At 46.3% G+C, this 60,948-nt stretch overlaps 4 protein-coding genes across 7 annotated transcripts; 3 read left to right on the top strand and 1 right to left on the bottom strand.

The window, feature by feature from the left end:
- Window positions 1–8,935: 8,935 nt before the first annotated feature.
- PLAUR (plasminogen activator, urokinase receptor) lies at window positions 8,936–32,549 on the bottom strand. The gene is given in 11 exon segments (XM_072607827.1): window positions 8,936–11,372; window positions 11,375–11,623; window positions 12,891–13,037; window positions 13,251–13,385; window positions 13,526–13,678; window positions 14,844–14,987; window positions 21,513–21,626; window positions 22,688–26,470; window positions 29,207–29,354; window positions 29,677–30,155; window positions 32,401–32,549. Coding segments are annotated over 8 exon segments (1,047 nt in total). The 5' UTR covers window positions 22,740–26,470; window positions 29,207–29,354; window positions 29,677–30,155; window positions 32,401–32,549; the 3' UTR covers window positions 8,936–11,319.
- On the top strand, window positions 22,110–31,365 carry LOC140503672 (phospholipase A2 inhibitor gamma subunit B-like). 2 transcript variants are annotated; one of them, XM_072607828.1, is made up of 6 exons: window positions 22,110–22,255; window positions 27,649–27,718; window positions 28,948–29,082; window positions 30,161–30,322; window positions 30,516–30,659; window positions 30,940–31,365. In XM_072607828.1, exons 2-6 carry the CDS (start codon window positions 27,670–27,672, stop codon window positions 31,143–31,145), a joined length of 696 nt encoding a protein of 231 aa, XP_072463929.1. In that variant the 5' UTR covers window positions 22,110–22,255; window positions 27,649–27,669; the 3' UTR covers window positions 31,146–31,365. The 2 variants fall into 2 exon arrangements, with proteins under 2 accessions (XP_072463929.1, XP_072463930.1); XM_072607829.1 differs by lacking the exon at window positions 22,110–22,255 and having other exon boundaries at window positions 27,378–27,718.
- A 67-nt stretch (window positions 32,550–32,616) lies between the features above and the next one.
- Window positions 32,617–36,703, top strand: LOC140503669 (interferon-inducible GTPase 5-like). Its single transcript, XM_072607822.1, has 2 exons — window positions 32,617–32,722; window positions 35,085–36,703. Exon 2 carries the CDS (start codon window positions 35,176–35,178, stop codon window positions 36,571–36,573), a length of 1,398 nt encoding a protein of 465 aa, XP_072463923.1. The 5' UTR covers window positions 32,617–32,722; window positions 35,085–35,175; the 3' UTR covers window positions 36,574–36,703.
- Window positions 36,704–37,171: 468 nt separating this feature from the next.
- Window positions 37,172–48,731, top strand: LOC140503670 (interferon-inducible GTPase 5-like). Of its 3 annotated transcripts, none has more exons than XM_072607825.1 (3): window positions 37,172–37,274; window positions 40,706–41,290; window positions 47,971–48,731. In XM_072607825.1, the coding sequence occupies exons 2-3, from the start codon at window positions 40,753–40,755 to the stop codon at window positions 48,585–48,587; spliced, it is 1,155 nt and encodes a 384-aa protein (XP_072463926.1). In that variant the 5' UTR covers window positions 37,172–37,274; window positions 40,706–40,752; the 3' UTR covers window positions 48,588–48,731. The 3 variants fall into 3 exon arrangements, with proteins under 3 accessions (XP_072463926.1, XP_072463924.1, XP_072463927.1); XM_072607823.1 differs by having other exon boundaries at window positions 37,174–37,274; window positions 40,641–41,290; XM_072607826.1 differs by lacking the exon at window positions 37,172–37,274 and adding an exon at window positions 37,293–37,557.
- Window positions 48,732–60,948: the final 12,217 nt, after the last annotated feature.

Here is a 60,948-nt window from a genome sequence, read left to right as displayed (position 1 = left end):
GGCGGGGCAGCTAGGTGGTGCCATAGTGGATAGAAAGCTGGGCCTAGAATTAAGAAAACCTGAGTTCAAATTCGACCTCAGACACTTACTAGCTGTGTGACCCTGACCAAGTCACTTAACCTCAACTGCCTTAAAAAAAAAGACACTGCAGAAGCCCAGCAGAAAAGCTATGCCATGCCTAATGGGGACCTTCATTTGTACCCCAGGAAGGGGAGCTTGGCCATATGTGTGCTGCAAGCCTGAACCCTTCTTCCTTGAACTCTGTATGTACTGGTGGAAGACTTGTGGGGAGACTTTTGATTCAAGCATAGTGAACACTTGTTTCAAAAATCTAATTGCCTGACTGACTAATTTATTTGTTGTTCAGACTTGTCTGACTCTTGGTGACCCCATTTGGGGTTTTCTTGGCAAAGAGGTTGGGGTGGTTTGCCATTTACTTCTCTAATTCATTTTAAAGAAGAGAAAACTGAGACAAACAGGGTGAAGTGACTTGCCCAAGGTCACACAGCTAGTAAGTATTTGAGACCAGATTTGAAATCAGGCACATGAGTCTACTTGAGTCCAGGTCTGGGTCTCTATGGACTATGGTACCACCTAGCTGTCTGTCAGAGCTATATCCCTGTGCTAATTTTGGCCTAATAATTAACACCAAAAAAACACAGGTGCTCCATCAGCCACCACCACACCATCCATATGTGGAGCCATGAATTACAACAAATGGGGAAGTTCTGAATGCTGTGGATAAGTTCACCTACCTTGGTAGTGTATTTTCCAGGGATGTACACATTGATAATGAGGTTAATGAATGCATTGCCAGAGCTAGGTTAGTGTTTGAGAGGCTCCACAGAAAAGTTTGGGAGAGAAGAGGTATTAGACTGACTACCAAATTGAAGGTCTACAGAACCATTGTGCTGACCTCATTGTTGTGTGCCTGTGAAACATGGACAGTCTACCAGCACCATGCCAGGAAACTGAATTGTTTCCATTTGAACTGTCTTAGGAAGATTCTGAGTATCACCTGGCAGGATAAGGTACCAGACACTAAAGTCCTTGCTTGAGCTGAACTGCCAAATATTCAAATTATGCTTCAGAGAGCACAACTCTGATGGGCTGGCCATGTTATTCTAAAGCTACATGTATGCTTACCAAAAAGACTATTTCATAGAGAACTTGCATGGGGTAGGCGATCACATGGTGGCCAGAAGAAACGATACAGGAACACTCTCAAGGTCTCTCTCAAGAACTTTGGATTTGACTATGCAACATGGGATTCACTGGCACAAGACCGCTCAGCATGGTGTGCCCACATAAAAAGGTGCTGTGCTCTCTGAGCAAAGCAGAATTGAGACAGCACAAAGTAAACGCAAGATGTGCAAATTTGGGATATCTACCCCAAATCTTCATACGGACTATTGGTGCCCAACCTGAGCTCATATTGGTCTGATCAGCCACAGTTGAACACACTGAAATTTCACTTTACAATGGTGATGTCATTTTGGTCCTCTTCGAAGACAAAGGACAACAACCAACCCCTAGAACCCAGAGGGAGAAGTAATAGCATGGTCATGCAAACTGGGTTTGGGAAGGAGTGCCCCAGATCATGCATCACTTATGTTTGTTTGTGTACATACTGAAACTCTCCAGTAGAACATAAGTTCCCTGAGGGAACGGATTATTTTTCATTTTAGTTTCCAATACCTTGCACATATGTATTATTTGTGTTGGCGGACTGGGTCCTTTGATGTTTACACTTTTAGTGTGTGTATCCTTGGCCAAGTTAGAAAACAGGTAGGAACAGAGGTCAGTGCTTCCTCTCCATGTGGCTTGAAGTAATCAATCAATCAGCCAACATTTATTATTAAATACCTACTATGTGCCAGGACAAAAACAAAGCTACCCTTAAATACCACAGGAGGTGTAAGGGCCACAATTAAATGAATTCTCATTCACCCAACCCACTTAAGGTAATTTTGTTAATCCAGTGAGAACACATTGATTGAATTAACTTATTAACCAGAGCTGTTAAACTAAGTGAGAAGATTCCTTAATCAGTGTAGAAGGAGTGAAAGGTGTTTCAGGAAATGCAATAATACTAGAGAAGCATATTGGGATTGATTGAGGACAGCAGTCACTCCTGTGGGGTTTGGCTGAAATAACAAGCACATCGAGCGAATTGAGGTTGGAAAGCCAGCCCTGGAAGAGCCAAGACCTCTGAGAACAAATTTCTTGAGGGGAAGAGAGTTTCTATGTCGTCCTCCATCTTTGCTAGGTGACCTTGTGAAAGGAGAATTTAGAAAGGTTTTGGAGTTCCCACTGGGGTCCAAACAGTCCCTGTAATGGATGGCCCTAGCTGGTGCATTGGGAGACTTGACAACTTAAACCGTCTGAGGAAAGGAAGCTCCTGGACTTTACCGAGAGCCCAGTAGGGAGCTACAGCACAGAAATCCATGAAGGCCCCATGCAGAGAAAAGAAAAGACTTCCCGGTGCTGCAAGACCCTCCTCTGCCCCAAGTGCATTAACCTTAATTCTACTGTCCCCTGGATTCTTTGAGTTCTTGTGGGAGTGGGAAGGTGTGACTCAGACTTTGGGAAGAGGTTTTGTACCAATTGCTCTAACTCTACCAGCTCGGTGGTAGTATTTCCTCCCTTTCCTATTAATTGATAAACATTCGTTAAGCACTTACCATCGGGTCATGAGGAGTCAGAAACTGAAAAACAACTGAACAAGAATACACATGCCAGGCACTCTGCTAAGCGCTGGGTATACAAAAAGAGGCAAAGGACAGTCTTTGCCCTCAAGGAGCTGATAATCCAATGATAAAATAGCTAACCTCGAATTTATACAGCACTTGGCAAATATTATCTTATTTGAGCCTCAGAACATGGCAAGTGTGTCCGGCCTAGAGGCCGAAGGCCTACCTGAGTCTTTCCTTACCTGTCGCAGGTCTTCCGGCTGGCCAAACCGGATAAACGTATGAGAGAAGAGACTTTCCAGAGTCGAACAAGGGTTAGGCTTTATTCAGGGTCTTGGTTACATGTGCAGGGTGAATTCTTCCTCAGGAGAGAGGAATCCTCCTCCTCCCAAGGAGGCAAAGATCTTACAGTAAGAGAATGGGAGTGGGAGAGGGGAGGGACCCTCTGCCCTCTAAAGGCCCTTCAGCGCAGCAAAGAGCGCCTTCAGGCTTTCCTGACCCTACTTAAGCTCTCCCGCCGCATAGTTTGCACGTGAATACTGGGTGTGCTCTCAGCCTTTAGCTAGTAAACAACAGGTGAGCTCAGACCCCAGGCCAATCTCAAGGGTGGGATGCTCTCCCCAGCATGTATCCCACGGAGAAGAGGTGGAGATGCACGAGATAGCCCGTGTCTCACTCCTCAATTCCCAGCTGTTCCCTGGGGGGCCTCATGAGAACTCTAAGGTTTAGAAGTCCTCACTTTTACCTGCCCGAGACTGTCCACATGGAACTGAGCTTACACCCCCTACACAAGTGCTCTTATCACTCCCACTTTACAGATAAGGAAACTAAGGCATGGAGAGATTAAGTGAATGACTCACAGTCATGCAGCTGGTAAGTGTCTGAACTCAGGTCTTCTTGACTCCAAGCACCACCCAGCCTCCTTAAAGAAGAAGAAAATTGGAAAGGTGGGAAGGGCTCACTTTGTGAAAAGCATTGAATGTCAAACCAAGGGGCTTATGGTTGATCCTAAAGGCAATAGGAAGTTATTGGAGTTTATCAAGTAACATGATCAGTAAAATCACTTTGGCTGATCATCAAGAGCTAGAGGAAAGATATGTGCTGTTGCTCCAGGTAGCTTGTCTTTGTCCTTATGGTCTTGAGAATACACATACACACATATTTCTTCCCTTTTTTCTTTCTCTCTCTCTCTCTTTCTCTTTTCTGCTGCCTGATGCTAGAACTTGAAAGTTCCTGTTTAATTCACAATTACATGGCTCAGTGGATAGAGCAACAAGTCTGGAATTGAACTCAGGAAGATGAGTTATAGTTAGAGGCCTCTAGGTGGTGCCATAGCACATTGTGTGCCAGGTCTGGAGTTAGGAAGACTTATCTTCCTGAGTTCAAATCTGGCCTCAGACACCTACTAGTTGTATGACTCTGGGCAAGTCACTTCACCCTGTTTGCCTCAGTTTCCTCATCTGTAAATGCAAACCACTCCAGTATCTTTGCCAAGAAAAGCCCAAATGGGGTCACAGAGAGTTGGAAACAACTGAACAATCTTCTTTGTTTGAACTCAGACTGGTGGAAGGTGGCCCTATGAAATAATTCAACTTGATATACCATGAGAGGCAACAGATGGTGAGCTGAGTCTTGGGAATTTGGGATGTCCAATAGCAGCTCATCCCTGGGTTGGCTATCAGCTGATTGAGTTTTTTGGTCAAGGTAACTCATGAAGATTGTATGTGAAAGTGGAAAGAAGGCTGAATTTGGAGCTTAAGGACTGGACTCAAGCCCCTAAGTCTGCACCTGCTTGCCGGTGACCTTGAGCAAGTCTCTTTGGGTCTCTATTATTTTTCCTGTAAAATGAAGGGAGTTGAACTTAATGAGCTTTACAGTTATTTCCAGCTCTGAATCTATGACCCAAGGACCATAGTGAATAGATAACTCACACCAGAAAGTCATTGATGCTCTAAGCATGAATAATTTGCTTTCTAAACCACAAAGCACTTTGTAAACCCAAGAGACTGAGAGGTTTTTGTGTGTTTGGCATTGGCTCCAGATTTAACTTTTGGATGTCCTTCCTACATGGCCGCCATTAGCTCCCTACCCCTCCTCTTGATCACTTAGTAGCTCTGGATTTGATTCCATTTCCCCCAAGAATGATGCTTCCCACAGCCCCAGTCTAGGACAATGGACAAATAGATATACCCATAGATTTACAGGAGGCAAAATCCAAGAGAAGAGTTAGGAATAAGTCCCATAGCTTCAGACATCTCTATACAAATTTACTAAGCCCAGGTAACAAACAAAATAAACCTGCTATCTTAAGAAAACAGGACCCAAGGAGGGAGAAATTATATTCTGGACCTGATTGTCAGCAGCAAGGAGGCAAAGGAAGAAAAAGAATGAAATGTATATTTAGCTACCTAATAGTGCTCTGAGTTTGCAGTCCTGCACCACAAGGGGCCAAAAGGAGTCTGCTAACAGAGACTGAGTCACCTAATCATATGGAAAACTTGTGGCTTCCTCTAGCACTGGTCATGACAGATTAAGGGGTGAATCAGGAAATGAGACAGACAGTGTTTGCAGAGGTTTCTCAAAGCTTTTTATTTTTGTGGGAAAGATAGGAAACAGAGGCTGGACAATAACACTGTTTAAGTGGATTTGAAATGAGCTGAGTGGTCAGATCCAAAAGCAGTAGTCATTAAAGAATGACTTCATGTCAACTGTGAAGAATGTCTTGAAGAGGTAACATTAAATGAGGCGATACTACATAATAATCTGATACTAATAATACAATGTTAATAATAAAAAATTTATTACAATCTCTCACACAGTAGGTGCTTAATAAATGCTTATTTCTCTTCCCTCCTCAGTGGAATGAGGATGTTCTAAGTATCTCTGCTTGGCCTTGTGAGGTTGAGCATTTTTAACACTCTTGGATAAAGTCATAGATGGATGTTTATCTAATGTGAGAATGAGAAAAATTTAGGAGGTGCATGATGGAATTAGAAAGATCTTGACAGGCTGGAGCAAGGGAGTGGAATAAGATGGAATTTAATAGGGATAGTTTAAACTCAGTCAGTCAGCAAGCATTTGCTAAGTGCCTACAGGCACCAGGCTAAAACGAGGATACAAAAATAATCATTTATTAAGCACCTACTATGTGCCAGAAGGCTGTTGTGACAGGGGCCAGCATCAGGGTGGCATCTGGGGGAGTGAAAGGGAGATATAGGAGAGAAATTGTTCAAAGTAGACATAACAGACTGGACATGTGAAGGGAGGTCAAGAGCAAATTGGATGATGACTTTGAGGTTGTGAGCCTGAGTCACTAAGGAGTCTGCTGGTGTCCTCAACAGTAATAGGAAAATTTGGAAGAGGGAAAGGATTGGGAGTGAGGGTGGGGTAAAGATGAATTCTGTCCAGGGTCAAAATAAAAACTTTGAAGATGGTGGAGAAAAGGCAGGGACCTACACGAACTGTCCCAAATTTTCCCCCAAACAACTTTAAATAATGCCTCAAAACAAATTTTTGAGCAACAGAACCCACAAAAGGATGGGGTGAAACAAAATTTCAGCTCAAGGACAACTTAGAAGGTCTGCAGGAAAGGTATATTGCATCAGGGTGAGAGTGGAGCACAGTCTAGCGTAGTCTACCACACGTGTTGCAGACAAAGCTCCAGCAAACCAGCAGCAGGCTTTGGGGGTGACTGAATCAGGGTTGGCAACAGCTGCTTCTAGACCTCTTAGTGCACAGATGGTAAGGGGGTTGGACAACTGGTCAGACAGAGATTATAGGGGTCTTTTTGTTGGCATTGGGGGAAGGACTCTGATGCATTGCACATACTTGGATCCGGGTTGTAGTCCTAGGGTGAGAAGGAGCACCAGTACATCAGAGCTTGTGGCTGCATGAGAATGGGGACCATGGTCACAGTTCCAGGGTGGAAAAGGGTGCTTGTGGTCTCTCAAAGACCAGAGCACAAGCCAAGACAGTAGGAAACACACCTCTCCTTAGATCATACCACCTTGGAAGAACTAAGAACTTACAGAACCCCAGAACTAGCTCTGAGAACAGGGCCTAAAACTTGGGACAGTGCTCCATCCAGCCCAGGAGCAGAGCCCAACTTCAGCATAGAGTTAAAAGTCAAGAAATTAACTGAAAAATGAACAACAAAAAAGGACCTGATCATAGAAAGTTATTATGGTGATGGGGAAAATCAAGACACAAACTCAGAAGACAAGAAAGTCAAAACTGATACATGCAAAGCATCAAAGAAGAATGTGAATTGATCTCAGGTCCCAAAAGAATTCCTGGAAGGGCTCAAAAAGATTTTTAAAAGTCAACAAAGAGAGATAGATGAAAAATTGGGAAAAGAAATGAGAGTGATGCAAGAAAATCATGAAAAGAGTCAACAGTGTGGTAAATGAGGCACAAAAATCCACTGAAGAGATAAGAGCTCCTTAAAAAGCAGAACTGACCAAATTAAAAAGGTGGTACAAAGCTCACTGATGAAAATAATGCCTTAAAAATTAGAATTGGACAAATGGAAGCTAATGATTCCATGAGGCATCAGAAACAATAAAACAAAGTCAAAAGAATGAAAAACTAGAAGAAAATGTGAAATATCTTATTGGAGAAACAACTGATTTATAAAATATACTGAGGAGAGGTAATTTTAAAATCATTGGACTACCTGAAAACCATGATTGAAAAAAAAGTTATCATCTTTCAAGGAATTATCACAGAAAACTGCCCTGATATTCTAGAACCAATTCTATTATGGCCCAATTCCAGAGCTCCCAGGTCAAGGAGAAAATGCTGCATGCAGCCAGAAGGAAACAATTCACATATTTTGGGGCCACGGTCAGCATAACACAAGATTCAGTAGCTTCCACATTACAGGATTGGAGGGGGAAAATGTGATATTCCAGAGGACAAAGGAAATAGATTACAACCAAGAGTAACTGACCCAGTGAAACTGAGTATAATCCTTCAGAGGAAAAAAATGGATATTTAATGAAATAGAGGATTTTCAAGCATTCCTGATGAAAAGACCAGAGCTGAATAGAAAATTTGACTTTTAAATATGAGAGAATACATTGAGAGAAACATAAAAAAAGTAAATAGGAAAGAGAAAACACAAGGGATTCACTAAATTAAAGCTGTTTGCATTCCTACATGTGAAGATGATACTTGAAACTCCTAGGAACTTTCTAATTAAGGCAATTAGAAGGAGTATATATAGACAGAAGGCATGGGTGTGAATCAAAGGTTATGAAATGATAACTAAAAAAATAAAATTAGGGGATTGTTGGGGGTGTAAGCTCAGTTTTCACGTGGACAGTCTCGGGCAGGTAAAAGTGAGGACTTCTAAACCTCAGAGTTCTCACGAGGCCCCCCAGGGAACAGCTGGGGATTGAGGCGTGAAACACGAGCTATCTTGTGTATTTCCACCTCTTCTCAGTGGAAACTTGCTGGGGAGAGCATCCCACCCTTGAGATTGGTCCGTGGTCTGAGCACACCTGTTGTTAATTAGCTAGGGGCTGAAAGCAGGCACGGTATTCACGTGCAAACTATGTGGCTGGGAGAGCTTAAGTAGGGACAGGAAAGCCTGAAGGCCCTCTTCTTTTCTTCGGCGCCCTTGGAGGGAAGAGGGTCCCTTCTTCTTCTGCTCCCATCCTCTTGCTGTATGATCCTTGCCCCTTGGGAGGAGGAGGATTCCTTTCTCCTAGGGAAGAACTCACCTTGCGTATGGATACTTAACTAAGACCCTGAATAAAGCCTAACCCTTGTTTGACTCTGGAAAGTCTCTTCTCTCAATACGTTTATTCGGCTGATCACCGAAGACCTGCGAAAGGTAAGAAGACTCGGGTAGCTCATTGGCCTCTAGGTCGAACAGGGGATGAAAAAGAAGAATAAACTAGGAGGAGAAAAGGAAAGGGAGAATGGAGTAAATTATCTCACATAAAAGAGGAAATGAAAGAGTTTTTACAGCGGAGAAGATAAAGGAGGTAGGGGGGAGTGCTTAAACCTTACTTTCATCAGAATTGGCTCAAAAAGGGAATAACATACACACTCAGTTAGGTATAGAAATGTATATTACCCTATAGGAAGGTAGGAGGGGAAGGGGATAAGAGAAGGAGGAGGATAGAAGGGAAGGGTGATTGGGGGAAGTGGTTAAAAGCAGAATACTTTTGAGGGTGGACAAGGTGAGGAGAGAGAGTAGGATAAATATGGAAATAAGATGGCAGGAAACACAGTTATAACTGTGAAAAAATTTTACAGCAAGTTTCTCTGATAAAGCCTTCATTTCTCAAATATTCAGAGAATTGAGTCAAATTTATAGAAATACAAGTCTTTCTCCAATTGATAAACAGTTAAGGGATATGAACTGGCAGTTTTTAAATGAAGTATTCAAGGCTTTCAAGTCACATGAAAAATTGCTCTAAATCACTTTTGATTAGAGAAATGCAAATTAAAATAATTCTGAAGGTACCACTCCACACGTATCAGATTGGCTAATATGGCAGAAAAGAAAAATGATAAATGTTGAAGGGGATATGGGAAAACTGAGACACTAATGCATTATTGGTGGAGTTGTAAACTTGATTCAACTATTCTGGAGAGCAATTTGGAACTATGGACAAATGGCTATAAAACCATACATATCCTTTGACCAAATGATATTGCTGCTAGGTCTGTAGTCCAAAGAGATAAAAAACAAAAAAAAAAATGTACACAAATAATAGTAGCTCTTTTAGTGGTGACAAAGAATTGGAAATGGAGGGAATGCTTATCAATTCGGAAGTGGCTGAACGAGTTGTGGTATATGATTGTGGTCTAATACTGTTGTGCTATAAGAAATGAGGAGTAGGATGCTTTCAGAAAAACCTGGGAAGATTACACAAACTGATGCAAAGTGATATGAGCAGAACCAAGGGAACATTTTGTACAGTAACAGCAATATTATTAACAACGATGAACAGTGAATGACTTAGCTATTCTCAGTAATACAATGATCTAAGACAATTCTGAAGGACTTTTGATGAAAAATGCCATCCACCTCCCGAGAAAGAACCAATGGAGTCTGAAGGCAGGTGGAAACATATTTTTTGCTTTCTTAATTTTTCTTGTTTATTTTTTGTCTGTGTTTTATTTCACAACATGACCAATATTGAAATATGTTTTGCATGACAGCACATATATAACTTATATCAGTGAGGGGGTAGAGGAGGGTGAGAATTGGGAGTTAAAAAATTTTTTAAAAAAATGAATGTTAAAAATTGTTCTTAAATGTAATGGGGAAAAATAAAATATTAAATAAATATACATGTGTGTACGTATATATATATATAAAAGTCCTGACATTTACGAAGTGAAATGCAGAAAGGAATAAAAAAAGTTAAAAAAAATCAACTTCACAAGTACAAGATGGAGAGGCTTGGTGAGGATTTATCCTCCAAAACACATAAAAAACAATTGAGGTGTTTCTGAGGCCTGAGAGTTCAATATAACTCATAAATAAGCGGGGGCTGCTGACAACACTTAGTTCCTCATTGGGCACAGGTTCCATAAACAGTGTGGTGAGTGACTCTGCACCGTCCAGGTCATGCCACTTTCAGGAACACATTTAAAGAACGTGGGGTTTTCCGGGATTGCAAAAGCCCAAGAACTGTCCCTGACTTTCCGAAGGGATGCTATGGCCAAGAAGGCAGAATGAACCGACTCGGCGTGGGCCAGAACATGGCCAGGATGAGGGCTCTCCCAGCGTGGAAGGGTACAGCTCAGCCACCTTGCTCCAGACTGGGCACCTTCCTCCTTCCCAACGGCTACTTTCGACTTTTGTCTGCTCCCTTTAGAATGGAAACTTGTTCTTTCTGCTTGCACTTGTATCCCCCAGCATTTAGACCAGCACCTGGCACACAGTGAGTGCTTAATAAATGCATGCTACCTGTCTGCTTTGAAAGGTAGGAGGTTTGATTTGAGATTTGAATGACCAGCTGTTGGAGACTACAGGTCCCTTACAAAGCCGAAATTCCATGGTTCTCTGCTAGGGGTCGTCCTTCCTCAGATTATCATGGGAGGTGTAGTTCTAGCCCTTAGCTGTGGCTCCATGGAAGGTGCAGTGGACCTCCTTGCCCAAAGCATCGTAGGAGGTGTAGTTCTCCCTCCAGCTTTGCGGGTTGCACAGGTTTCACATGCAGTGGCATCATGGGAATTGTAGTCCTCTCTCTTCCAAAAGTCATGCTCCATTTTGGAGGTGTCTTGCCCATAGATGGATTATTGCCAATCCTAAACTTAGGGCAGGCCCATCAAGGGCCACCCAGCAGACCGTTCTAGCATTCTAGGCCCCATCCATCCTTGATCCTTTTCTCCAGACCCTGACTCTCTAGACCCCCTTCCACAGCCTTACCTGGGCCTAGATGCCCTTCCTGGGGATAGTGCCAAGGAGCTGTGTTGGGGAATTATGGCCTCTGAACTCCTCCCCCTAAACCTTTACCCAGTCCTGCCCTCATTGTCCATTCGGTTCATCAGTCAATCAATCAATGGATGTGTAGCCTCTGCCTTTGAAGGCCTGGGCGTCTCACAGGGCTAGGAGTGGAGGGTGATGAGGGGGTTTAGACTCTACACTTCACACCAAACCTTAAATTATGAGGGGAGGGTGGGGATGGGAAGCAGCATGGGGCTGGGTCAAGCTCCCTGAGCAAGACTTAGGTTCATGGTCAGCAGCAAAAGCAGCAGATTGAGGAGAAGAGAGGCAGGGAGAAGCCTGGGTCCTGCCCTGTTCTTTCGCGGCTTGGCATCTCGGGTCGCGCTATTGCATTCACTGCTGAAGCAGCAGAAGGTTTGTGGCTCGATCAGGTCAAAGAAGGTGGCAGTCAGATGGGGAGACTCGCACCAAGTGGGGGCCACACAGCCTCGGACGGTGTAGCCGGGACCCCAGTGTTCTGTGGTAGAGGAGAGGGAGGAAGAGGGGAGAAATTGAGGCTCAAAGGTCCAGCTTGAGTTGGCCCTGAGCTCCCTGGATATGGCCTCCCATGGGATCCTGCCCCAGCCTGGCATGCGAATTGTTTTCAGGCACCCTGTGCATTGTAATGGAAATAGCGAGGGTGTGTGTGTGTGTGTGTGTGTGTGTGTGTGTGTGTGTGTGTGTGTGTGTGTGTGTGTGTGTGTGTGAGAGAGAGAGAGAGAGAGAGAGAGAGAGAGAGAGAGAGAGAGAGAGAGAGAGAGAAGGAATGCATGTTAGTATAGATATGGAGTGAGTGTGGCTATGTGTATGTGTGTGTATGAGAGTGGTGTGCATGTGAATATAGATGTGTAGTATATGTGATTGTGGCTGAGTGTGTGTGAGCATATAAGTGATAGTGTGTGAGAGTATTTGTGTGTGCATGGGTGTGAGGGTGTGAGTGTAGACGACATGGGAATGTATATGAGTATGGCTGTGTGAGTAGGTATGTATGAGAATGTGTGTATGAGAATATGAGTGTGACTGTGTATGTGAGTGGATGTGTGAGTGCGAGTGGGTATGGGTGTGAGTATAGATATGGAGTGTAGGTGAGTGTAACTGTGTCGGTGTGTGTGTGTGATTATGTGTACGTATGAGAGTGTGTGCATGGGTGTGAGGATGCATATGGGAGTGTGTGTGTGTGTGTGTGTGTGTGTGTGTGTGTGTGTGTGTGTGTGTATGCGTTGGGGGGGAGCTCTCACTAGCTCCATCACCCATCCTTTTCCAGGAGGTCCTCCTTTCAGGATCCCTGCTGGACCAGGTGGCTGAGCCTGTCCTTACTCAGCTTGAAGTTCTAGGATTCTGTGGGTCTCTGAGCCTCCTTAGAGGGTTACAGGATCCTGGCCCCAAGGGGTCATCAGGTCCAGGTCCTCACTTTACAGGGGGAGGCATTGAGGCACAGGGTCTCATCGCTAAGAAGTCTCAGAGATAGGAAGTGAAATCAGGTCTCCCCTACCACAAGCCCAGTGCTCTCCGATGAACCAGATGGATTCTAACTCTTCCTTTCTTCCACTCTGGGAAATCTCAGCCCATTGGAAGTGTTGCTCTCCCCTCTTCCCATAAGAAGTCGCTCCCCCTCCCTCCAGGAATTCCTGACTCAGTTTCCCCATCTTGTAAAGAAAGGTTTGTACTGGAGGATTGATCTCTAAAGGTGTACTCTTCTCTTTAACCCCTTCCCCATGTTCCCTTCCCCACCCACGGGTCCTTACTATGGGTGCCTGTGGCTTCAAAGCATCGATTCATAGGGCCCTGACAGGCAGTGACCACCGTCTCCTCTGGGGAGCAGCCGTGGGTGCCGTTCCCCTCACAGCTGTGGCACTGGAGGCCGTTCAGGGGTTGGTCGGAGAGTTTCGTTACTGGTGGGAAAAGAGCGAGAAAGGAAGGAGAGCCAGTTGGTCCTCGACCCCTCAGCAAGCTAAGTCACCGGGGCTGTCCCCTCCCACAGATACTATTGGTACCCTGCAACTACCCAGGTTAGCCTGACCTCCCTCCCTCCTCCTTCTTCCTTCCTTTCCTCCTCCCTCCTTTCTCCCTCCCTCCCTCTTCCCCCTCCTCCCTCTCTTTCTCACTTGGGCCACTGATGCACTGGTTAGAGCTGCAGCATCTCAAGAAGAGAAAAGTGTCGTTGTTATGAAAGCCCACAGGGCCGGGGCACTCAGGAAAACTCCCGCAGCCGCGCATGTAGCGCTCCTCCAGGGGGCCGACTGTGGAGGACACACAGGGTGGGAAGATGAGGGAGGGGCATTAAGGGATAGAGCGGTGATGGGGGCCGTTCAGGCAGGAAGGGTGGAGGAGAGGGTAGTTAGGGAGGGCCCTTGGATGAAGGGGCAGGGACTGCATTCACCTTCAAGATTGCTTTGGAAAATCCGCTCTATGCACTGGTCTGTGGGCTCTGGGCAGCGAAGGTTCAGGGCCCGACCTCGTTCACAGCTCTGGTCAGAAGATGCACAGGACTCACACTCGAGGTTTCGAGTCCGAGGGAATGTAGGGGAGGGACCTGAATTGGAGGGAGGGACAGAGAGTAACTCTACTGGCCCCAGTAGAGGGAAGATGGAGAGAGACACAGAGAGATAGAGATGGGTGGGGGAAGGGGAGAGACGGAGAGAAGAGAGAAGGAGGGAGAGACAATGGGAGAGAGAGATATGGGGGGGAGAAACGAAAGGGGGGAGAAACAGAGAGACAGAGACAGAGGTACAGAGAAAAACAGAGAGATAGAGACACACAGAGAGAGACACAGAGAGAGACACAGAGATAGAGATAGAGACAGAGAGAAACAGAAATGAAGGGAGGGGGAGAGACAAAGAGAAGGGAAAGACAGAGAGACACACAGAGAGGCAAGAGGGAGAGAGAAAGAGAAAGACTTAGAGACAGAGTGGCAAAGAGAGAGACAGAGAGGCAGAAAGAGAAAGAGACAGAGAAAGGGACAGAGATAAAGGAGCAGAAAGAAAACAATGAAGACAGAGAGAAAGGCCCACTCCCTTCCTCCTTTTCCGATGGGTGGCTCAGTACCTACAGTCATGCCCACACCTGCCCCTCCTAGCCTGCCCATCCTTCTGCCCTCTTCTTGATCTTTCTGACCTCTGTCCCAAGGGTCTTCACCTGCTTTTTACTTCTCCTTCCTTCTCATCTGGAGTCTGACCTGGGCCTTCTTGTGAACTCCTATTTAAGGACCTGTCTCCCAGGAAATCATTCTCAACAGACCTCCCCTAACACCTCAACCCTCTCTCCACTCCCCAGTTGCAGCAAGGGGACTTTTCTAGCTCTGAATGTATATATTTTGTGACTTCCCTGCCTGACTTCTCCACCCTAAGATCTCTTCTAAGATCTAAGGTTCTAAGGTCCCTCCCAGTTTTGCCATTCTGTGTTCTAAGATTCTTTTCAGCTTTGACAGTCTACATTTTCTTCTTCTCAGGTCCTTCCCCGCAAGGCTTTCTAGGTTCTAAGTTCCTTCTCAGCTCTGACCACTTATGCTCTGGGTTCTAAGGTCCCTCCCACAGTCCTACCATTCCACATTCTATGGTCCCTCCTAGCTCTGACAGTCTCTAGATTCCCTTCCAACTATGACCATCTGTGTTCTAAGATCGCTTCCAGCTCTGCTGCTCTCCTCTGCTGGCTCCTCCCTCCTGCATGGCTCAGGGTGAATTGGTCTGGGTCCCACTCACGGGAGTCTGGGTAGTTGCAGCGGTCAAAGTCACACACAGTCTCCTTCAGCATGATTATCTCCTGGCTTGTTCGGTAGGACATGGAGCTGTTGTCTTTCCCGGTCACAGCACAGCCCCTCCACACCACCTCCAGCTCCTGGACTCCTGGGGGGACAATATGGGCAAGGGGTGCCTAAGCCCTGGCTAGCTTCCTCAGTCTCCCTGGAGCCCAGGCTCCTCCTGGTAGCCGACCAAGAGGACACTGGAGTTTTCAACACAAGGTTTTCCATGCTTAGCTTACTTCTCTGATTGGAAACTTCATGAGGGCAGGGCCTGTGGCAAGTATAGTGCTCTGTACACAGTAGGTACAGATAGCTGTAGGATAATAATAACTAGCATTTAGATGGCACTTTAAGGTTGGCAAAGCACTTTCCTAATATCTCATTTGATCCTCACGACAACTCTGGGAGACAGGTGTTATCATTCCCATTTTATAGATGAGGAAACTGAAGCATGGCGAGGCTCAGTCAGGGTCGCTCAGCTAGGAAGTGTCTGAGGTCAGATTTGAACTCTGGTTTTACTGATTCCAGGTCCTGCCAGGCTCTATCCACTGTACCACAAGATGAATGAATGTCTTATCTTCTTACTAGACACAAGGGTGGGGGCATATATCACTAACTTTAGTGCCTTTCTCAGAACTGAGCGCAAATCACAGTCCACAGAAGGATTTAATAAATGACTATGGGCTGAATGAATAAATAAATACATACTCCCCCCTTGGACTGTGAATTCCCTCTGGGCTGTTCTGTCTAGAATCCATATCTCTCCCAGTCACTTGCATGGGCAAGTGGAATTGCTTAGTATTTGTCTAAATGACTCACCAAAGTCATTCATTGGAGAGGAAAGAAGTAGGCACGTGTGTATGTGTATGTGGGTTAGAGGTGGGAACTGGGGCTCTGAGATGGAAGGCTATATAAAATGGGTCTTAGCTTATGTTTCCCAAGCTCTAATTCTGGTCAGCTACATCATTGGGCCACTGTGGAACATCACCTTTGACCTTCACCTCAGGTTTGACTGGAGCTCGTTAACTGCTCATTAAAGGCAGGTGACCAGGGAGAAGGAAGGATTCCTGAAGGAAAACAAGCCAAGATCAGAACAAAGAGAAGGATTTGAAGAGGCAAAGGGGAATCCCGACCTGTGGAAAGACATGACAGAAAAAAGGGAAAGACAAATGGACATCTGGAGTCATGTAATGGGTGGGAAACTTTTCTTCTATAGGGCAGAGAGGGACTCTCCAAGGGTTCCTAGGAATGGGGATGTTCATCCCTGCGATGCTTCAGGAGACAAAAGACGGGAAAGAAGGGGAGAAGAATGGTGGTTGACGCTTCCCTTCTGAGAGTCTTGCCAGGGGTGCTGCTGTAGGTAATGAATGAGTTCATGTAGGTAAGGAAGGCGTGTGTGTGTGTGTGTGTGTGTGTGTGTGTGTGTGTGTGTGTGTGTGTGTGGATACGGGTGCTAAGAATCCTGAGATTTCTAGGAACTTATGCAGAGGGAAGGGAGCAGAACCAGGAGAACAACTGATAAATAACGACAATGCAGTAAGACCTAAAGAATTTTGTAAGACTTCAGAAATCTGATCAACATAAGGTGAAATCATGACTTCAGAGGTCTGATGGTGAAAGTGACACCCACGTCCTAACAGAGAGGGAATGGGTACAAGATGCAGCAAAGAGACATACATTTTGGGGGTATGGATAATGTAGGAATTTGTTTTGCTAAATTATTAATATTTGTTTTAAAGATATTCTTTTTTTTTAATTTCAGGGGAGAGCATGAAGGGTAGAAAACAAATTCTTGTTCATTGAAAAATAAAATAATATGGGGGAAAACTATATGGCAGGAAAGGACAGGTACTAACGAATGAATAGGAGGGCCACTGTCCAAGATGGGTGGAGTCGGGTAACTAACTGTTTGGATTTTGTCTCTTTTCTTTGACTGTTTCTGGACTATAAAGGACAGATTGAAAGTGAAAGTTTGTACCCAAGAAAAATAAGGAGAAAGGAAGAGAGAAGCTAGCTTTTCTTGAGAAGGACAAATTACTTGGCTGAGATGAGCCAAGTGTAATTCGGCTTCAAGGACCGAACAGGACGGTGGGTGGGATAATCCAGTCCCTCATTGCCAGGGATGTCCCAGAGGTGTCCCAAGCTTGGAGTAGGGCAAAAGTCATCCCTAGATTCTGAAAGACTGGAATCTGCAAACTCTAGACCCTGACTTTGACTTTGATTCTAGAACGTACAATGAAAGAGGGGACTAGGGAAAAATTAGAAAAAGCAGTGATCACGGGAGTGGTTTTCACGAAAATGGGAAGTCACTTGAGGCTGATTTGATTGTCTTTTTTGACATGGTTACTAAGCTGGGAGATATAAGGAATACGTTAAGTATAGCTCATCTAGATTTTTAGCAAAATGCTTGACACAGTAACTCTGGAAATGGAAAAACATTTACTAAATGGACTGTGTTAAGCTCTAGGGACACACCTAGAAAAGTGAGCTGGTTCCTGTTCTCAAGATACTCACCTCCTAATGGAGGGAAGACAAATTATTGAGGAGGGCTTATATTTCATGTTTGGTTCAAGGCAGATGGCAAAGTGAGGTTGTTCTTAGAGAGGGAGGAGAGCAGATGGCAAGGCCCAGAGGAGCCTGGGGAAGCAGTGGCAAGGAGGGTAGGTACCCACCAAGAGGATAGTGGGTCCAAAGGTTAGAATGAGGTGGAGTTCTGGAAAACCCAGCAGAGGTGGGGATGTGGGAGGCATCATCCCACCACCAGTGGGCATCCTCTATCTGTTGGGAACTGGGAAGAGACACATTGAGGAGGAGGTGAGTGGTATATCAGAAAGATATGGACAAGAACTGGAACCGATTAAAATGGCCAGATCCATTGATTTGTCAATGGTTTGGTGTCCACTCAGCAGGTTGTCTCCAGTGGAATGTCTTGGGATTGGTTCTTGGCCCTGTGCTGTTTAATATTGTTACCAATGGCTAGCCTTGTATTGAAGGGAAACCTCTGATTTGTTTACCACATACTTCTACCCAGGTGTGTGCTCCAAGGGAGGGACCCAGTGTAACAAATCCTAAGTCTCCTTTTCTCCTGGCTACACTTGAATACAGTTATATATGGCATGTTCATGCCAACAAGATAATGCAACATAATGCATCATAATAACTAACATCTAGATAGCATTTATCACTATTATCTCATTCCTCACAACAACTCTGGGAGGAAAGGGCTATTAATACTCCCATTTTACAGATGAAGAAAATGAGGTAGGTAGAGGTTAAATGACTTATCTAAAATCACATAGGTAGAATCTGAGACAGGATTTGAACTTGACTCCACACCGAGTGCTTCATTCACTGCCCAATCCTACATGCCTCAATGACAGGATCACCAGTGACCTTGATACTCCATGATATGGTGGGAAAAGTAGTGGATTTGGCATCAGAAGAAGTGGGTTTGGATTCTGGCTCTTCTGCCCACTAATGGTGAAATCTTAACCAAGTCACTTCCTAGTCTGAGCCTCAGTTTCTCTATCTTTAAAATGAGGAGGGTGACTTCTGAGATCCCTAAATCCATGAGTTTATGGATACTGGGCCAGAGCTAACTCTACAGATGAAAAGGGTTATACATGGAGACAAAAAAGTCAGCCAACTTTAAGACAGAGGGAGCTTGGGTCAGACAGGCTTCTGTCTGCCAAACATCTGGGGGGGGGGTGTAACTGGACTGCCAGGGCAATATGAATCATTATATGATGTGGCAGCCACAGAAGCCAAAGAGATGCCTGGGTTGGAGAGGCCTGGTTTCCAGGAAGAGGGAGGTGATGGTTCCACCCTTAATTGAGACCACATTTTGGATATGGTGTCCAGCTCTGAGCATGACAATTCAAGGACACTGGAAAGTGTGCAGTGGAGGGCGACCAAGAGGTTGAAGGACTGTTGAGTCCCTGACACAGGAGGATCATCTGGAACTGAGAAAATTGATGAAGCTGGGGATGTTCAGCCTGGAGATGAGATGACTTGGTCAAGTGTTTGAAACCTTGTCATATGGAAGAGGGATTAGGTTTGTTCTGTCTGATCCAAAAGGCAGGACCAGGAATGATTCTTCAGTCCTGTACCGAAAAAATCCTCCTAACCCTTAGACATTCCTTGGCAGAATGGGCTGCCTCTGAGGGCAACAGTTCAGTCAACCAGTTAACAAGGTTTTATTAAGCACCCACTATGTCTAAGACACTGTGCTAAGTGCTGAAGATGCAAAGGAAGGCAAAAAACAAAATATAACTGTCTCTCCCTTGAGGACCTCAGTTTAATGGGAGAAGATCACATACAAATATGTACATACAAGATATTTAGAGTGTAAATGGAAGGTAGCCTCAGAGGGAAGGGATGAACTGGGAAGAGAGGAGGTCAAGGGAGGTCTCCTGTAGAAGGTAGGATTTGAGGTGAGTCTTGAAGGAAGCCAGGAAATGGCAGTGAGGAGGCAGAGTATTTCCAGGCATGGAGGACAGTCAATGGAAAGTCTGGAGAAGGAATAGCATGGAAGCCAGTGTCACTGGATTGTAGCATATGTGGTGGGGCGATGAGGTGTGGGAAGACAGGAAGGTGCCAGGGTTATTATTATTATTAGGTAAACAGAGGTTAAGTGACTTGCCCAGGGTCACACACCTAGTAAGTGTCTGAGACTAGATATGACCTCAGGTCTTCCCAGTTCCAAGTCCAAGCTTCTATTCTAGAAAGGTCAGAGAAATCTCATGCTGGGACACTCAATGGGGAAGGAATCTGGAGATGAGAAAGAGAAGAGGAAGAGAGACATTCCAGGATATTATCAGGAATAGAGGGAGAAGCTGAGAAAAGACTCAGAATCCAGTATGGGGGAAGGAAGATGGGATGGTCTAAATATTTTATCAGGGATTTTTTTTTTCAGGAGTGGGTCCTTCCAGTTTTTGAGATTCTGTGATGCTGAGCCTTGGTAGATTGGAAAGGACTCAGCATGGCTCCAGAAGGCTACAACTTTTTGAAAAGGAGTCAAATAGATAAAAAAAAAAAAAAAAGGAGGGAGGTAGCACTGTATATTAAGACTTTTTTTTTACATGAGGAAATCCAAGGACCAGTGGAAACAAGATGGAGAGCTTTAGAATGGAGATTAAAAGGCTGAGACAGAAAACACTAGTGACATAGTCATATAGAGACCATTAGGATAGAAGGAATAGATGAGAAGTTTGGGAAGCAGCCCACTAGCCCGCCATGGAGGATAGCTGTATGAGTCAGAGGAAGTAGAAATATGAGTCAGAGGAGGTAGAAATCATGGGTATCTTCTAAAGTGGCTGTCCTCTGAGCCTGGGGATACTCCTTCTCCTCATCTCTGCCTCTCAGAATCCCTCGGGGACCTCAAAGGCTACCTCCTCCAGGAAGCCTCCCCTGCTGCTCCCCATGGTTAGTGTTCCCCCTGAAATTACTTAGGACTTAGGCTATGTTTTTCTTTATCAGTGTACATGCTATTTTGTGCTGAGTGCACTAGGTAGCACAATGGATAAACGTGCTGGACACTGAGTCAGAAAGACCTGTGTAAAACATTTTTTTCCAGCTATGTAATGTTGTTCTAGTCACTTCTTAACCTCTCTGTGCCTCATTTTACTCATCTGAAAAGCAAGGCTAATAATAGCACCTACCTCCCAAGATGGTTGAGAGAATCAAATGAGATATTTGCAAAGTGAGACGTTTGCAAGCTTTATAGGAAATTCACAGCTCATAAGTGACCAGTTGGTCAACTCCTTTCTCTGAATTTCGAGTCTTAATGGTCTCCTAGCTCAAACCTGTTATGATTCTGCAAGTTGGTGTCTACAGGCTAAAGGGAGGAATAGAGGAGAGAGGGAGAGAACATGATCAAAGATAAGAAAATCAATAATTTAGCTAGGTTGCAGAGAAAAGGGCGGACTCAAGGCACAGGTGTGGAAGGGTCAGTGTTGGCAAGGAACCATCCTATTTTCTGAGATGTCAGACAACTGGAGTGCCCAGCCCTGGGTTCTGATCCTAGCTCCTCCCCAAGCTTGTGTGACATCTGGCAAAAACCCTTCTCTTTGGGCCTCTGATTCCCCATCTATGACGGGAGAGGTGGAAGGGATGATATCTAAGACCTTTCAGTGTCCACATCCAGTGACTCTGGTTTGCTTTCTTAAATTTAAAGGCCCTGGGCAGAAGACTCCAGTCTGACTCTTAGCTCCAAGAGTTAATAACAGTCCACCTTCCCTTTCCTTATAGGAGCAGGAGTCTCCTGTTGTCACAAAATGACGCCCACCTGGTCGTCCAAACTGAGCTGGTCCTTGGCCTGGCTCCCCCTATCCCTGCCCCCTCCCTTTTTCATTTCTTCTGACTTTTGCAGGGTAATTGGATTTTGCGTTCAAGGCCTTTTACATTCTGCCTCTAAGTGACTTCGTAACCTCGGGCAGGTCCTCGGAGCCTCGAAGATAAGCTGAGGGCTCTGGGAGAGTTTCTCAGTTTCCCAGTGAGTCAGATGGAGGGATCGCGTTCGACGATCCACTCACACGTCTCTCTACTTCACAGGGGCCTTCTAGAGACAAGTGCCTGTCCTCCTGCGAGGCAGCGAAGGGACCAGCTTGGCACGGGTCCCAGTTCTCACCTGTCCGGCGGTTGGTGTATGCGGTGGTTCGGCACAGCTCCTGCCCTGGGAGGCACGTCTCGATCGTGCAGTTCCCGCGGCTCTCGCAATGGTAACAGCGCAAGCCCGAGGACACTGGGGAGACAAGGGGGCGAGGCAGCCGAGGGTGGCACTTGGGCGCCCCCCGCTCCCTGGGTGGTCCCGGTCACTTGCTAAGGCTCGAATTCGCGCTCTGCCCCCACATTCCATTGCCCTCACCCTCTCACGTGGTCCCTGCCGCTCGGTGCCCCTCAAGAGCTCCCTGCTCGTCTCCCCCGAGGTCCCTGTCCTCAACTCCCGCTGTCCATCCCCCTCCAGCTAGGTGCCATCCCTCTCTCCTAGGCATGGCTCCCCACCTGCCTTCTCTAGCCTCTTCTCGTCCAGGCTAGCTCCTCGTCCTATCCTACCCTTCGACCCCCAGCGTTTTCTCCCTGGCCGCCCCCCCCCCCCCCATGGGGTCCCCTCTAGTGCTTTCCTCATTCCTCCAGCTGCGTTTCCCTCCGGTTACTCATTCCCCTTCCCCCGGGGGTTGCTTCCTTCCCGTAACCCCCGGCGATTGACTAAGTTCCTCTTTGCCAGGTTTCCCAACTTCAAATTTGAATTAAATGTAAGCTGCGGGAAGTGGCGGCGGAGGGGCCACACATTCTGAAGTGAAAGAACAAGCTTTCCGTCCCTCCGCTGCCTCTCGGACCCCGCTCGGACCCCGCCCGTCTCCAGTCCTCTTGGTGACTATATCTTCCCCACCACGTCTCCGCATTCCATTCACCACCTCTCCCTATAACTCTATTTTTTTTCCGAGTCTGTCAGAATCTATTCGAGTTCGAAAGACTCATCCACCGCCTGGCTGGGCCACTTACTCCTAAGTCATTTCCCTCCCTGGGCCTCAGTTTCCTTATCTGTAAAATAAGGGGGTTGGACTAGGTGACCTCTACTGGCCCTTACAACTCCAGATCTAAGATCCTATGAGACCCTGAACAAGGGTCTCACCTCGCCTCTTCCCGTGTCTCCACCCCGTTCCCTTTGTTTTCTTAAATCTCTTAGTCTGTGCCTCTCTTCGGTCGGAAAATTGCGAAGAAGGCTATTTTTCTCCTTGCCTTACTTTTCCACTTTCTCCCAAACTCCAGAACCCCCTTCCCAGACTCCTCTGGGTCCCCTACCTTGAATCTGGGCAGCAGCCAGCAACAGAAGAAGCAGGGTCAGCGCCCTCATGTCCAGTAAGGTGTCAGCTCTTCTGTCTCTCTGCACCCGGACTGAGCCCGGGATGATTTATTTCCACTCCCTTGAGGGAGGTTTCCACCGTATTCCGCTGGGGCCAACTCCTCCCTGAGGCTTCAGGAACTCCCCCTCCCAACCCCGCCTCCCCCATGGCTCATTCTTTAGCTCTCTGTTCTCTCTGTCCCTATAACTTCAGCATTCTGTCTGTCGTAGTCTTTCTCTCCATCTCTCTTTACCTGTCTCTGTGTGTCTCTCCCCTTATCACTCAGTGTCTGCCTCCCTCAATTTCTTTCCCCATCTTTTAGCCTGTCTTTTTCTCTCCCCGTGGTGTTCTTTCTTTGTCTTTACTTGTACCTGTCTTTCCCTGTATTTTTTCTACTCTATCTCAATCTGCTTTCCTCTGTCTTGTCTTTCCTTATGTCTGTCTGTCTCCTCCATCTTAAGCTCCACATCTCACTCTCACTATCTCTGTTTCCCAGTGTAACTTCTTGTCTCTCTCTCATCTCATTGTTTTTCTGTGTCTCTTCAGTTTCTCCCTAATTTACCATTTTTTTAGTCTGTTTCTCTCCATCTTCCTGAGGCAGCTAGGTAGTGCAGAGGATAGGGTGCTGGGCCTGGAATCAGGAAGACCTGAGTTGCTATCTAGCTCAAACACTTTCTGGCTGTGTGGCCCTGGCAAGTCAATTAACCTCTGTTTGCCTCAGTTTTATCAGCTGTAAAATGGGAATAGTAAAAGCACCTAGTTTGAACCTTGAAAATAGGTGACCAAGGATTAAGTGAGATAATATTTGTAAATATTAGCACATAAGAGGTGTTTATTCCCTCCATCCTCCTTGGTCCCCATATCTATGCATGTGTCTGTCTCAGTGTCTCTGGAATCTGTTTTTTTCTTTCCATATCTCCCCCATCAATCTCTCAGTCTGTCTCTCAGTATGTTTCCCCTATGTCTGTCTTCCTTTCCATGTTTCTGTCTCTCCCCAGGTCTATCTGTCTCCATCTGTATCTCTGTTTCTTAGCCTCTATCTCAATATCCTGAAAACTGTGAGGAATCCAGGACCAAGTCACACACACTGAGTCAGGAATAGCACACCAAGTGCCCTCTCAGTCTGTATGAAGGCCCCAGGCTGCCGATACTAGATGGGTGACTGACTGACTCACACTGGGCTGGGCCAGCTCCACCCCAGCCACTTATAGGACTCAGATTCTTAGCCCTAAGGATCTTTTGCACCTAATGGGACATCTTTCAGGGAAAGAGAAGCTCATGGGGAGAAAGACTTTGGGAGAAAGAGGAAGGCATCCTGGAGCTGTGACTCCATCCCTGGGTGAATGGGTATCAGGTAGGGTGTGGTACTAGGGGGTGAGTCAGGTCCCTGGCTCTCTAAATTTCCCCCCAGGAAGTGACCTCAGCTTTGGCTATTCCAAGCCAGGCATGTGTCACCCAGACCCTGTCCTCAGTCTCCAAATCTCTTCTCCCTGACAACCCACTCCGCACAGCTCCTCTTCCACTCAGGACAGAGAGACATGGAGGACAGAGAGAGACTGTGACCGACACACAGAAAAAGGCCAAGAAACAGAAGCACACGCCTGACCTTAACCCTCCAGTGATGCATGGGAGGAAGTTATGCCTGAGATTCCCTCCCTGCTCACCTCACCTTGACTTTCTTTGAAATGCCTATCATATACCTTCTTCAGGAGACCCTTCTTACTTGCCCCCTCCAGGTGGTAGCACTTTTCCCACCCCAAATTAATTTGGATTTACTTATAGAGACCCTAGAGCTGGGACCTCAGAGAGTCCAAGCTCCTCATTTCATCGATGAGGGAAACTGAGGTTTGAGGATGTCAAATGACTTGTCCAAGGTCACACAGGCAGGATTTGAATCCAAATCCTTTGTCTCTAGAGTCAACTTGCTTTCTCCTCTATCTTCCACCTTCACTTGTAGGTCACCTCCTCCTTACCATGTCTAATCAGTTGTAAAGTCTATCGATTGTGATCTCCTTTAAGTACACCTCTCATATTTGTCCCCTTATCTTCATTTTCTTGCCAGCAACCTCTGTCAGTACTATTGTAATCAGACTCTTAATTAATTGGTTCCTTTATTTCAGCCCTTCCCCTCTTTCACTCAGCTACAGAAATAATCTTACCAAGATACAGATTTGATGGTGTTACCACTCCCCTTCTCAAAACCCTTCTGTGGCTCCCTAGCACCACCAGAAAAAAAATATTTGGACTTTTCTGCCTGGATTTAAGACCCCAGACAATCTGCATTTAACCTACCAGGCTTCTGGTCCCATTAACTCCCCTTTTCAGTACCATCAAAAAACGCATTCAGTTTATCTGGAATGTCAAATACTTAAAGGGATGGGATGGAGGGAAATATAGTCAGTCTTTCACAACATAACTGTTATGGGAGTGTTCTGTATGTCTTCACATGTATAACCTATATCTAACTGCTTGCCTTCTCAGTGGGGGTCTGTGGGGAGGGAGGAAGGGAGGTTCCTATAACTTTCGGTCCCTGCTAAAAGCCACCATAGAAGACCCAAGTGCATAAAGGAATCAGTCAGTCATAGGCTGCAGCTCTGGAAGAAAGCCTAGATATCACTGAGTTCAATCTCAAGGAATAACTAGGTGGTTCAGTGGACAGATCACTGGTCCTGGAGTCAGGAGGAGCTGAGTTCGAATCTGGCTTGAGATACTTACTAGCTGTGTGACAGTGGGCAAATCACTTAACCTCAATTGCCTCAAAAAAAAAAAGTGTGATTTTTTTACTATTCCCTATCTGTCTCATGTGGTTTAGCCCACAGAGAGGGTTCCTCACCACTGCTGAAGGACCAAGTGGGCTCTGGAAGAGGGATCCATGCCACAGACCATCCTGAGGTCTTTGAGATTGTGGGGAGATCATGATCTCAAAGAACAAAGTCACTGGGAGCCCAGGACTCAAGGGAATCAGTCAGCCAGAGAGCTGAAGCTAGAAATGGGCCAAGTCTCCTTACTCCCTTCCTGGGCCCTAATACAATTTGGCAGGTCCACAATTGGGCTGGGCTAGCCCAGGACATGTTAGCAGTCCTGAGGGTAGAGGAGATGTCTGCTTCCTCCCCTGCTGACCTCTATTCTCCAGTGTCAGCTGGGGGTCTCCACCTTCTCTCTCTCCTCCTCCTCTAACCCTGGAGTGTTTGCTCTGGCAGGAACTGGAGCTTTGGTAATACAGGAACCTGGCCCTGGCATTTCCCACAGTGCCCAGATACCCACCCAAACTCTCTCATTTCCCAGAAAGGCAAATAGAGTGCTGACCACCCCACTCCTTACTTCCTTCTCCCATCTCAGGGCCTCTTCCTCCCTCCCTTCTTTTTTCTCACACAAAACCTGTTTTTCAGTAGCCTTCTAGGGAAAACATTCCCCTCATTGCTTGTGGTATCTACCCCAAAGGGGTGACTAATTGAAAAACACAAAACAGGGGAGCTGGGATGGCTCCAGAGATGGCCTTGTCCAACCCTATAACTTTGCAGGGACTTTTAGCTGAGACCAAAGATGCAGAAGAGGTGGGGTGTTTCTTCCTGGTCCCTGAGCAGGGGAACAAGGCTTTCTTGCCTTACCTTTTTTGAATCCCAACCAAACTCTGCATAGGAGCTTCAAGATCCTTCCACGTTTGTATTTCTCTGCCCACAACCTGCTCCACAGTGAGTATTTCCTAAATGCTTCTGGCTGGCCTGCTTTTCATTATTGCGTACTGCCACACAGAACAGAACATGAGGAAGTGCTTAGTTTCAAGAATTTGTTACTGTTTTTTTTTTTTGCTTTGTATTTTTGTATCATAGACCCTACTGGCAGTTGGGTAAAGCCTATAAACCCTTCCCAGAAGGTTTTTAACACAAAGTAAAATGCATAGAATTACAAAGGAAACCAATTATACTGAGACACAGAAACCAAAATATTAAAGAAACAAGTTCACTTATCCCTGGCTAAAGACTGCTGACTAATCCACCTGGGGTGGGGAACTTGCAGTGAGACCTCGGGTCTGAACTTTTGACCCACTCCAAGTTTTACAGAACAAATCCTTTTATTAAGGGGATTTGTTCTATGAAGTCTGAATTCGGTCAAAGGACTGCACTTGAGGACCTGGAGGGCCACATGTGGCCTTGAGGCCGAAGATTCCTCACCCCTGATCTAGAGCAGTCTCTTAACTTTAAGGATGAACTAAGGCCCAGAGAAAACAAATCTATGCCCAATGTGGCACATATATCTTATGTAGAATCATAAGACTCAGAGTCAGAAAAGTTCTTAGAGACCACCTAATCTGACCTGCTTTATTATATTTTAGTTTTAGTTACTAAATTTTATTTTTGTCCATTATCATTTACCTTTTTCACCCTCCCACTCCTACTGGAAAAAAACAACAAAATCTTTGTAATTAATTACATCCTTTATTTTACAAAGGAGGAAACTGGGTGGCCCAGAAACTAGTGAACAGAACATGGGGTTTAAACACAGAAAGATCTGAGTTCAAATGCTGCCTTAGGTATGAGGCTCTAGATTTATCATCTAACCTCACCTGTAAAATGAGAACATTATATTCCGTAGTCTCTAAGGTCTCTCTTAGCTCTGAATCTATGATCTTATGGAAACTGAGGCCTAGAGAGAAGAGGATGGATGTGCCCAAGGTTATCCAGGGAATCAGTGTCAGAGCTGCCATCCAGATGTAGGCTTTCTTAGACACTGTCTCGAGTTGGGTCCTTGGGTTGGGGTGCAGGGAGAAGGGCCATTTCAGAGTCCTTTTGGAATCTAAGAGGTTAGTTGGTTTGGGTGGGGGCCATCCTTATCTTCACTGGTTGTTTGCTCTTCTGTCTTGCCCAGCCTCAGTGCCTGGATAAAAGGACCCAACTTTCTCTGTCCTGACTTTCCTCCTAGACCCTCCTGTCCTTGGCAACCATGCTCGTCTTGGTTCTTGGGCACCTGTTTGCACTAGTTACCTCTGGTGGTAAGTGGATGGGTCCCTGTGCTGGTCCGATGTCTGCCTTCCCTTGTGTTTTGTGGGGCCACCCTTCCTCATTCCTAGAAGCTTTGGGTTCATATCTCAGCTCTGCCCTGGACTTGAGATGTGATTTTGGGCACTTACAAGCTGCCCCCTGGGTCTCAGTTTCTTTGGGGAAGTTGGCCACCATGGTCTCTAAGGAGTCTTTCCAACTCTGACCTATGATCTAAGAATTCTGGGACAAGTCTGTGGATCTGAGTGAACTCTCTGGCCTTTAATTTCCAGTGAGGGGGTGGGTTCTCTCTCTCCCCTCCCATGACACCCAGATTCTCCCTCTCATGATCACCCTAAGACCCTGGTCTTTCCTTCCATGGTTATACCCTGGGCATTCTTTCCTTCCAAACTATAGCCTCTGTACCCTCTGCCCAACACACATTCTTATTTCCCACTGGCCCTCCCCCATTTTACCCTCTGCCTTGACCCAGAGTGATAGAGTTGCATTTGAACCAAGAGAAATGGGTCCTAGTGCTAGCCTGGCTACTCTATGACTTTGGGCCCTTGGCTTAAAAATCTCTTGACTTTATAAGGTTCCTCTGTAAACTGAGCGTGATGCCTTTGGTGATCCCTAAGCTTCACTTGAGCTTAAAATTCTATCTCCTGTTGATGTATGATTCTGGGCAAACCACTCCCTTCTCTGAGCCTCCTCTGCAAAATGGGGTAGGTTAGATTAGATCTAGGATTCTTTCTCTTTTTTTGTCATGGACTCCTTGGGCAGTCTGTGGAAGCCTATGGACCTTTTCTCAGAATCATCTTTTTAAATAATTGAAGGAAATACTAAATTTTCAAGATGTAATTTCTTTTCCCCACCTAAGTTCATGAACCCTCTGTTAACTCCTGGACTAGATTTTATTTCTAAATATTGCACTAACTCTAAATCCTTTGATCCTAGAACTAAAGTGGCTATATGAAGTTGGGCTGGTTCCTTCCAGTCTCTGGGCCTCAGTTTCCCTCCTCCATAAAACTGAGGGGATTGAAGCAGCTATCTCTTAAAATCACAGTCTCCTCTTTCTTCTCACCTGCTTCAGAATCCAACCAGACAACATGCTTGTCCTGCTCTGCCCCAGGAAACTGCCAGAAGATAACATTCCCTCCCAACCAGAATCAACCCTGACTCTTAACTAGGTACAGTCCCCTTCTAACCCCCTCTCCTAAGCCCTGCTTGTCTCTCTCTGCAGAACCTACCACCATCTCAGAGACCACATCTAAACCCAAGAACACCAGCTGTTACTACTGCACAGACTCGGATACCTGTACAACCTTCTTATGCCCTGCTGGGAAGGATACCTGCCTTAGCACAGTGGAGTTCATGGGTGAGTGGTCAAAGCCACCCTCCTGAGCTCTCTGGGGGGACATACAAGCACATTTTCCCATCCGGGGGGAGTCCTGGGCTGGGTCATCCTGTGGGAGGAGAAGTAATCTGGGGCTGCCACTTACCAGTAGAAGCTAGTCCTCTGGAGGTGGAGGACAGCGAAGAATGAATTTCAGGCTCATCTTCTGACTCCCCACTGCCAGTGACATTTTCCACCTACTAAAGTCCGAGGTGGTCTGTTTCCCTGCAGAGAGTACTGTCCACCTTCAAAATCTAGGAACAGGGACAGAGGTAGAGACAGACGGAAAAAAGGAGAAACAGGGAGACATCCACCAAGGGAGAGCCACAGACATAAACAGAACCAGAGACACAGAAGCAGAGTGGGGAGAGAGACAGGGAGGGAGAGAGAAAGAGGGGAACAGAGGAGAAATGCAGATGAGGAAAAGGAGACAGAGGCAGAGAGGTATGGGGAAAAGAGCAAGGAACAGAGCGTCACAAGTCTTGAATTCAAATTCTGTGACCTTGGATAAGTCTCTGGGCTGTTTTCTTATCTGTCTAGCATGGCCCTCCCTTTAGTAGAGTGTGTGAACCTGACCTGGAGCCCCTGGGACTGACTTCCCAGGGGATCTCCCCCAGACTCCAGGTCCCAGAGGAACTGAGTTCAAATCTGAGCTCTCTCCCACACATTTGCTTGGTGACCATGAATAAGTGACTCTTTCCTCTTTGGGCATCAGTTTCTTCATCTGTAAAACAGAGGGTTTAGTTTAGACACCTTCAAATGTCCTTCCCCCCTCTAAGTTATGTGATTCTAAAGATACCGAGACACACAGACTGGAAAGATAGCAGAGGGAAATGGAGTAGGAGAAAGAACCAGATACCTGAGTGCCCAAGGATTCCTCAAGGGCCCCTTTAAGCCTGAGGACAGTCTTTGCACAGAGGGTTGTACGCACCTGCTTCCTTTTCCAGGGGACACTTCCCCAGAATAAGCCCACCAAGGGCTGGGAGGAGGATGCTGAGGGAAGGTGGCAGTGTCTGCTGGGTGGCCCCTGAGCTCTGTCCTCTTCTGTTCTCCCACTAAGGTCCACAGAATAAATATCAAACCATCGGAAGGAATGGCTCCTGTGTGGCTTCTAAGGATTGCCAGCCTCAGGTCTACAGCCTATCTTATGAAGCGGAGCTTCGTGCTTGGGTCAATGTCACCTGTTGCAGTGGTGGTACCTGCAGTGAGCCCCCCATGCTAGGTACATCACCAGACAGGGCATGGGTTAGGGGATTGCTGGCTCAGTAGACAGCCACCTCACCATCTGGGGCCATTCTCTGGACCCAAATGCCCACAAACCTGTGTGTGTGTGGAGTGTAAGGGGCTCTGAGGGCAGAGACTGACTCTATGGGCCTTGGATAGCCCTCTCACTTCCTCTCCCCTGGATTCCCCAGTGACCCCGCCCATGGGTAGAAGCAGTGATATGCTGTGCCCCATCTGCTACCGGTCGTTTTACGGCTCCTGTGATGAAAGATTTTATCTGCTCTGCTTTGAAGGGGAGACCTTCTGTGCTAAGATGAACCTGCTTCCGAATGGAGGTAATGGGGATGAAAGGAAGGGGGAGAAAGGGTGAAGAGGCGAAGGGGTAAAGGGAACCCTGACCAAGGGAAGCTGGGAGCTGCTTATTCTCTGTGACCTTTGGGCAAGTATCCTCCCTCCCTCGGGTCCCAGTCTGCTCATCTTGAAAATGAAGGGACCAGACTGAATGATCTAGGTCCCACCCTTCGGGCTCTGGTGGGTGTTCTGAGTCTGCCTCTGGGGGGGGAGGGGGGGAGGAAGAGGCCATTTTCCAACCTTTGGGATTCATCCTTTTCCCAGGGGGTCAGAACGTCACCATTCAAGGGTGTGGCTCTGAGAATCTGTGCCAACTGCCTGAGAACCACCCTGTGGGACTGAGCTACCACCTCATTGGGAAGCCACAATGCTTCTCCAAAAGTCATGCCATACTGGAGCACAAGTGCCGCCGCAACGCAGCTGCTGGCTCAGTTTTTGGCCCTCTCCTCCCAGCCCTGCTGGGGGTGTAGATGGCCACTTGGCTCATCTGAGAGCCCACCCTCATTCTGATAGCTTCCCTGCTCATCATTCCTAGCCTACAAAGAGAGAATCTTTCTTCTCTCTGACAACAGAAGCCCACCCCAAGTGTGGATGCCCTCAAAGAGCCTCTCCAGACAAAGCCCAGCTCAGAGGCTCCCTCGGGTCCCACAATAGCCAACAACAAATTATACATTAGCTCATTTCCCCAAACATGCCTTGTCTTTTCTTGAATTCTCTCCCATACTCATCTTGTCCTTCAACACCCAAGTTGGGTCCTCAGCTCCTCTGATCCTTTAGTCCCCAAGGAGAAGTCTCCAAGCCTTACCTGGGCTTTCCAGACCTGCCTTGAAGACTGAGGTTTTGGGACCTACCCATGGGTGCTGCTGCTGGGGAAGCCTTGGAGTTCAGCAGCCCCGAGTTGCTCTTGGTCTAAACTGAGTCCACATTACGTTCAGAACCTGGTGGTGGAGAGCTACCAGGCTACCTAAGGAGGAGCTGACCTGGGTCGGCAAAATGGCAATGGTTGAGCTACTGCTGGGCTGATGGGGCCCAAGACTCAAAGCATCACATCCACTGTATACAGGCACAAAATAAAGGCAGGGTTTTGGAGTCTGGGACCCAAGTTCAAATCCTACACTGGTTCCGTCCCCTCTCCACTTCCCTCCCCCCCCCCCCCAATTCCTAGCTTTGTCTAGGCTTCAGTTTTCTCATCTATCAAATAAGGGCATTGGGCTCAATGACCTCTAAGGTCTCGGCAATTCTAAATCTCCAGTGTTGGTCCAATCATCTACATTCAATAGTTGAGAAACCTAGGACCAGAGAAGGGAAGAGATTTGGCAAAGACCACCCAGGCTGATGTTGTTAGAAGAGGCAGAGGGAGAGAGAAATGGGGGGAAGAGAGGGACAGAGAGAGAGAGAGAGGGAGAGAGGGAGAGAGAGAGAGAGAGAGAGAGAGAGAGAGAGAGAGAGAGAGAGAGAGAGAGAGAGAGAGAGAGAGAGAGAGAGAGAGAGAAGGAGAGGAAGGGAGAGGGAGGGAGAGGGAGAGGGAGGGAGAGAGGGAGAGAGAGAGACAGATAGAAAGAGGAGGGAGGAGGGAGAGGGAGGATAGATAAGAAGAAAGAGAAAGGGGAGTGGGAGAGAAAAGGAGAGCCAGAAAGATATTCATGTATGTGTCTGACTCTACTAGGCTGTGGGTTCCCCTAGACTGTGAACTCCCTAAACATAGAGAGGCTGTGTCTTATTTACCTCAGTTTCCCGTATGGGACCTTGTGCTCAGAGAAAGTTCAGTAAATGTTTGTTGAAAGAACCAGGGGCCAATCACTTGATCAATGGGGGGGAGGGGACATCTATCCCTTCCCCTCCCCCCTCAGGGTCCACTCATGAGGTCACCCCAGTGGGCATTGTTGGCCTGGGCCCCTGCTGGTGTTACCTGGCTGGGCGGGGCCAGCCAATCAGCCGCTAGCCCCCGTTATAATGGCCCCTAGCAACAGGGTATGAGCCCAGGCAAACGGGGAGAGACCCCGTGGGCGGGGAGAGTCTGAGGGGTGTGGGAAATTCCTCTGTGAATGTGAGTTGATTCTGGGGGGAAATGGTACCAATGTGGGTGAGATCAGGGCAATCCACAGGGAAGAAGGGAAGAGAAATCCCGGGTAAATAGAATCTAGGTCCAATTCTCCTGGTTGCCCTTTGGACCCCCCAATAGTCTTTAGAATGGAGGGGAGGAGGGAGCCCAGGGTTTAGGTAGGGAGGGGTACATCCCAATTACCTCTGAAACCTTAGGAAGAGAGGAAAGGTCTGCTCAGGGCTAGAGGGAAGGAGCCCAATTCTCTAGCTAACTTTGATGGACCCCTAGCATCTGGCCCTTGGTTACTCAAGCTAAGAGAATGGTTTGGGTTTGGGCCCAAGTGCTCAGGCTAAGCTGCCTTTTGAGCCTGTGCTACATGTCTCAGAGCTCCTAGACCCTTTGAGCAAGGGAGAGAAGAAATCTGTGGGCTGGCTGGATTCTCCCCAGTTTCTTCTACAGATTCCAGCTGTTATGGTCTGCTGCTCAAACAGCTCAGGCCCTGCCCAAAGAGAAGGAGAAACTCCAGGTGTGGGGGATGTCAGCCCAATCCCCTCTTTTCTCTTGAGCCCCTATCCAGACATCCCAGACCTTCCCAAGAGGTCATGGAGAAAAGAGAGGATTGTGGTGTAGGCATAGACAGGGGCTCTAGGAATTTTACCACCTGAATACCCCAGAGCTCTCCATGGAAGGATAAATCCCAGGTGTGGGAGTTCAGCATATCTTGCGGGCATCTGGTCTCATGGTCACTAGAGACTGCTCATTCAAATATCCAGAACTTTCATAATGAAGAGAGGAAGAGGGAAGGTGGTGACTGTGCTGGGGTGGGGGATGATGAATCCAATTTCCCAGGCTCAGTCCTGAAAGATCTCAGATGATCAGGAGATGGGAGGAGGCAGAGAAGAGAAGTGGTGTGATTCTACTGACTGCTCCATGGACCTGTAGTTTGCTCCTTGAACATCCTGGGTCTTTCATGACCAGAGGAGAGGAAGAGAGAGAGAGGTCTTGAGTGGTGTGTGTGTTGGGGCCCCAATTACAATTATACTAAAAACCAAACAAACCCTGAACCATCATCCATGGGGCTGAAGGGAGGAAGTCTTTATGTGTCTGTTGGGTGTGGAGACTTAATTCTCTAGCTTTCTCCGTAGACTCTGCCAGGCTCTGTCATTCATGTACCCTGGGTTTACAGGGGAGAAATGAGTCTAATTTCCCCTGTTTCCCCACATTCTACTGTTGATTATATCTCATTCCACCTCAGACCCCCCCATTTCTCCCTCTCCCTAGGACCAGACCCCCAAGATAGGACATAAAAGAGAAAAATGAAAGGGAAACCCAGAAAGAGAGGAAGATTTTGGGCTGGGGAGATCCAAAGGGTGGGCCATCTCAGAGAACCATTCTTCACCTTAGTAACAGAGGATGAAACTGGGAGTGAGGACCATGGGCTCATAGTATTCTAGGGCTAGAAGGAAACTTCATCTAACCCTAGCATTTTACAGAGAAGGAAACTGAGATCTAGAACATAAGGTTGTCAGAAACGTTGAGTCTGGTACTTACAACTTCACACAATCTGTCATTGCTGCCATTCTGGGTTAAGACAAAGGTCCCTTCTAGGTCTAAATGTCCCATGATGTAATGACAGGCTGTGGAGGAGAGAGGAAAGGCAAAAGATTACTTCCTACACCTCATATACTCCATCTCCTGATGTGGTCTCAGTTTCCTCCCCTGTGAAATGAGTAGACTGGATGAAGCTGATCCTCATGTTCCTTCCCCAGGCTTAATGTCTGGGGCCAACTTTCCTACTAAACTGCTCTGTGACCTTGGGTATCTAAGTCACTTTACTGCTCTGGGCCTTACTTTACCTGTCAGTGAAATGGGGATTAAGAATCCTTGCTTCCCTCACAAAGATGTTAGGAAGCTTGAATGGGATAAGGATGAGGAAAGACCTTCAGAAAACACAAGTGTAAGAGGAGATATCATTACATTATATTAGTAAAAAACAGACAAGTACAGTGAGTGTGGTGGGTGAGGTACAGAGGAGGTAAAATGGAGGTGAGATTGGGCAAACAGAGTCATAGAGTCAGAAAATGTGAGAGCTGGGAGGTCTTTCAGGACCACTAAGGCCAACCTCCTTGTTTGACAGTTGGCGAAACTGAGGATTAGAGAGGGACAGGATACCTGCCCAAGAGAATGGGTTGCCTGTGAGTCAGGGACCCACCAATTCCTGACTCCCAGTCTGGGGTTCCAAGGCTACATCCTGTAACGTGGGCAATGGGGGCGGGGAGGGGAGGCTGTCGGGATTGGCTGCCTTTACCACTAACCGTCTGTCTCTCCTCCCCACCCCTCATCTCTTTCCCTGGCCGGGTCTCAGGGCCTAGGTGGTGTGAGCAGCCTGCCCCCTACCCCAAGGAGCACACGCATCGAGACTCCCCCACTCCCCCCCCACTCTCCCCAGGGGCGCAATGGCGTCCAAGTCACATGCCCCCCCGTCTGAGGAGGAGAGCACCATCCTCATGGCTAAGGAGGAGCTTGAGGCTCTTCGTACAGCCTTCGAGCTGGGGGATATCCCCAAGGCTGCCTCCCGCCTCCGGGAGCTTCTGGGCTCCGCAGAGAGTAGCCGCCTCGAGGTGGGTGTGACGGGCGAGTCCGGGGCCGGCAAGTCTTCTTTGATCAACGCCCTTCGAGGGATTGGGGCCGAGGACCCGGGTGCAGCCCGGACAGGCGTCATCGAGACTACAACCCAGCCCACTCCCTATCCCCACCCTCAGCTTCCTGAGCTCATGCTGTGGGACCTGCCAGGGGCCGGCTCACCTGGCTGCCCAGCTGACAAGTACCTGAAGCAAGTAGACTTTGCTCGCTACAATTTCTTCCTCCTGGTCTCACCCCGCCGCTGTGGGGCCGTGGAGACCCGGCTGGCGACTGAGATCCTCCGCCAGGGCAAGAAATTCTACTTTATCCGCACAAAGGTGGATGAGGACCTGGCAGCTTCTCGCACCCAGCGCCCATCAGGCTACAGCGAGAGTGCTGTCTTGCAGGAGATCCGAGACCACTGTGCGGAACGTCTCCGAGCTGCCGGGGTCCAGGATCCCCGGATCTTCCTTGTGTCCAATCTCTCGCCGGCCCGCTATGATTTTCCTCTGCTCGTGGCCACTTGGGAGCGGGAGCTACCAGCCCATCGCCGCCATGCTGGTCTCCTATCCCTACCAGACATCTCACTGCAGGCTTTGCAAAAGAAGAAGGATGCCCTGCAGGAACAGGTGCTGAAGACAGCCTTGGTGTCTGGGGTCATCCAGGCTTTACCTGTGCCTGGGCTGGCAGCCGCCTACGATGACGCTCTCCTGATCCGTTCCCTGCGGGGCTACCACCGCAGCTTTGGCCTGGATGACGACTCGCTGGCCCGGCTGGCTGAGCAGGTGGGCAAGCAGGCTGGTGACCTGCGCTCTGTGATTCGCTCTCCTCTGGCCACTGAGGTCTCACCCGAGGCGGTGCTGCGCATGTATGCCCAGTCGTCGGACGGGGCCATGCGCGTGGCTCGGGCCTTTGAGAAGGGCATCCCTGTGTTCGGGACACTGGTGGCCGGTGGCATCTCCTTTGGGACTGTCTACACCATGCTACAGGGCTGCCTCAACGAGATGGCCGAGGATGCCCAGCGTGTCCGGATCAAGGCCCTGGAGGAAGAGGCCACTTCCCCTGGCTCTGATGCCCGCCTCGACGTTGCCAGCGGGGCCGGGTTGGAGAAGAGGGGGGCAGGCGAGGGCGGCGGGGAGGATCCTCCAATCTCAGCCCGCCGGAAGCTTGGTCTGCTGCTCAAGTACATTCTGGAGAGCTGGAAGAAACGGGATGCGGTCGAAGAGAAATAAAGACGGCCACCTCTCTCCCAAAGAAAGAAAACCCCCCCTCCTGACCACTCCACCCCACCATCCCCCATCCCTATTCCCCCATCCCTGTCCCCTATCCCTACCAAAAAAAAAATTCATGTGAAGAAACCAATGGGCTGGGAGACTCAGACTACTTCCAGACGGGCCTGGGGGACAACAAGGGGTGGAGGGTTGGGGGGGACATAGGGCTGTCTTCCAGGGTCTGATAGGTGGGGGGCGGGGGAAGGTGGAGGAGGGCCCGTTTAAGGACAACTTCCTCCTTCCCTATCCCATAAGCATGTCACCCTTGTGGGGAAGAGGCACTGGGGAGATAGGATTCCTAGTGAGGTGCTGGGGAGGGTCCATGAGTGGAGGAGGACAGAGTAAGTGTAAACGAGAGGGCTTAGAATGGAGGAGCCTGATCGCTTGATGACAAGCTTCCTCCCAATCTCCTCTTCCCATTCTGGAACCTGAAGGGTCCTTTGATGGCAATCCCCTGGCTCCACTCCAAAACCCTGCCCCCTTACTTGCCTTACTAGAAGATGCCCCCACCCCCTCCCCAGGAGTGGGCCAATCAGAATTCAGATCTTATTACAATGGGTCCTAGCAACAGGTCTGGCCAGGGAGCCAATGGAGTTGGTGGGATTCCAGGGTTCTGGAAGAGGAGGCAGAAGGGCCAGGGCCAAAGGGAGGCCCTGCTAAACGTGAGTTAGGGTAGAGGGTGGCGAGGCAGGGTCACCCTCCCCTCCACCCTGCCCCTTAACACACACCTATTGGAAGATAAGGAGAGATAGACGGGTTTCAGCCCCTAAAAATAACTACCCAACTCAACCCAACTCACCTTGACCCTACCCTCATGTTCCATCCCAGCAAAAGGGATCTCTGGAGGAAGAAAGGATAATTTTCTGGGGAGGGATAGGCATATGAATCTGTGTGACCCTGTATGTGACAGTGGTCATGAGGTTCTGTGGGAGAGACTCTGAATAGGTGAGTCTGACACTGACCTCTGGTGTGATTTGAGTGTGCCCAGAGTAGGAAATTCCTTGAGGAGGACTGAGAGTGTAATTTGTGTTTGTGATTGTGACCATGTGCTGGTCAACTGGTGTGGCTGAGACTGAGAATGAACAGAGAATGAGTCATCTTTTGAGTCTGCTTTTATTGCTGAGTTTGAGTGTGTGAGAGTGTGTAAGAATGTGTGTGTCTGCCTGCCCCGTTGACAACTGGCTCGACCTATTGGGGTGCCTTTCTCTGTGCCCAGTCTGTTAAGCCAGGTGAGACTCACTACTTGTCCACTTGTTGGGAACCTGGAGGAGAGAGCTCACAGTCAACAAGAAAAAGGCACCTACTTTGCAGCAGGTACTGGCCATAGAAAGGCCAAAAGCAGTCTCTGCTCTCAAGGTGCTCACAGTCTAGTGGAGACAATGCAAGCCCAGCTCTGTATAAACTACAGACAGGAGAAACTGAAGAGAAACTAGAGGGCTGCTATTAAGGGGTGGAACGGGGTCACCAGGGGCTGCCTGGAGATGGTGGGATTTCAGCTGGGACCAGCCAGGAGGCAGAGGGGAGGAGGGAGGAGCAGCCCAACACAGGTACAGCCAGTGAAAAGTGTCCTGAGTGTGAGGACCAGACTGGAGGCCAGTGTCCCTAGATTGAAGGCCAGTAAGGTATAAGGAATCTGAGACCAATCAAAGGCAGAATGGAGTGAGAGGACAGAGGTAGCAAGGGAGCGAGGCCTGAAGGTTTCCAACTTTATAGCCTTGTGAGAGCAGGATGCTTGGACCCACTGATTTAGTCCTGGAAGGGACCTCAGAGGCTAACTAGCCCAAGACTCTCATTTTACAGATGAGGAAAGTGAGACCCAGAGTGAGGAGGATCCTAGAGCCACAGCTGGAAGGGACACTCAAGGCCATCTATCTAGTCCTACCTGCTCACTTGATAGATGAGAAAACTGAGGCAGAGAGAGAGGAAGTGAACTTTACAGATGAGGCAACTGAGGCAGACAGAGGGGAAGTGATTTGCCTGAGGCCAGCTCAGGTAGTAATAATTGACAGACAGGATTTGAACCAAGGTCTACTGGCCCCCAAAACCACAGTTCTTTTCATTGTACCCCAGAAGTACATAGATTACTATCCCTACTCTACTGAGGAGGAAATAGGCCCAGAAAAGGAAGGAGACTTGCTCAAGGTTATCCACGACTGGTGAATTTTGGAGGCGGGACTGGCACCTGGCATTCTTGTCTCAAGTCCAGGACTCAGAGTGGTCAGGTCTAGACCAAGTTTCCTTCCATCCAGAGGGACCTGCACTGGGAGAGGGAGAGTGGTTGGAATATCAGAGTTGGGAGAGACTTTAGGAGCCATTTAGGCCAACCCCTTTATGTTACAGATGAAGAAACCACTTAATAGTGGCAGGGACTTGTCTAAGATGAGCCAAGACTTGAACCCAGTACTCTGAACTTTCACAAGATCCCACTATTCTACCTGGGCCTGGCCCCAGTAATGCTTGGCATGGATGGGCTTCTTGCACTTTTAAAGGTGTCTCGATTTGGGCTGGCTGGAAGCCAGGCAGGGAGGGCTCCAGTGGGTATGTTTTAATTACACTTGGGGTGATCGAAGGCACTCAGGTGAGATGTGAGTGTGGGAGAAGTCTCAGCTCACTTTCCCTTCTAATTCCCAGGGGTCTCCTCAATCACATCTCTGAGGCTCTTTAGATGGCTCACCATTTACTGGGGACTGGGGGAATGTGTGTGTGTGTACGGCAGGGACAGACTAAGATAGAGGTGGGGAACCTGTGGCCTGGAGGTCACTTGTGGTCTTCTAAGTCCTTGAGTGTGGCCTTTTGACTGAATGCAAACTTCATGGAACAAATGTCCTTCATAAAAGGATTTGTTCTGAACAATTCTATTATGTGTATGGCCTTGAAAGAGTGTAAAGTTACACCTGTCTCCCAAGGTTGGTGTGTGTGTGTGTGAGAGAGAAAGAGAGTGAGAGTGAGAGGGAGAGGGAGAGAGAGAGGAGAGAGAGAGAACTTGGGGAGATCAGCTAAGGAGATGGGCAGACATGGTCTATGAGAAACTTTCAGGTAGGAGAGATCATACCACTTCAAAGCTGGGGAGCCTTGAGCAGAGGAAGAGAGAAGGAAGGAAACCCTTCCTAGAGAAGACATGGGATCCAAGCCTTGAAGGAAGATGGTAGAACAAGGCAGGGATGAGGAGGGGATGTCTACAATTGGCTACAGACCAACTTGAAGCTGGGAGAACCAAGAAAGAAGTTTAACCCACTGGGGTGTAGAGGGGGTGACTTCTAGGCTCACAGGATGGCCCTTCCTCCAGTTCTTATCCCTTTCCCTCTCCCTCACTTGGTACCTAGTATCGTGTTGGGGACCCAGCAGGGGAATGGAATAAATGGAAATATGGTTCTTGAGTGATTAGAAACACCTAACATTGCGCTAAGCCCTGGGATGCAAATACAAGTGCTCCTAGGGCAGACAGCACCGCTCTGGATCAGGGAAGGTCACTTGGGCTGGGATAGGACTGGAGGAGGGGGTAGAATAAATGGACACTCCAGAACTAGGTCAGAGCTGATTTGATTAGGGTTAAAGAACTGGAAATGGGGGAGGGGAGAAGCAGTGAGAAGATGGCAGGAGATGTGTATAGACAAGCGTGGCCAAAGCAGGTCTATGTATTCTAGTTCACTGAGGCAGCCAAGCACATACACATCAGGATGGAGAAGACTTAAAGAGTCATAGGATCAAAGGATTTAGAGCTTAAAGCTGGAGACTCCATGTCATCCAGGCTTATCATGTTAGAGCTGGGAGGGAACCTAGAACATGGAATGGCAGAGCTGGGAAGGCATTAGAACAGAGAATATCAGAACTGGGAGTATCCTTAGAATAGAGAATATCAGAGCAGAGAAGATCCTTAGAACATGGACTGTCGGAATTGAGAGTGCCCTTATTCAACCTCTGCATTTTATAGAGGAGCAAAGTTAGACCCAGAGATGGAAAGAGACTTTCCAAGGCCACTGGTGAACAGAGGGATGCCTGATGTGTCCCCCTCCCTCCTTCTATTGAAGGTCATCAGGCCCCTCCAAGTTGAGGTCCCCTGAGCTTTCTCCTCTGATGGCCGCCCAATCTCTAGGGACAGCCCAGGAGTCTAGGAAGAGCTTGACTCTGACGCCTGAAGAGATGGCGGCTTTTGGTGAAGTTTTCAGAGGAGAGAGTCTGGCCGTGATATCTGCCAAGTTACGTTCCACCCTCCACTCCCTAGAGAATGTTCGGTTGGACATCGCCATCACGGGAAGTGTGAGCTCAGGAAAGTCCACTTTTGTCAATGCCCTCCGTGGCTTGGGCGATGAAGACCAGGGCTCAGCCAAGACAGGGTTGGCGGAGACAACCTTGGACCCAACACCGTACCCGCACCCCAAATACCCCAACATCATCATCTGGGACCTGCCGAGCATAGAGACCCCCTTACTGCAAGACGAGTACCTAGAAAGCATTCCACCCAGCCGCTATGACTTCTTTATCATCCTTGCCTCTGAACGCTTCACGACCAGTCACGCGCAGCTGGCCTGCGCTATCCAGGCCAAGAAGAAGCACTTCTATTTTGTCCGCTCCAAGGTTGACGTGGACATAGCTGCCTCACGCCAACGCCGGCCCAGCACCTTCTCTGAGGAAGGCGTGCTTTTGGAGATCCGGGAAAACTGCCGTATCTACTTGCAAGGTAAGGGATTGGGGATTCTGGGAGTAATTTAAGGGTTCCAGAATGATGTTTGGAGCCCCCAAAGTGGGGGGGGGGAGTTCACCCTCAGATAGCCTTTACCTTCCTTGGTCACTCACACACGCTGGAGGATTATGGAAGCAGCGACGCAGAACTGAGGTGGACTGATGTCCAGTCCCTACCTGAGCAGCAGCTGTCCTGCAGTCAATGAGAGATAAATGATTACCCAACCCCCTATTTGGAAATTTCTAGGGACAAGGAACTCATTCCTAATATCAATGAATTTAAAAATCTCAAGGCAAATGGATCCCCCAAAGGTACCTGAACAGGGACTCCTTCTACAATCCCACTGACAAATGGTCATTCATCCAACCTCCATTTAAAAATCTCCAGAGAATGGGCACCCACTGCTTCAATATCCTTAATATCACAGAATCCTGAAATCTCAAGTCTGAAAGTCTCTAGGGTGGTACTAGCTTAGTCTATACATGAGCAAAAGTACTTCTCCCTGCTCACGGCTTTGGGCAAGTCCTATTATTTCTCTGGGACTCAATTTCCTCATCAGTAAAATAAGGACATTGAACTAAATAGTCCAAAGGACCTCCTGGCTCGAGATTTATAATCCTGTACCCCGTTTAACATGCCTGACAAGTGATGATCTAGCCTCTGCTTGGAGTCTCCCAGTGACAGGGAGCCCTGTGTCCCAAGGGAACCCATTTCACTTTTGGATATATCTTGATAGGACTCGTTTCTTTTTGTTGAGCCTAATCTTTGTGTTTTCCATTCATCGACTGAGACACAGGTGGGAGAATGGAAAAAAGGTGCTAGAAGGATCATAGATCTATTGCTTTCCAGCTGAAAGTGGTCTCAGAGTCCATTATACCAATCTCCTCATTTTACAGACAAGGAAACTGAGGCTTCCAGGAGGCAAGAGACTTGCCCAAAGCCACTCAGGTACCAATCATCAGGTCACATCTCAGCAGATGGCTTCATCTCTTACGTGTGACAGCCAATGTTTGTATGATGCTTAAAGCAAGGATCACAAAGCACTTTACAAATTTTATTTTATTTTATTCTCACAACAACACTGGGAGGGAGGTACTGCTATTATCACCATTCTGTAGATGGGGAAAATTGAGACAGATAGAGGTTAAGTGACTTGCCCAGGGTCACATGGTCAGTAAGTGTCTGAGGCAGGATTCCACCATGACACCTAGCTGACCCTTAGCTGAGAAGACTTGTACCTAATAGAGAGACTTCTCTGGTTTCATCTGCCTTTCATTCCTTCTCTGCTGTCTCAGGATGCAGTAGGTCCAGTCCCCTCTCCTTCCTTTTGGGATCTCAATCCATCCATCATTCCTTCTCTCTCTCTCTCTCTCTCTCTCTCTCTCTCTCTCTCTCTCTCTCTCTCTCTCTCTGTTTGCCTCTCTCTCTCCTGGCTCCATCCTGCACTACCTCAGAGGGTAACTACTCCAACCCCTAGCTAAAGATGCAGCAACGCATCCCCCCACCCCCTGCCCAGAACCACCTTTGACAAATTATTCCAACTTTGCTTGAACACTTACAAGGGTAGGGAACTCATTACCTATCAAAGTACCCCATTCCATTTGGGGATCATTCTAATGGTCTTGTTTAGCTCATTCCTACATCTGCCTCCATCAGCCTCCCTCAGCTTACTTCTAGTTATCCCCTCAGGGGTCCAGGGCAGCAGTATCTACACGAAGTACCCCTGAATATGCACATTATGTTCCCCATAGAGTGGTACTTTGTGGGTCTGCCTCTACTCCAAATGATAGCTCATGAGCCCTCATTGGTGTCTTTCCTTGTTGCAGAGGACACAACTGGCTCAAAGCAAAGACATTTGATGAAATAACATAGTAAGAGAAGTAGCCATAGAACATTCACCCCACAGACCTAGATTAGTCTCCCACAGACACATACACAATCGGTGGGAAGGGTGCACATGTGAAGGGATGAACATAGACAACCCATGCATAGAGGGGCACAAATTCAGGCTACAGCTGGAGCTTGAGAACATGTGTTGAGGGGCAGCTTAGATAGAGATAGCTCATCAACCTCTGCTCTCTACTGGCCTCCTGGTCAGCACTGGCTGCTGTTAGCCACAAGATTTTGGAGTTTCTGTCACATTCCAAATTCTGGTCTCAGTTGGAATCCTTAGTTGGGGGGAGAACTTTTTCCTCATGGAAGAGTGGGCTCTGTCATGCTTCTTTTCTTTGAAAGGGCTGCTGCTTCTCCTGCTGCAGCTCACTTAGAACATAGATGCCCTTACATAAAACTTGCATAATCTCTTTCTAGGTTAAAGCCCTATTCATTTCTCAGAACCTTATCTAGAAGAGAATTTCCTCTCAGCAGATTCTTCAATCCCAGCCAAGCTCTCTGGAACACAAAAATAGGACTCCTCTAGCTAACTTTACGTCTTCAGGTTTATTTCTGGTTTGTTGAATTGTATTTAGTAATCCCTGAGTCCCGGTTCTCTGTTCCTTCATGTTTAGGGTCAGCAAATCTATGTAACTTGCTTCTTAATTTTTCCAAGCTAAACTATATTCAGTTAGTAACTACTTTAGAGGTCGTTCTTCCACTATGTGTCAAAGTCTCTTGGGATTTGGGGACCCCAATATCTCATTTCCGAAACTATTTCCATTCTCTCTTGAGGATGAGTGGATTTTCTAACATTCATATGGCCTCTCTGTAGCCTCCCCCTAATATAAATCTGATCATTTTGACCCAAACAAGTCTGACCCTTCTAACCCAAGACCACCATGTTGGACAATGGGGCTCAAGTTTCCTTTTCTTCAGGCTAAACAGACCTGGTTTTGAGCCTTCAATCCTTCAACTGTGAGGTCAGTAGGGTGGGGTTAGCTCTCTCCAATTGAAAGAAAAAACAGATCCAGAGAAGGGAACTGTGGGCACACATTGAATTGAGGGGCAGAACTGAGACTAGACTCCAGAGCCCTTATCTCCCAAACTTGGGACTCTTCCTGCCTGCTAGACCAATCCATGGGTCTGAACTACAACAGAATGGAGGGATCCCCAGGATGGAAAATAGAAACTAGGCAGAAGACCTTCTAGTCACTGCAGCCCAGATAGGCACCTTTGCTACTGGAGATGGGGATTGCTGTCAGAAGCAGGCTGGGCACCTGAGTCAAACAGCAAAGAAGATTCTCAAATCAACTTAGTAATTCCTGCTGCAAAAGCAATTCAGGAAGTAATGTAGAGAAATTTAGATGAGCAGGAGAAATAGTTATTCTGGTGGTGCAAAGATCAATGTTATTAACACAGTGAGAGATCTGGTACCTTCTTATTTTAACTCATCATTCTTTTTAACAAAGTGGGGAGTTGCCAGTTAGTAACTAGGTGTCTCCACACTGCAGAAATGTACTCTTTACATATAAGTGCCCCTGGCAAAGTCCCTTTCACCCTACCTTATTTGAAGCTCTGATTGAGATTTTTCTGACAAAGGAGAGACGCCAGAGAACAGGGTTCTGTTTAGTACAATTCTAAGAACGTTAGTTAAGCATCTGCTGTGGGCAGGGTGCTGTGAATCAGACTGATGTGATAAAGACCCTGCTTTCAAGGAAACTTACAATCCGATGGAGACAGGAAAGGTAACAGAGAGAATGTGGGAGGGCAAAGGCAAGGTCCAGATAGAATCCTCCAGGAAAATGTGGGGAGGAAGAGAACATGCCTGCTATAGGCAACGCACGGTGCTAGGCACAGGGATGGGAAGGAAAAGATGAATAAGGCAGGGTCTCTTCCCCGTGAAGAGGAATATGGGCTATTAGCAATGATGAAACAGTTGGCTTAGGGAAGAGAGTGTTGGATTTGAACGCAGTTCAAATCTTACCTTGGACACTTAGCTGACTGATCCTAGGCAAGTCACTTTTCATCTCTTGGTCTCAGTTTCCTCATCTGTAAAATGACAACAATAATTTCCCCAACCTCCTGAGGTTGTTGTGAGGATCAAATGAGATAATATCTGTCAAGTGTTCTGTAAATCTGACAGGTCTCCATAAATGTTACTGGCATTAGTAATGTGACCCCCACACAAATAAGCACAGTGTAAACGAAAGTATGATAAGCCCCTACCTGAGGAAGAGCGATGGCCAGTGGAAAGGGACCAAGGCACAGACGGAGCGATGGAGGCCAGGTCATACAAAGTACTAGTAGAAGGGATGGACTCGAGTTCAGCTCTGACAGTGATTCTCTTTGTGACCTTTGGAAAGTCACGTCATTCCTTGTTTTTTTTCCTTTGTTAAAAAAACCTAAATTGTCTTCAATGTCTCTTCTGGCTTTGGTCCTACAAGTCCTAGGATAATAAATCTGGAACAGAAATAGAAAGTCTAAGCCTTTAATTTTACAGATGAGGAAACTAAGGCAAATAGCAATAAGTGACTCACCCAGGGTCACACAGTAAGTATCTGAGTTGGAACTTGAACTTCCTGACTCCTAGTCCAGAGCTCTCCTCCCTCTACCACACTGCCCTTCCTCTCTTGGCCTCCGTTTCCTAGTAGGTTGGACTAGATGTTTTCTGGGTCCCCTCTTGCCCCGACATAGTGTGATAGTTCTACAAGAGATCAGAGGAGGAGAAGGTCAGCATGGGCTGGAATGGGCTGGGAGGGTTCTGTGGAGGTGGGACTTAGAAGACAGAAAGGATCACCGCCATGGTGGGGAAAGGGACAAAGAAGCCATCAGGATGCTTTGAGATCCCGGAGGCAGCTTTAGTCTGTTCAGGCAATAAGCATTTACTAAGAGCCTACTATGTGCCAGGCACTCTGCTCAGCACTAGGGATACAGAAAAAGAGTCAAAAGTTAGTCCCTGTTCTCAAGGGACCCAAAGACAGTCTAATGAGGGAGACAAATATGTACAAACAGGCAGCACTGTATGTCCAGGACATATTTTATATACAGGATACATAAGAGACAATAGAGGGAAGGCACTAGAATTAGGCCAAGTTCAGGCTTGTCTGATTCTTTGTGGCCCCATTTGGGGTTTTCTTAGCAAAGATACTGGAGTGGTTTGCCATTTCCTTCTCCAGCTCATTTTACAGATGAGGAAACTGAGGCAGAGTGAAATGATTTATCCAGGGTCAGACAGCTAGTAAATGTCTGAGGTTAGATTTGAATTCAGGTCCTCCTGACTCGAGACCTGGCTCTCTGACCACTGCACCATCTACAACAATAACTAGTACCTGCCTGTTAGGGTAGTTGTGAGGATGAAATGAAATCATATTTCTAAAAAGTGTTTAGCCCAGTACCCTGGACATAGTAATAATAATTAATAAATTAATAACAATATATTCTTATGTTGCTTATAATAATAATTATTAATATATACTTACTCTCCCTTCTCCTCCTCAGGTCCCTCCAGGCTCTAAATCTGCTGAGCTTTAGACTGAGAGGGCCTTGGGGGTTGGGTAAAGGAAGGGCACCCCCTGGGGCTGGGTCCACGAGGCTTTCTCAGAGTCTGTGTTTCCCACTAAGAACCTACTGTGTGGAGTGCCTTGTTAGGTTCTGTGTGAGGAAGACCCGAGGACTGCCAGGGCTTAACCTGGGGCCTGCAGGATATAAGGATGGAGCTGGGAGGCCATTCAATCCCTTGCCCTGTTCTGTGTGCACCTGGAAGGCAGAATGAGGGGCAGAAGGGGCAGAGAATCAGATCTCAACTTCATGCTGGGGAAACAGATAGTTTGGGGAGGGGGCCAGTGGGGTGCTGGGGAAAGGATGGTGGATTTGAAGTCAGAGGTCCTAGGTTCTAATCCGGCTCTGCCACTTACTATGTGACCTTGAATAAATCACAACCTCTCTGGTTGTCAGTTTCCTTCTCAGCAAAATGAGGGGATAGTTGGCCTCTAAGGTATCTTCCAGTTCTAAGTCTGTGATCCTAATGATAGCTCTCCCAATGGAGGAAGGACTGTCCTCATAGGTAATGAGTTCCCCACCATGGTAGGTATTCACGTCAGGTGATCACTCATTTCGGATTTTGCAGAGTGATTTTTGCACAGGTCAGATGCTCTCCAAAGTCCCTCTGAATGACAAGATTTAGCCGTTCTGTAAGAAGGGGCAGCAGGTTGTGAGTGTCCTGTCATGAGAGGCCTGGATGATCACTTGTGGAAGGAGGCCCTGATCAGAAATGGGGTGCCTTAGATACTTGCTCCTCCTCCCTTGCAGCTCCCTTCTAGGACTGTGACTCTGTGGCCTTGTCCCTGTGCTCCAGAATTTGGAGAGATCTGACTCTAAAACATGGCCTAGAGGCCAGGGAAGGCTTCCAGAACAGGATGGAGATGGGCTGGGCTCAGCTGGGGACCTTGAAGTTATCTTATTAAAAAGGGCTTGTTAAGAAGCTTGGGAGGGTTCCACTGAGGTGGGGGTGCTTTGGAGATGGCCCAGGTTCTTATCTGGGGGAACAACAAGGGGAGGCCTTATCTTCATAAGATAAGGGAATGACAGAACACTCTGGCCAGGCTTCTAGGAGGAGGGAAGGAGCCAGTGCTTGGATGATGGGGTGGGGTCTTCTTCAGAAAAGGGGGGTGCTGAGCCATGGAGGAGGTTATTGGGAGGAAGGGGGCCATGAAGACAGTTTTTTCAGACCAACTCAGCCATCTGGGAGGGCTTCCCAGAGGAGGGGGGCCTGGGCAGATGGCTAGGACTCTTGTCTTCTGCAGCTGAGGGAGTGGTCAAACCCAAAGTCTTCCTGCTCTCCACGTTTGAACTGGCCAAGTATGACTTCCCACTGTTCGCTGAAACCATATCCCAAGATCTGGACAGCCACAAGCGCCACGCCTTTCTGGTGGCCCTACCCAATGTGTCCCAGCCCATCTTGGAGAAAAAGGCTGCCTCCATGCTCCAGCACGTGTGGCTCGTGGCCACGGTGGCCTGCACTCTTAACATTCAGATAGTGCCAGGAGTGACCGAGGTGGCCTGCGATATCGGCCTGCTCATGAACACTATGGCCACCTACCGTCGTAGCTTTGGCCTGGAGTCAGCCTCCCTGTACAGGCTGGCTCAACGGACTGGCGGGTCTCTGCAGGCCATGCAGAGTGGGGTGTGCAGCCCACTGTGCGAGGTGAGCAAGAGTCAGGTCATTGACTTGCTGGGCCGGGCCAACAAGGGCACCGCAATCACCTTTGCCCAAGAGCTGGCATCCCTGCCCGTCCTGGGGGTCCTGGCCTCTTGTAGCCTCTCCTTTGCCACTGTCTACCAAATGCTCAGGGCCTATCTAGACAGGGCAGCCAAGGATGCACAGAATATGCTGAAGCTGGCCTTTCGGAAGAGCCAGTAACCAGTGGACTCAAGATTTTGAATCTTCTCCCTGCCTTCCAATGCTTTGGGTGGGCCTGGTGTTGGGGAGGTGCCCTGACCACATCTTGGTATGCGTAGGCTGGGCTGGGGCTGGTAGGACCAAAAAGATCTCAAGTCTCAAGGAGCCTGGTTGTGGTTATTTATGCCCTCGTCTTGTCGGACTCAACAAAATTCACTGAGCCCTCAGGAGGCACCTCATTCATACACTCACTCAGTAAACATTTATTAAACAGCAACTGTATATAGAACATTGGGGGACATACAAAATTCAGCAGGCCCATGCTCCTAGGAATCACTGAGCCCATGGTCCAATGGGGAAAAAGACACCAACCTGATACAATAACATTTGATTTTTTGTGTTTGTGGTTGTTCAGACCTAAAATTTCATCAATGTAGAGAGTTTTCCTATGTAGAAACTTCCTTGGGGAGGCAAACGGTTAATTACTTAATATAGTCTTAGAGCATTGTTTGGGGGCATAGGGAGCTTGTGACCTGCCCAGGGACCCAGAGCTAGGATGTGCCAGAGATGATACCTGAATGCTTGGTCTCCCTGGCTTCAAGATTGGAACTCTATCCACTGCCCCAAGCATCTCTGGTAGAGAAATAGCTATGTTTGTCCTTGGCTTTCAAAGGCATGGGTCTCACCCTCCAGTCTTCTACATCCTGGAGTGCTCTCCTTGTAAAATAATGAACTCTGAGAGCAAGAAGGGACTTTGGTGGGCATCCATTCAAACCCTTACCTAAGTTGAAATCCCTTCTCTGACATACATGCTTTCAAGGAATCTTTATACCTCTGCCTGAGACCTCCCATGAGGGCACTCACTACTCACTGGTGTTAGAATCTCTCTCTCTCTCTCTCTCTCACACACACACACACACACACACACACACACACACACACACACAACTCCACAGGTTTTTCCCATTGTAAAGGACTTCAGTGTGTGTCTAGCCTGACCATGAATCCACTATCCAACAACCCCAACAAGTGGCCCTCCAGTCTCTACTGAAAGACCCCCAGCCAGAGGCCACCTACTGCCTCCCAAGTCAGTCTGTCCCACTTGGGTACAACCCCCATTGTTAGTGGACTGCCTTCTCCTATCTTAGACCTAGAATTCCACAGTCAGAAGGGGCTTCAGAGGGCATCGAGTTATCCCACTTTCAGATAGTGACTTCAATTAATTAAGCACCTACTATGTGCCAGGCCGTGTGCTGGTCACAGGGGATACAAAGATAAAAGTGAAGATATCCCTGCCTTTGAGTTTACATTTTAACAGAGGATGGCAGCTACAAATTGAATTCTCTTCTCCCTGTGACTGCTCACTCCCCCTCCCCCCAGTTTTGGTCTCTGGGGCCAGATCTAGACATTCTTCTCCCTGATGTCTCTTTGGGAAGCCTCACCCTGTCCCTTGGGTCAGACATCATAAGATTTGGAGCTGGTATTGGACATCTCTTTTCCAGTTGAAGACCAGAGATGAGAATCTACTTACCTAAGGTCTTAAAGGCAGAAATAGGAAAAGAGATGGTATTCACCTCCCTGGCCAGCACCAATCAATGCTGCCCAAAGCAGAGAAAGGACAAGATTGAGAGCTGATGGGATAGGGGATGGCAACTTTTTGGAGGGGGCATGCTGCAATGCAGGTTCTGGGATAGAGTAGAGAGGGAGCAAGACTCAGACACTGGGCATTTATGAGCAGAAAGAGTTGGGGGTGAGTTTTTCAAAGCCTGATTTGTGTGACTGGGCCAATCACTTCCTGTCTCAGCTTCAGCCTTGCAAAACTGTGGGAGATGGGGGAGGGCTGGGCAATGAGGAAGGACTGGTCTAGATGGCCTCTAAGTTCCTCCTAACTAATGATCTATGGACCTACACCATAATTTTACCCAGAGGGCACAGAGTTCAACCATCTTATTTTACACATAGAGAAACTGAGGGCCAAAGAGGGGAAATAAGCTTGGCCAAGGCTTAGTCAGATATGAGGGCAGGCTGAGGAGGAAGAGAATGTCTTGGATGGTGCTGAAGTTGTGGAGGTTGGTGATGGGGAGGATGGTAGTAGTTGCCACAGAAATGGGGATGGTAGAAGGTGAAGAAGCTTTGTTTTGGACAGGCTGACTTTGAAAGGCAACAGGATATCCAGGTGGAGAGGTGTCCCTGCGGTTTTGTTGAAAGAACCAGAACTTATCTGTGGAGTGATGACAGTAGAACCTATGGAAGCAAATGAGAAGGGAGAGAAAAGAGAACCCAAGACCGGGACATCTCAGAGGAGGGCAAAGATCTAGGATGATTCCACCAAGGAGACTGAGAGAGGTCTGGCAGTGGGGAGGAGGAGGAGGGAGCAGTGGCCCACAAGCTAGGGAGGGGAGAGAGAACAGGAAAGGGAGCAGGGGGTGCTTGGTTGTAAAAGGCTTCTGAGACATCAAGGAAAGTGAGGACAGAGAGAGGCCTGGGGAGTTAGTAGTTAAGAGATCACTGAGACAACCTTGGAGACAGTTTCAGTGGAGGGGAGAGGTGAAATCCAGATTGCAAGAAACTGAGAAATTAGTGGAAGATGAGGAAGATGATATAGAGAAAGAAGAGGAGGGAGGGGGGAGAGAGACAAAGAGGAGAGGAAGAGAATGGGAGGAAAAGAGAGAGGGAGGGAGAGAGAGACACAGAAGAGGAGAAGAGAGGAGATGAGGAGCGAGGGAGAGGAGAAGGAGGGGGAGAGAGAGAGGAGAGAGAGAAGGAGGGAGAGAAAGAGAAGGGTCCAGGGGACTTGAATGATCTCTTAGCACTGTCTGGCAAGTTCTGACATCCCACTTGATTTCATAGTCCCTGAGAAGTCTATGCTCCTCTTACTGGACCTTTCACAGGATCAGACATTCTAGTTCAAAGGGACCTCTAAGTCCCAAGGTTCAGCCCCTCCTTGGCAGAATACCTCCTGCCATCTCCCTGCCTTCATTTATAGTGTGCCCCTCCCACAGTGAGCAAGAACCCAGCACTCCCAGAGGTAGCCCTTTCCCCTTTGAGGTGGCTGACTCCAATCCTGCACCCCTCTTCACACCCTCCTCAGGCTCATCCATCCTCTATGTGCTCCTTATTGAGATGGGCAGATGAGCTGACTAGTTTCAGGGGATTTGATAGACTGACCTGGGTGAGGTAGAGATGGACTGAGAGCAGGGACTGGACCTTGAGATTAGCCTGAAGGCGTTGCACAGACAGATTCATTGATAGGGGCTGAGACAATAGAAAATTGAACCAATGGATTAATGACCTGGCCACCTGAATAGAAGCCCTGAGTGAAGCCAGGGAGATGACATGGTGGATGTGGGGGGCGGGGACAGATGAGTTGACTGTCCTGGCAGGGATGGGCATGCAGACTGATTGACCTGGGGAGGGTGAGCTGGAAGGATGGACTGACCAACCTGAAAGGAGTGGACAGATGGAGTTCAGCTGACTGATTTGAGGAAACTGGACAAAGGAACTGATTGACTGGGGACTGACCAATTTGGAATGAAGCTAGAGAAATGGATTGACTCACCAGGAGGGAGTGGACAGACTGACATGGGAGCCTGGACAGGACAGATCATCAAACCATAGATTTAGGAAGGGGACTTAGAGGTTGCCAAAATCAACCACTCGTTTTACAGATGAAGGAACTGAGGCTCAGGGAGGCTGTGGTTTGCCCAAGGTTCAAGAGGGAGTGAGTGAGTATTAGAGGTAAGGTCAGTCCTTGACTTCACATGCTTTGCTCTTTCTGCTAAACCAAACTGACCATGGTGCTAGAGGAAGGTTTGGATAGATAGGCACACTGACATGTAGAGGTATGGACAGATGGGGTGTGGACATGGTTATGGGGGAGAAGAGAGTGGAGTTGACAGACTTTGACACAAAGTGTCAAAGAGAGAGATGGATTTGGGGGTGTTGGAGAGTCATCTGGGGAGATATTTGGGTATGAGATGGAGGGAGAATCTGATCTAGGGATGAGGATGGACAGATGAACTGACTTAAGCCATAGGAACAGAATTCTTTGGGAAGGCAGACCCAGATGAGGATGAGGACATGGGGCCTAATTTAAGGGACAATGAGGTGGGACTGAGGGGAAATAGCTTAATAAGTAGTTATCACTGCTCTAAGGAGACTGTGTGTGGGGAGGATGAAACAGACTGACACAGGGAGGGCAGACAATTAGGGGGCTTAGAATTATGAGATTAAGGGACTGACATTTTTCTGTAAAGATGGACTGTCCTGGGAGAAGGGTCACATGGACCAGACAATGTGGAATAGACAAGCTGGTCTTTAGTGAGGATGGACAGACTTGGAGAGAGCAGATACAGTGGTTCAGGAGTAATGGATGGATATTTGAAGGCAGGCTTAGAGTGTTGGTTGGGAAGACTGAGTGACTTATAGACAGATTATGAAAAGGCATTGGGGTCTAGTTCAGGAGGCTAGACAACCTAGATCAGGTCAAGGAAAAGAGGCTGATTGAAGGCACTTGGCCAGACTGACCAGTGGAGGACAGTAAGGAGGCAGAGTGATCTTAGAGGAAGGATGGATTTGGGCAGGTGCTGGTGTGATCAGGCCATACACAGGTTCACTCAAAGAACAGGGATGCCCATCTTGGACAGAAGACACTAAAGTATTCTCACTAAAGGGAAAGGACTGTCATTAATATTGAAGCCATCACATCACATCATCAAACCAAGACTTGTTTTTCTTGGTCCCAGAGAGCAGAGCTGGAATCGATGGCTATGTTGCAAAAATTCAGCTTTAGGCTTTGGAGTAGTTTAGCAAGAGAGATAGGTATGTTCCTGCTCACCAGAGGTAGGGGTCTTATGCTCATTATTAATTATTATTATTGTATGTAGTATTTTATTTTTTTCCATTTATATGTGGAGATAGTTTTCAACATTCATTTTTAAAATAAGATTTTTGAGTTTTCAATTTTTCTCCTTCCCTCTCCTCCCCTCCCCTCCCTCTCCCCAAGATAATAAGCAATTGGTTATACAATTCAAAAATGTTAAACATATTTCCACATTAGTTATGTTGTGAAAGAAGAATAAGAACAAAATGGAAAAACCACGAGAAAGAAAATAACCCACAAAAAAGAGAAAATAGTCTGCTCCTCTCTGCATTCAGACTCCATAGTTCTTTCTCTGGATGTGGAGAGCACTTTCCATCATGAGTCTTTTGGAGCTGTCTTAGGTCCTTGCATTGCTGAGAAGAGCTAAGTCTATCACAGTTGATCATTGAACAGTGTTGCTGTTACTGGGTGCACTGTTCTCCTGGTTATGCTCACTTCTCTCTGTGCTAATATTTTAAAATAGTATTAAGGGAGGCATGAAACAAAGCATGTGAGTGGATGTATGCTTACTGAAAGTATTGGCTACTGTCTTAGGAAACATTCAGAATCCAGAGGGAAAAGGAATTCCTTTCTCCCCAAGAGGATGTGAAAATGCGAAGAAATAAGCCCCTGAGACAGAAGCCAAGTTAAGGATCCTAAATGCCAAGAAGACAATGTTGGAAGGGTGGGTCCCTTAGGGAACTCAGTGTATAGAGTATTGGACATATAGTCAGGAAGGGGAGTTCAAATCCAGCCTCAGACACTAGCTGTGTGAGTCATGTCATCTCTTTGCCTCAGTTTCCTCATTTACAAAATGGAGATAATAATGGCCCCTACTCCCAGGATTGTTTGTTGTGAGGATCAAATGAGATAATATTTGTAAAGCACTCAGCACAGTGCCTGGTAGGTGCTATAGAAATGTTAGCTATTATTATTACTTAAAAAGGAAAATCCAAATACCCCTCATGTTCCAGTGACCTGAGACACTTCTGTTAGAGACACACTTGACACTAATGAGGTATCAAGGGAAATTTATTGTAGCAGAGTTCAGAGGAGTTGAACACCTTGGTCAAAGCAGGCTCAGTCCCACCTTTTAGGAAGGAAGAGCACTGAATACAGAAGTGAGATGAGTTATATACTGTTAGTTCAAGACAGATGCGCCCACTAGGAGACAGACTGGTGCGTTCTCCATTAGGTCACCATCTTCTCTACATGTCCATTATGTAACCACCCTTGGTGTGATTCCCCCCTCTCAAACATGTTTTAACATAGGACCCATGATCAGAAAATGGGGGGATAATTTTATGCAGGGTGTGTCTATTTATATACATGAGGTTCATTAAGCAAGTGCAGTGAAGAAAAACTTTCTTCAGGTTATTTCCCGTTACATTCCTCTACTGGGTCAGGCCAGTTTCAGGCTTGGACCATCTTATCAAAAATTTTGTGACTTTCTGAAGGCCACTGTCTGTCTCCTGATTGGTTGAGTCCATCTTCAATCTGCTAACTTTCTTATTATCTGACTTATTCTCAGTGACTTCATCAAATAATAACTTCTGTGGAAACTTAACTTTTTGCTGTCTCTCACAATCCCTCCTTTTGTTTAGATAAGGGTTATGTTTCCACACTTTCCCCCCAATACTTTCTTCAAACCTTTTTAACATCCTCATCTGATGGAGATTTTCTGTGTTTTTTTTCCACTAAGATCTTAACATTTCGTTTTGTTTCCACATTTTTAATGCTCCTTTACTTTCTCATATGAATTCTTCCCTTCATCTATCTCTTCTTTAAGTAAGAAGGCAGAGAGGCTGACTGACACATTGACAAATTACAAGGGGCAGTCCTTTTCCTAAGTACAGAAACAGAGATCCAAAAGAAAAAGAGGAATCAATGAATTCTAGATGGACAATTGTCCATTTAGAAGTTTCATCTCAATAGCAATGGGGGGGGGGGGAGTATCATCTGTTGCAGCTTTCTGGTCTGGATGTCCATTTAAGCCATCTTTACCAGAGTATCTTCTTGCCATCTTTTGTAGAAGTCATCTTTCCTATGTCCATTCTCCTACAAAACTGATCCTGACACAATTTATGAATTACCATTCTTAAGCTGTATACCCCTTATCACTCTTAAAAAATTAAAATTGGAGCTTTGGCCAATTGTCCATATTCATCCCCCCATCAAGAAGATGAGACTTCACTAAGAAATTAACAACAGGTTCCAATACCTACATAAATACAATAAGTGATAAATTTTTAACACAGTACATGTCAAGTAATAAACATTTCCAACTTCTGGTCATGCTATGCCTCTTTAAAGAATTTACAAGATAGACTGTAAACCATATTTCTTTAACATTAACTAATTGAGACAGGAATAATATTAACTAAGTATGTTACCTTCACAAGTCCTCAATCTGTCTGTTTTCTTGCTACTACTAAGAATTAAATGACCCTAATTTATTATTTTTGATCTAAAATCCCAAGCTAATAGTTTAATCTTGGACTTACATCTTAACCTCAGATGTTTCCTTACCAACCTATTACTTAATTGATCTGGTATTATGCTTACAAATCTTTTGATTATAGGAATTTGTCATTAAGAGTGGGGACATAGCCAGAACAAGGGAACATTTCCTTACTTTCACATCAATTTCAGGCAGAAGTATAGATTGACAACTGGCACTTAGCCAGGCTTAAGTCTGCCAGGTGTCAGTGGGGAAACTGAGTCAGGAGAATGCTACTTGAGCTTAGGCAGAAAAGTCGTTCTCCCAACCTTTCCATGAGATCACCTTTTTGCAGTTCATACCAGCATCTCACAGGTTCACTGGCATCATTGTTCAGTGGCTCAGGCAGACTTTCCTTATATCCACACCTGAAGTTAGACTCAGAGAAACAGTCAGTTAATAATCCCATAAAATCTTAAAATAGCAAGCTCCAATAATCAGTCTCAAATATGACTATAATTTCACATTGGTTGAGGAACATTTTTAAAGTAAGTCTTAAGTATGCCTTTCTATACTTGTTCTAGTTTCTGAATAAATAACAGTCAAAATCAAATTTACCATTAAAATCATGTTATTCCTCTAATAGATTTACATCTGTTCCCCATGCTTCTTTATCCTTTTCTAACAACACTGTATCTAAAGAATGAGTTACACATACGGTAAGTTTGAACACTAACTTCAACTTATGTTTAGGTCATGGAATGAATTCAAATCAAAACAGAAAATTTCACTTTTCTGTCAATCCATTAATAATTAATTAATAATCCATTAATAATTCCGTATTACCACAGGTTACCTGGTTCTAAGAAACACACTGAAATTCTTTTTCCCAAACTGAAGAGGTCTCTGATCTAGTTTCAGTAACCAGTCAATTGTATTAATATCCAATTGCTCTTACATCATTTTGTAACATGTAAAAACCTTATTCCATCCAGATATATCTTTATTACTGCTAACTTTAAATCCTTATCTTAGTCTATAGGATAATGATCCATCATTGTGTTTGTAACTTTGTTTCCTTTCTTTTATCTAATTGTTCCCATATCATTCAGAAAGAATGTTCTTATTCCAGGGAATTTATCCTTTGCAAGACTATATAATAGTATCCAATTATTGGATTGAAAACAGTAAAATTCCACATGCTTACATTGTGCTCACATCTTCTACTATTTGTTTTAATATCAGAAATAGCCCATAAAAAGGAAAAGCAAGGACATGACTAGATAACCAGACTCAGGAATAACACTCACGTTTTTCTCTCTGAGTAGCCAATGGCATTCCCCAGATACTGACTTAATGCAGACAACTATACCTAAATTCAAACTCAAAGCGAGATTAATTATGATCCCAAAAACTCAAACAGCAAGTTTCACCAATCACAGCTTAGAGCCAAATGCAATTATTTTATTCTCATGGAGTTGCAATAAGCAATAAAGGTTTACCAAGAGTCACATACATAAGGGATTCTATTTAGCATCTTTCCTTCTCAAATTTACATTTGTCCCAGTGTAAAAGCCAGTTGTTACCAAAAAAAAATCCTTTGCTTATTTAGGAACTACATAACCCAAACAAGTTCATTTCCTGGGGCTGATGACGTCACCCACACAGATGGTTTCCAACAGCCCAGGCAATTTTACAAAATAAAGGGAATTGGCAAAGACCATAAAAACCCTCAGGGAGAGGGGCTGACTTTTCATAATACTTACAGGAGGATTGTTCTGAATGGTCAGCACCAATACATATAAAATTTTCACCCAATCCCCTCCTTTCCATACACAGTAATCGATGAACAATTTTAAGTTTTAGCATTAAAATAGTAACCTCAAATAACTTAGTTATCAATCTCACGAATTTCATAAACGAAAGCAAAAAAAATTTGACAAGAATTTCTCCCTTAAAGCAAAAATAAATCTTTAAACATTTTAATGCATTAAAACCACTTTAAGTCCTATTTATTCCTAAATTGTTGCAGAATTAGTGTAGTAGAGCAGAAACCTCCAGATTAACATACACCAATATATTTTTAGATGAAACAGTTTTAAAAATCACACTTATTATCTCTCAAGGATTCTTATTTTCTCAATAGAAAACTTACAGTACAGCAACTTTAACACAAAATTCACAAGAACTTCCCCTTACTTAACAGTTTCTTAACCCATTCATCATTAGTGTAACAATGCAGTTCCTAATATAACAACATTTAGATATTTCCAAATCACCTTGCACAGAAATTCATCTCCTCATCAACACTTGGACACACATTATCACCTGATAATCACTTATCACTTCTTGATTATAGAAATTTGCTAGGCTCTGTTAGCCTGTAGCCCATGTCAATTCACTTTATGATAACTTAGGCACCTATTCCTGTATTAACATGACTGTTTGTACTGGAATCCCATTTCAGTTTAACCAAAATAAAGAGGTAAATAGCTAACCTTACAGTCTGAGGGATTTATGTCCCTGTTTCACAAGCTTGTTTATTCTTCCCTAATTATACTCACTTTGGAAGAATGAGATAGTTCATGAATTAAATCTTTTTAGCCAAGATTTCAAATGAAAAGTCTACCATTATATAGCAAACATCAGCATTATCACAGCTTATTTACAATAAATTATAACGGTTTCAAATTATCAAATTTCTGTGGAAATACAATCCAATTTAGAAACATATGTCAAATGCATTTCCAGAAACTATCTTCTTACTTTTGACATTTAGAACCCATTTCAAAGTTATCAGGTATGGAATAATTGCCTTATACTGCAGTTCTTTATGTTAAGCACCTTACAATTATAAATGCCAAGTAACAATATATATGTATTTTAATCATATATTACACACATATATTTAGGTTCAATCTGAATAACCTTTCCTTCTTAAAAGGTTTAAAATTATGTTAATTTAAAATGTGCTTAAATTAATATTCTGTCAGGCCAGGTGAAAGAGATCTTATTAATTTTGAACCAATGTTAACTAGGTAGACTTGACTTCTCCTCTAAGCAAGGAACTTGGAAACTTAATAATTAATTGAATTGTAACAATTACTAATCACAATAATCAATATCTTTACCCCAGTCAGTACCCATTTTTAAATTTAATAAAACTTTCTATAACTTTGTCTGTCAGTTTTCCAATCAGGTTACAAATTTTCATTTCCTCTGTACTCTTTCAACATCCTTAAGTCTTCTGAAATAATATGGGGAAAGGAGTGGCTGAAAGCACATGGGTCCTTTGCTCCCACATCTTCCATTTTTCTTTACACCATTCCTTTTTCTTTTCTACCTTTATTCAGACTATGTCTATTCTCCTTTCTATTCCAAATAAAATGCCTAACAATTTTATCCTACCCTGAACCTTAAAAACTAGAGGGAGTTAAATGTCTAACAATTTACATACCAAGAAAGCCACATTTCTTCCCCTCCCCCTCTGCAAAAAAAATAATAAAAACCTCTTTTTCTTTATCCTAAAGTTTTGTTGATGTTGTTACGTATTGCTTTTTAAAGAGAGAAAAGCCTCTTATTATTACTATCTTTTTCTGCTACTTAAATTCATTATCTGATATCAGATACATTGATTTAATTTGAACATAAGTACCAACTTTAGCTTCAAGATCTAATTAAACCTAAATTCAAAACTCTCAACCCTTCTTCTAGGCTGCTTGCTTGGAATTTTTTTTCTTTTTTCACTTACTTATCTTCCACTTACTTCCATCAGATAAATTCTAACTTATCTTTAAACGTTAAATTAAGAGTGACACATTTCACCTTTTCACAATTCCATATGCTACCAGAATGAATTCAGTTAACTTTCAGCTGTATCCCATTACACAAAAGTTTCTCCTTTGGGGGAGGCAGGAAATGGTTAAATGCTGGTTAGCCTGCCTTTCTTTGGTTTGAGGGAAAAAGAGAGATTCCTTCCCTCTTTTTTTTTACTTCTTTCAAGCCTTCTGATCACACAGTACCCATGCTCCTCTCATCTCTACCTGCTTAAACTTTCTTACCTTTCCCTCTGGTGGGCTTTGATTAAAGCCCCTTCAAAACTGCATATAACTTATTTCTGTCTACTCCTGACTTGACACTTCTACACTCTTTTATAAGCAGTAAAATAATTTTTCTCTCCCTTTCTCTCTCTCTCTGTCCCTTCACTCCTCTCAAACTGATCTGGGAGGGTTGAAGAAGGAAGGTAATGTGGCATTTCAAGGACAGTCCATCTTAGCCTTTCTGCTCTTGATAGCTGGCTGACTAAATTGACAACCTTACAAAGTGTCAGATAAAGCACAGACACAGACTTTCATTCACACAGAAACATAAACACAACGTATACGGACAAGACGTTTGACAAAGCATTATAGAGTGCTCATCAGTTTTGAATCTAGATTCAGATCGGTGAAAAATTTGTTATAATTTACTCTGACTAATTTCTATCCAATTTTAAAAGATCCTTCCCAGAATCTAGATTTTCCCTCCTTCTCCTTCCTCCTCTCTGCTCTCTTTTGGGATCAGATGGGGGACGGAATATAGCCAGCATTCTTTCAAACGGACTACCAAAGGAATACTCAGAGGATTCTTTAACCCCTTCCTGGTCCCAGTATCTTAAGAACATTCAGGTATTCTTCCCCTCTGTCCTGGGACTGTCCTCCCAGTCTTCCCAGGGATTTCTCCCCCTCTATAGGTACCTTAGAAATTTTCCCTCCCATACTTGAGCCTGCCTTCAGCCCACTGCCGATTCTGACAGCCTCACAGGGTATGGAGCATCCCGATTATCAAAAGCCATCTTGGCTATCATAAGCTGTCCCAAGTATAAGTCCCTGTCCTGGGGATTCCTCCCCACCATAGGCTTAGAACCCATTCTGCCCATCTGCAGTCCATTAAGGCTGACACCAGCCTCCATCCAGACTTGCTAGATAGTTCCCAAGGAACCTCCTGATCAACAAAGGGTGTTTCTTACCTTTGCCCAATATACCAACTTGTGTGATCTACCCATAACTTGCCATCAGGGCTTTCCCCAATTCCTCTGAACT

Source organism: Notamacropus eugenii, chromosome 5 (genome assembly GCF_028372415.1).
Source record: "Notamacropus eugenii isolate mMacEug1 chromosome 5, mMacEug1.pri_v2, whole genome shotgun sequence".
Classification (NCBI taxonomy): domain Eukaryota; kingdom Metazoa; phylum Chordata; class Mammalia; order Diprotodontia; family Macropodidae; genus Notamacropus; species Notamacropus eugenii.
The sequence above is the reverse complement of the archived record's forward strand: the minus strand, read 5'-3'. Positions and strand labels throughout refer to the sequence as shown.

Excerpts from the sequence above, each read along its gene's own strand:
- LOC140503672 (XM_072607828.1), top strand. The coding sequence starts at position 27,670 with ATGCTCGTCTTGGTTCTTGGGCACCTGTTTGCACTAGTTACCTCTGGT. Across the intron at positions 29,083-30,160 it reads TAGCACAGTGGAGTTCATGG|GTCCACAGAATAAATATCAA; the intron begins GTGAGTGGTCAA and ends TCTCCCACTAAG. Across the intron at positions 30,323-30,515 it reads CAGTGAGCCCCCCATGCTAG|TGACCCCGCCCATGGGTAGA; the intron begins GTACATCACCAG and ends TGGATTCCCCAG.
- LOC140503669 (XM_072607822.1), top strand. The coding sequence starts at position 35,176 with ATGGCGTCCAAGTCACATGCCCCCCCGTCTGAGGAGGAGAGCACCATC.
- LOC140503670 (XM_072607823.1), top strand. The coding sequence starts at position 40,687 with ATGGCCGCCCAATCTCTAGGGACAGCCCAGGAGTCTAGGAAGAGCTTG. Across the intron at positions 41,291-47,970 it reads CTGCCGTATCTACTTGCAAG|CTGAGGGAGTGGTCAAACCC; the intron begins GTAAGGGATTGG and ends TGTCTTCTGCAG.